The sequence below is a fragment of the Podarcis muralis genome, chromosome 7 (genome assembly GCF_964188315.1).
Source record: "Podarcis muralis chromosome 7, rPodMur119.hap1.1, whole genome shotgun sequence".
Lineage (NCBI taxonomy): Eukaryota > Metazoa > Chordata > Lepidosauria > Squamata > Lacertidae > Podarcis > Podarcis muralis.
This window is the reverse complement of record NC_135661.1, coordinates 33,315,293-33,387,381: the sequence shown is the minus strand read 5'-3', so window position 1 is coordinate 33,387,381 and position 72,089 is coordinate 33,315,293.

Sequence of the window (72,089 nt, the reverse complement as noted above, 5' to 3'; positions counted from 1 at the left end):
CAACTGGTGTAAAATGCTGTGGCTAGACTGTGATAGATGATAACCAGAACACAACTTCAGTGCTCAAAAACTGCCCATGTCCTACTAGGCAAGCTTCAAGTTTCTTGCATTAATTTACAAGGCCGTTAACAACTTGGGTCCAGGATACCTTAGGAACTGCCTGATCCTTTATACCCCAGAGGTCTTTGGTGGAGTCGGTGGTCCACCATGGCTCAGATATACATGGCTCATATCCACCACGAGCTGTATGTTCAACATTGTGGATCCTGTTCTATGGAACTCCTTTCCAGCTCAGGTCAGACTGGAGCCCACCCAGCTGAATTTCCAAATTCTAGTGAAAACATTAAAAAAAGAAAAAAAATCCTGGAATTCTTATCCTATAGCCATGATGACTGGGACTCGTGGGAGCTGGTGTCCAAGAACTTCTGGAGGAACACATTTCTGCTCCCCTGCTCTAACAATTAGCACCCATATAGACATTCCTTGAATATCCTGGAGCATTACCAAGCTTCAAAAAAGGTATTGTGTGGTCAGTGTTCAAAGCAAAAGATGCGAGGCCAATTATGCCTGGGCCCCACAAGGATTTAAGATACACGATCTTTTGTTTTCCTTGCATGGGAGAAAATAGACTATGGATATGGCAAATGTGTATCTGGATATGTCCCCACCAAGTTTGCAATTCATTCTTCTGTATTTTCCACCATCAACTGGAGATGAAGGGAAATTATGGTGGCAAATGTCCATGATAGTCATGCATTACCATTTAGAATATTTATATGCTACTTTTCAACAGGAAAAGTTCTCAAAGCAGTTTCCTACAAACATATCTCAATTAAGTTGTTTCCAACCTTAGCAGGGAATGGGTTGACTTCCCTATGTCAATCTTTCATCCACAAACAAAGGAATTGGGTCCCTCATCTCATGCTCGATTGTCTAAATAGGTTCTGCCTACCTTGAAGAGGCAACCCATTTCTGGAAGCACCTGTTCCCACACACTCCAAGACCAAATTTAGAAATGGGTCAGATAATGTCCAGGCCAGAAGCACAAGGCTGGTCCTGCTATTCCAGACAGTTGACTTCATGGCACTTGGATTCCTCCCAGGTGGGGTTGGATAGAGTTGCCCTCCTCTCTTGCCAATCTCAAACCTTCCCCACAGGTCCGGATGACAGTAACCATTAAGGAAAATAAGCATGTGTTTAGGGCATCAGGGGAAAGGGAGGCACCACAGAAATTTTCCATTGGACTAGGTTCCACAAAAAAGGCTCCCACAATATGTACATCACTGGACTAGATGGGCCATTGGCCTCATCCAGCAGGGCTCTTATGTTCTTGGCCTCTTCTTATGTTCTTACATTCCAATACATAGCCTACATTTAGTTTTATATGCCAGATACTGTTGTGATATAGAGGACAGATTTAGAGCAGTGCCCAAATGAAAGGAATGCTTGAAGAACCACATCTTGAGAAATTCCTTATTCAAGGTCACCTAAAAGCAAGGTGTCTTTGTCACAGATGAATCTAAGTGAAATATGTCAATGTAACACACATTACATTGCAGAGGATAGTAGCTTTAAGATGATCACATTTTTGAAAATGTTTCCCTTTGATTTTTTTTGTTTAATCTCCCTTGATTGGAGGAGGAAAGCCATGCTCTAATTATATGCCACCTATTGGTAAAAACAGTCTTCCTAACTATGAATAAAGTGATTTGTGCCACTTTGTAAATGCAGAAGTATCTTGTAAACCACAAACAGATGATTTTCCAAAGGAGTAATTATTATTTCCCTTTTTTATGATGAAAAAGGAGTCTTCTTTGTTTCCAGGCCTCCCTGTAATTCTTTCACCATTTAATGAGGAAATCACACCACCACCTCCAATAAATGGCAGAAAACTTGTTGAACTAATCAAACACGGACATTTAAAGGGCAAGTCAGTGTAAAACATTACGTTGTTTTATTCAGCAGAGTTGCACATTAGTGAGGTCTTGCTTTAATGGGATTATCAATAACTACAATTGTCCTTTTCTTACTCATCTGCTTGAAAGCTCTTTTTATGTTGATCATCAACAGAAGCTGTTGTAAGTGTGATTTCCTGGTGTTTGTCAAAAGGCTGGAATGGTTTCAAATGTGCTTTTAACACCTCTTTGTAAAAAATATATGTGCATGGTTGTGTGGCTTTATTCATGCACAATCCCTGGGCACCACAGTTTAAGAAGGATGTTGACAAGCTGGAACATGTGCAAAGGAAGGCAACCAAAATGATCAAGGGTCTGGAAACCAAACCATTGAGGAAGCTGGGTATGTTTAGCTTGGAGAAAAGGCTAAACTGAGAGGTGAGATGATAGTCACCTTGAAAGCTCTGAAGGCCTATCCCATGGATGATGGAGAAAGCTTATTTTCTGCTGCTCCAGAGGGTAGGGCCCAAACCAATGGATTCAAACAAGAAGAAAGGACATTCCGACTAAACATTAGGAAGAACTTCCTGATGGTAAGAGCTATTTGAGAGTGAAATGGACTACCTTGAAAAGATTCTCCATTTTTGGAAGCTTTTAAACAGAGGTTGGATGACTGTCTGCCATGGATTGTTTAGCTGTGATTCCTGCATTGTAGGGGGTTGGTCTGGATGACTGTTGATGTCCCTTCCAGCTACTAGTTATGATGACTATATTCTCCTTCCGATGCCGGAGGCAGTATGCCTGCAAATGGCAGTTGCTAGGAATCATAAATGGGAAGAGTCCCACTCATCACTCACACAGTAGATGCATCATTGCACAGTCCTTTAAGGGCCCAGCTGACTTCTGGTGGAGGAAGACAACAGATGCAACCAGTTAGAGCAGTCCTGCCCAGTGTGTCTGAGGCAGCACCTGCAATTACAGATCGATGGGCGCTGGCCTCATGTGGTCTCTTCGACGGGGTTTTAACTGCAACCATGTCAACATCTTCTGGACCTTCTAACCCTGAGAACAGACTTGGCGTCTGCCATGCTCTCTAATAACAGATCTATTGCCCCCATTATGTTGTTATAGCTTCAGGTTATTGGCTGCAGCGAACCTAAAGGCTGCTTGGGTGAAACTAAAGCTGGGAGAGTGTGGGAAATGCATCCAAGGGAACACCATTACGGGGAAGCCTTTATCTCCCCCAAACACCCAGGGTGCTCTTAGCCTGCAGTTAAATATTCATAAGGAAAAATTAATAAGCAGCAATGCATGAAATGATGTTTATTTACCTGCACATGATATGCAAATGGCAACACAGTGGCGTTTTGCTCACTGGCTCCAGAAGGGGATGGTGGGGGTGGAGTTTCACAACACTGCAACAGAAACATTGCTGTTTTGTGCTCCCCAAAGAAAGGCTACTGTCCCAGTCATTCTTAATCCAGAGGTGTTGATGTGCTGAACCATGAATGGCTGGAATGCCCTGGCCACAAATGCACCCCCCGCCCCCGCTGTGCTGTCCGTCAACATTATCTGGGGAATGAATCACCCTTTTTTGTTTTGGTTTGGTTTTTGGCCCGGTACAAAATATAGTACATCAAGTGTTTGGAAAAATACGATCTTTCTGCAGCGGAAATGCAACCTCAAGGGAAGGCTGGCTGCAATGTGTGAGCAGCAACTGTGCATTTAATGTGCGAAAAACAGAAATTCTAATCATGTGGATATGATACTCTGAGAATCAGGGATTTTAGGGGGAAACACACACAGCTCAGTTAGGCTGTTGGAGGGTGTCATTTGTACCACGTTTCTAAGTGAACTGGCCTGATTCACCAGTGCTTTGATGGCACCCTGGGCAGCTCCATGCAGAGCAGAGCTCAGATGTTGTTTCAGCAGCGCTCCCCAGAGTAATACACAGATCAGAAGGTGGCAGATCTGCTCCGTGAATAGCACCTGTTTTGCAGACAGAAGATGCCAGGTTCCATCCCTGGCATCTGTAGGTAGGGGGTGGGAAAAACTCCTGCCAGAACTGCTGCCAGTCACAGTAGACAATATTGAGCAAGATGGACCAAGGAATTATGGGAATTGTAGCTCCATGAAGGACATTGGGGTCTCCTAACACCTCTTAGCACCTCTAACAAACCACAGTTCCCATAATACCTTGGGGGAATCCATGACTGTTTGCAGTGAAGGTAGCCTCTGGCTCCCCTTACTGTTGGTTTCTGTGGGATGCTACCCTACCAGTCCCAATGGGCACCAGCCATCACTGGTCTTGTGAGCCACCACCTGTATTCTGAAGTGGTATGGTCCATCCTAAACTTTATCACTACTAAGGAAATTAGACCACATAATCTACAACTGGGGGAAGAGACATAGCTCTTCTCCCTGCTTCCTTCCTAGGTAGTCTATGTGGTTTGCCCTCTGAAATACTCAGGAATTCTCCCAAGGGGCTTCCAGTTGTCCACAGAGCCTTGGGATCTGATTTGTCATGAATCTCCATCTATCATTCCTGCTTGCTCCTTGCATCTATCCACAACCAATTGGGTCTGTACCAGTTCTCGTTCTTCCCTCAGCCCAGGCATTCACCCTTCCTCAATTGAATACAAAGTGAACAACACAATGGAGACTGAGCAGCCATCGCTGCTGATATATCTGAGTTTCATGCCTGGGGTCAGATTAAAGGTATTAATAACAAACATCGCCTGATTGCAATGGATTTGCAGCAAGCAGCTTTGAAATCAAATGGTATTGAGAGAACTGTCTATGACTAAACTGGGGATATGCTGTGAATTCTAACAGGCTGCTCAGATTGGAAGGAAATGTCCAAATTCTACACATAGAAACTTTACAACACCCAATCAGCATGGAGCAGCAATGCATGAACATAGCCTACTTTAGCTTGAAACATCAGGCGTATTACAAACAGGAGAGGTTGTCAAACTCAGTAAGTTATGAGAGTTTAGCACCAGAATAGTTTATTTAATCTTAATCATAGGACTGTCAGGGTTTATAAGAGCACAGTGCTAAAACCTTCTTCAGAAGCACTTGCTAATCTTACTTGCAAAGCTCCTATTTAGACAGCATTGACAGAAGCATTTTAAAATTTCACAGAATAACCAGCCATTCTGGGGTGTTTTTTTTTTAACCCCCCACCATTTGTAATTTGCTAAACCACAGAGCAATAAATACATAACCATTAAGACCCTGTTGCAAAAAATAAAATAAAAAATACTGTTTATCTTGAATAACGATGGCAGCCAACAACAGCAGCAGTTTAAAGCAAATGATGTTTCAAGATTTAACCAATGATAGGAATTGACTGGTGAACTGTAACTACTATACAAGACATCTCTAAATAAAGGATTGAAGGGAGAGGGGGCAAGGAATGGAAAACCACCCCACGTTTCAGTAAAGGGGATGCCCAGAAACTAAGTGCTCCACGTTTTCTTGAATTTACTCCCTACCCTGTATAACAGGAATGGACAACCTTTGGTCTTGCAGGTGTTGCTGAACCACAACTCCCATCATCCCCAGCAAGCACAGCCCATAGATGGTGTGAGTTGCAGACCAGCAACCTCCAGAGGGTCACAGGTTCCCCACTCCTGCTAAATAGCTATAGCATTCATTGTCTCAGATTCTTTCAGATTCATAGATAAGTAAAATCCATTTTAGGGTCAAACTAGATACTGCTCCAGCGGGAAGGTAAATGGCGTTTCCGTGCCCTGTTCTGGTTCGCCAGAAGTGGCTTAGTCATGCTGGCCACATGACCCGGAAGCTGTACGCTGGCTCCCTCGGCCAATAAAGCGAGATGAGTGCCACAACCCCAGAGTCGGCCACGACTGGACCTAATGGTCAGGGGTCCCTTTACCCTTTACCTTTACCTTAGATGCGACACTATTCATGTGATTAACAATTGCACAGATTTGTTAAAAAAGGTAAATTCCAAGCTCCTAAAAAGAAGATAGAATCCCGCCCCCCTGTGGTTTTAGTTGGCTTTAACCCTTTCCCCTCCATTGTTGTCCTGATCCAGATCTGGGCTCTTGCAGCTGCCATTTAAATTGGGGGTGAAGTTCCAACTAATGCTAGTTACAATTGAAATTGGAACCATGAGGGGCAAAGAGTTACACCAGAGTTCCAATCTAGAATGGGCTCCCATACGCATGACATATCGTAGAAATTGCTTGAATGTTGTTGTTTTTTTTAAAAAATATATCCAAAACATCTGGAGGACACTACCCTGACAAAGGCTGTGTTTTAGATTGGACTTTGGTGCCACATCATAAGAACATAAAAACTGTCCAGCTGGATCAGGTCAATGGCCCCATCTAGTCCAGCATCCTGTTGTCACGGTCCAGTTTACGAGTGATCGAAGTCCTGGCTGAGGACATCAGGACGGCGGGGTGGGAGCAGGAATGAGAGTCCAGAAGCCAGGAGTTTGAGGGTCAAAGAGCCGTGAGTCAAGAAACCAAGGGTCCGAGGATCAGGGAGCAAGGTGTCACAAAGCCAAACGCAGCAAGGCAAGAAGCGTGTTGCTGTGGCAAAGAGTGAAAAGGGAAATGCTGACCTTATATCCCTTCTTGGCTCTTGCCACCAGGTGCTGTGAGTTACCAATCAGCCTCACCTGTACGGCCGTGCCTTGCCTCTTCAGAACAAACTTAGGAAGGCCCCAGTCCTGCGAAGCCCTACTGGTCACAGGGCCTGGCTCCTGCACGCACTCCTGACACCTGTTCTCACAGTAGCCAAATACATGCCTGTGGGAAGCTCCTAAGCACTTATGATTCCCAGCAATGGGCATTCAGAAGCATTACTGCCTCTGACAGTGAAGGGAGAACATAACCATTGTAGTTGGTGGCCAATGATAGCCTTAGACAATATGAATTTGTCTAATTCCTCTTTTAAAGCTGTACAAGTTGGTGGCCATCATTGCCTCCAGCGGGAGCGAGTTCCACAGTAACAGTGTGCTGCATGACAAACAACTTTCTTTGATCTGCCCTGAATCTTCCAAATTCCAACTTCACTGGATGTCCCTGAGTTTTGGTGTTGCGAGAAGTAAGACAAAAACTCTTCTCTCTCTGCTTTCTCCACAAAATGCATAATTTTTCACTGCCCAGCAGGACAAAAGTAATGTAAACTTAGGGAAACTGCAAGAACAAAATCCGATAAGGTCAAAGTGAGGATAATAAATTGGAAGGTTGAGTGGAAATTAGGAGGAATGTAGATATCATTATCTCTCCTTCCTTCTATCACACCCCTCTCTTTTTATCTAGGAGTCAGATAATTCAGAATAACAATTTAGCTGAACGAAAGGTGATTAGCAAGACCATCCTATAGCCCTGTTTGTTTTATACATGAGGCTGATTGGGATATATAGAGACACTTTAAGCAGACTCCAAAGGGATGTTGTATTAATATGAGCCAGACTCAGAAGGAATGGGCCTTGAATGTGAACAAAGGCAGTTATTAAAATGATCATAAAATGTGGCAATTAACTCAGCACTTTTCTGTCCATACATTTTCCAAATGCTTTATGAAAGCCATTCTGCCAAATTCTCTCATGCAGCAATCATTATGAGAGAGAGGACAAAATGAAGGCACAGTAGCTAAGACAGGACTGTCAGGAGAGAAGGCAATGGCACAGTGTGTAGAGCAAGGATCCAGGTCTAGCAGTGCTGATTATGCAAGTTTTTGCTGCAAGGCCCTCCAAGTGTGACAGAGGGGCAGAGCGAGGATGAACCTGCAGGTTCTTATTATACACATGAATATCAGGTGACCGTTAACCTGTTCACTCCCATCCATTTGAACCTGCCCAGGCTCTGAGGTCTTTGGGGCAGGCCCTTCTTTCAGCCCTGACACCCTCATAGGCATGCTTGGCGAGGATGCAGGAGAGAGGCTTCTTGGTGGCTGCTCCCAGACTTTGGAACTCCTTTCCTAGAGAGGCTAGACTTTCCTAGAGAGGCTAGCCCCGTCCTTGTTGTCCTTCTGCTGGCAGGTGAAGATTGTTTTATTCCAGCAGACTTTTGGGAACTGATTATTTTTTTAAGGAATGGCTTTTAATAGTGCTATGTTGATTTCACAACTTGTACAGTATTTTAATAATTCAACACATTTTTTAATGTAACTTTCTCTAATACAATGCCTTTATATATGTTATTCTCATCAATGCATTCATTTTTATGCAAATTTTATCCTTGTGTATGCAACTTTGTAAACATTGGTTGGTTGGAGAACCGCATTGCAAAATTCAGCTAAGTGTGAATTTCAAAGGATCATAGAATTGTAGAGTTGGAAGGGACCACTAGGATCATCTAGTCAAACCCACTGCTATACAGTCGTACCTTGGTTTTTGAACAGCTTACTGTATTTATCGCTCCATAAGACACACTTTCCCCCTCCTAAAAAGTAAGGGGAAATGTGTGTGTGTCCTATGGAGCGAATGCAGGCGGGATGCAGATGGGAAAAGCCCCCAAGAGCCTCACACATGCTACGCGCGGCTGTTGCGGGCTTTTGTGGGAGGTGGGAGAAGGGACAGAGGGCAGCCCCTCAGTCCCTTCCCCCACCTCCCACAAAAGCCCCCAAGAGCCGCACTCCTTTTCACTAGCCTTGTGGAACATGTGTGCAGCTCTTGGGGGCTTTTCCTCCCAAGGAGGGAGAAGGGCAGCCCGTCAGTGATGGGCTGCCCTTCTCCCTCCTGGGGAAAAGCCTGCAAATGCCGCACACACACTCCACGCGGCTCGTGAAAGGGGGCACTGAGCAGAGCCTGGGATGCATACAGGCTCTGCTCAGCGCTCCCTTTAAAAATACAGTGGTACCTCGCAAGACGAATGCCTCGCAAGACAAAAAACTCGCTAGACGAAAGGGTTTTTTGTTTTTTGAGCTGCTTCGCAAGACGATTTTCCCTATGGGCTTGCTTTGCAAGACGGAAACGTCTTGCAAGTTTGTTTCCTTTTTCTTAACACCGTTAATACAGTTGCGACTTGACTTCGAGGAGCAACTCATAGAATGCGGTGTGGTAGCCTTTTTTGAGGTTTTTAAAGACTTTGGTGATTTTTGAAGCTTTCCCAAAACTTTCCCGACACTGTGCTTCACAAGACAAAAAAAATCGCAAGACGACAAAACTCGCGGAACGAATTAATTTCGTCTTGCAAGGCAGCACTGTATTTTTTCCCTTGCATTCCCCTTCTAAAAACTAGGTGAATCTAATGGTCAGGTGTGTCTTATGGAGCAGAAAAAATGGTAGTTCCTGAATGTTTGGGCTCCCGAATGTCACAAACCCAGAAGTGACTGTTCCACGGTATGACTGTACAGGAATCTTTTGCCCAACATGGGGCTTGAACACTGAGATTAAGAGTTTCATGCTCTGCCATCTGAGGTATTCCAGATGGTTGTGTTAGAGTGCTCAAACTGTTTTGGAAAATGCACATTTGATGAATTCGCCTTTAAATGTGAACTGAATTGAATTTCTCTCTCGTTTCTACTTGCCACTGTTTCTTCTCTTGATTTTAAAATTTTATTTACTGTGCTACTAATGCAATCTGCCAGTGAAGCCAGACGTCCTTCAGTGACTGGCTCATTTCTCTGATGCAGGTTTAAGCACTGCCATTTGGTTGTACATCTGAGCAACCTGAACTGATTTCCCAAGAAGGTTTTCATGTGTTAAAAAAGAAAGAAAGTAGGGATGCTTTCAGGATCCCCATCATCTGAATTTCAGAGTTCTGAAAAAATAAAATAAAATAAATTACCCATTGTGCAACATTGATGGCCGTTGACCCATGATGGGGCCTTTTCAGTGGTGGTTCCCTATTTTAGGGAATGCCCTCCCTGGTGAGGAGGTATGTCTCGCTCTCCCTTATTACCGACTTTCCAGAGGCGGTTAAAAACATTCCTGTTTACCTAACATTTGATAGCTGAAAGACACTGTTCCTGGCATCTCCAAGATCACTGGTTTTAGAATGTTTTAAACTTTTTCATAGTATATATATTTTAAACAATTGCTTTATTATTGATGTTGCAGGGTATACATTGATTGACTGATTGACTGAATAATAATAATATAAAACAATGTGAATCACTTCTATGGTTTTCAATGTGATTGCTTCTATGGTTTGGCAATGTTCTATCAATGTGCATGTGATCATTTGGTAATGAAGCGGGAACCTAGATCGTCACCTGAGGACCTTCTTTCTGTGCCTCCTCCACGGGAGGTCCGGATGGTGGCAACACAAGAATGGGACTTTTCAGGGGTGGCTTCCAGCTTATGGAATGCTGTCACTCGGGATGATTACCTGGAGCCATCATTTCATATCTTTAGGAATCAGGCAGAAGCATTCCCTTTCCAGCAGGCTTTTGGCTTTTAATTATCTGTTTCCTTGAGTGGGTGGGATATTTAATTCAGCTTTTAAAAAATGGAATTCCTGACCCCCTCGGTGGAACACGCCCACTCAGCCCCTGCCCTGCCCCACCTCCATTCCGCCCCCTTTTCTGGTCACTTCCCGGTCACCGTGATGCCTGTATGTTGGGGAAAGCAGGCACAATGGATATATTCAGGGGGGAAAACACCACACAGAATTTAGAAAAATTGCTTGTAAAATAGTGTACTTTAGACAAAATTGTACACACAAATGTGTGTGTTAGGAGACACATTTAAGAAAATGCTGGCTTTTTGTGAGAGAGAGGGGTTTTAAAATTTTTTAAAAAATAAACATTAAAATAAATTACAAACTGATGCCAAAATGTGGCGAAATGAACTTTAAACTTGAAAAACAAGCAACGGAGAGAAACCTAAACCGACAAATTTGTCCATCCCAATAATGGAGCGAAGGAGACAAAAAGTGTGACCAGAGGTGCCTCCTTTATTTCTGGAATTAATTTTAGAGCCTGTTCAAGTTAAACTAGAATTTGGAAGGTGTGGCCTGCAGTAAGCTCATGAAAGACTAAAGCGAGGCTGGGGAACATTTGGCCCTCCAGCTGTTGCTGAATGACAACAAGAATCATGTCTGATTCTTGGCCACAAAGCCTGGGGCTGATGGGAGTTGGAGTCCAGTAACACGTTGCAGGGCAACAGGCTTCCCATTCCTGGAATAAAATAACTGATCACAGACAGCCGAAAGGATCAACCCTGCCCAACCACCACCATCGCAAAAGAGTGTGGCTTTGTGAAATGTTCTGAACCTCGCTTAACTTTGATTTCCCATCATCCTCTGCACTTTACAGCCTAGGTGGCTTCTTAAGCACTAGACTTGCATGGAGCCATAAAGCAAGGCACCGTGGGTAAGATGACAAAGGAAGGCACACCGCTGTGAATCTCCTTTATTATTACTACCAGCAGCCATTGAGCAGCCAGAGTTGATATTTGTGGCTTCGAGCCGTTTGTGGGAGAACATTTTCCATTAATGCAGGCCTGGTTTTGAGTAAACTGCAATGATACATGGAGCGTTTTCTTTCTTTTAGGTCATAAACTTTTAAAGGAATCTGTCTCAGCCCAGGTTGGGAAGCTCAGAGATAACTGAGTTCACCTTTTGGGGGGCTTTAGGACTTGGAAAAGGAGTTGTGTGAGGTGCGGGGAGAAGAGAGTTTGCGGCTCTTTATTAGCTCTTGCCTGGAAGAAATATAAGAGGAGATTTCCATATGCATTTCTTTCTTCTTTTCCCTAAATGCTTCCTCTCCCCACCCCCAGTGGTACTGTATACATTTCAAATGGAGCTGTGAAACACTCCCTACCTCACAACTCCAGATTTTCAAGATGCAACACAGGCAATTATTTAATATGATATTTGCAGTAAGCATTCTACACACAAAATATCAGGGGACTCAGGGCTACTTGAGAGGCAGTGTGGTGTAGTGGTTAAGAGCGATAGACTCGTAATCTGGTGAACCAGGTTCGTGTCTCCGCTCCTCCACATGCAGCTGCTGGGTGACCTTGGGCCAGTCACACTTCTCTGAAGTCTCTCAGCCTCACTCACCTCACAGAGTGTTTGTTGTGGGGGAGGAAGGGAAAGGAGAATGTTAGCCGCTTTGAGACTCCTTAAAGGGAGTGAAAGGAGGGATATCAAATCCAAACTCTTTTTCTTCTTCTTCTACTTGTTAGCATCCATTTGTCTCAGGAGACAATGGAGTGTGCCTCTGAGGGTGAAGTCAAACAGCTGTGTTAGCAACACCGAAGTGACCTCTCTGGGTTGTAAGCCAGGGCAATGTTTATGGAAGTCCTGGGCTGCCCAGATGACAAGATCCCACTCTCAGCCTCGCTGATGTGGTCCCAATGAAAGCAGAGCAATACATCGGGCACCAGCTTGGCTGCAGAAGATGCTGGAAGGGGGCATAGAAGACTCCACCCAAACGCCTTAGAGCTCCACTCTGGATTTGTGTAGGGTTTGCTCCTTAACCTTTTATTCTCCCAAAGAAGGCAGTGGAGGTTTAGATGCAGAGTTTTCTTTCTTCTAGATAGTCTGCCTTCCTAGGCTACCCATCTGTCCCTCACTTCCCTCCACAGTATGTGCAGAAACTGCCTTCTTGGCCATTGGACCCATTATTGGTCTCATCCACTCAGTCCGCTGGAACCGGTCTTCACATGCAAGGAAAGTCCCTAACTCACTGAGGGTTTGAGACCCACCAGCTACCCTTGCCTGGTTCAGCCGGCCAGTCAAAATTATTCCCAGGTTGTGGCCGCTGTCACATTCTGACAGCTTCTAGGAGCCGCAGGTGACAGCAGAGTGCAGGCTGGGGACCGGGAGGGGGGGGCAACTTGAATAAAATATTGGTAAGCCATTTCCCACATAATTGATCACAATATGTGGAGCACACACACCATTTGAATGGCAAGCCCATCAACTTTTTTTGGGGGGTGCTGGACCCCTCAAATACTTTTTTTTGGGGGGGGCTGAAGGGACCTCAGCCCCTAGGAGTTGGCTCCTATGATGGGGACCAAGGGTGGGCAAACTACCCCAGAAGGAGCACGACATGTCCCCCCTTCCCTATCATAAAACAACACAGATAACATACAAAAAGTGTGTGTGTGTGTGTGTGTGTGTGTGTGTTTGAGAGAGAGAGAGAGAGAGAGAGCAGGTAAAAATTAAACTATATTAGAATTTAGAATATAAAAACAAATCTATTAAAATACAGATAGTAAAAGCAACACAATAGTACTAAAAGCCCTTTCCTTAAAAAAAAAAGTCAGTTCCAAAGGTCTGTCAGAATAAAGCAGTCTTCACCTGCCAGTGGAAGGACAGCAAGGAAGGAGTCAGTCTGGCTTCTCTAGGAAGGGAGAGCCAGAGTCTGGGAGCAGCCACTGAGAAGGCCCCGCTCCATGTCTCCATGAAGTGTGCCTGTGAGTGTGGTGGGATTGAAGATCCCAGAGCCTGCATGGAAGAATACTGTCCTTGAGACAACCTGTGCCTAAGCCATATTAGAGAATGATACACTAAAATGTTGTTAACAAAGCTGAACAAAATTTGAACAAAATTACCTGGATTGCTTGTGATTTTAAAAAAAGCTCATTATGCAAGAAAGGTGGCCATATGGACCCTGTGTTTCTCTTCTTACATTTTCCCATCTTTCACTGTCATTATTGTTATTATTATTAAAAAAGCCCACACCATTCTCTTCTACTCCTAAGTGAGGCAACATCTTAGAAAAACAAAAGCAGAGCCAGGAACACAATTGGTAATTCCGCAGAAAGTGTATTCGCTGTAATTAGCTGATAATAGATGCTTGACATGCAATATTAATTCCCATTATAGATCAAGGTTGTTTTGTCATTGTCAAGCCAAGTGCAATATCAGATCATATGTGAGTGCATTTCAATGGGTGAGACTTCTCACTGGACCAGGAGTAAGCTAAAGTCTTTACAGTATTTCTGTTCTTTGAAATGTTTCATTGGTGATTGCTGGCACTTTTACAGAACATTTGTATATTTTATTTTTGGTGTGTGTGGTTTAAAACAATTCTCTATATTCCCCCTATGTGTGGTACATACTCTTGGTGCTCTCCCCCCTAGAAAAATAGATGTTGTGTACCCTGCAGTACAGGGATGCGGGTGGCGCTGTGGGTTAAACCACAGAGCCTAGGACTTGCCAATCAGAAGGTCAGCGGTTCAAATCCCCGCGACCGGGTGAGCTCCCATTGCTCGGTCCCCTCTCCTGCCAACCTAGCAGTTCGAAAGCACATCAAAGTGCAAGTAGATAAATAGGTACCGCTCCAGCGGGGAGGTAAACGGCGTTTCCGTGCGCTGCTCTGGTTCGCCAGAAGCGGCTTAGTCATGCTGGCCACATGACATGGAAGCTGTACGCCAGCTCCCTCGGCCAATAAAGCGAGATGAGCGCCGCAACCCCAGAGTCGGACACGACTGGACCTAATGGTCAGGGGTCCCTTTACCTTTACCCTGCAGTACACCCCTGGCCACGTGATCCAGAAGTGTCTGCGGACAGCGCTGGCTCCCGGCCTCTAGAGTGAGATGAGCGCACAACCCTAGAGTCTGTCAAGACTGGCCCGTACAGGCAGGGGTACCTTTACCTTTACACCCCTGGAAAAAAGCACTACATACTCTGCTGTTGCTTATTTTATTATTTGGTGGGTTGTTTTTACATTAGTCTTTATTTCCACTGATCATGGATGTGCAAATTTGTGACTTCCAGAAGTTGCTAGACTTTGTCATTTTCATTATATTTGTTTTGCCATGTTGCTTATCAGCCACATTTCCCGCAAGTAAATGTGTTCAAATATGTTTGCTGAAAAAGCAAAATACAATAATACAATAACAGTATACCACACATACAAACACAAGAAGAGCCTGCTGGATCAGGCCAATGGTCCATCTAGTTCAGCATCATGTTCTCACAGTGGCCAACCAGTTGCCCATGGCAAACCCACAAGAAGGACCTGAGCAGAAGAGCACTCTCTCTTCCTGTGGTTTCCATCTACTGGTATTCAGAAGCATTATTGCCTCTGACCATGAGGCAGAGCATAGTCATCATTGCTGGTAGCCATTGATCGCCCTCCCTTGCATGAATTTGTCTAATCCTCTTTTAAAGCCATCTAGATTGGTGGCCATCATTGCCTCATGCGGGAGCAAGTTCCATAGTATAATTATGCACAATATCATTGCAACATAACACTAAATAATAAGAACAGCAAACAACAAACATTTCATTTGGCATATATTTTGTTTACCTACTGTAAAACATACAGCTTAGTTGAAGCCTAATATCAAGTCAAAATATCCATTGAGCAATAGTTGTTCTTCTGGACTCTGTTCTCTTATGGAGGTTCCCAGGACTGGAGGGTGGGACAAGGCTGGTGGAAAAAGCCACCCTCTGATGTCATGTCCAACATGTAGTCTTTCACCCTTCATAGTTATTACTCTGGAAAAGCTCCTTTATGAAGACTCCTAGGACAGGCACCTCAAGTGAGATCAACCATCTCCTGATGACAGCCACAGAGTCTTTCTCCCCTTCCAGCTCCCACATCCCGCTCCCACTTGTTCTTCTGACTTCAACTCCCACCAACGCTGACCATTGTCCAACCTGGCTGGAGCTCATTGGAGCTGCAGGCTGTGAACCTTCTGTAGCACCACATGTTCCTCACGTAGAAATGAAATGTGGGTTATAATGATTCAATAAATACATGAATAAGCACCTTTACCTTCTGGAAATCCTATGCAGATTTGGTTCTACCATTAGGCATGGTGAGGATGACGACCTCTGTTACATGATGGATGTGAGGGAGTGCCATTAGAGCAGGGGTACCATTGTGTAGCCCTAAAGATGCCACTGGAGTCCAACTCCCATCAGCTGTTGTCAGCACAGCCAACAGGAAGGGATGCTTGGAATTGTGGTTCCACGACATCTGGAGAGCATCACATTGGCTTCCTTTGTATTAGAAGATAGCAAATTGTCCGCCATTTAAATTTATTGTGTTTCTTCTAAGGGCCACCATTTTGATTTTCTGCCATAGGGAACAAAAGGCCCGTACCAAGTGACATGTACTTTTGGTGACACGTACCTTTACTTGGAAGAAAACTTCACTGAAATTAATAACATTTGCTTGGGACTGGGGCAGTTAGGATATTCCCCCAGATGCTTCTTTTTGCAACAGCTCCATGTGTTAATGTATAAATTGTGCCTTCTGCTAATATAGAAGAAACAGCTGCCAACAAAAAGTTTGTTTTGAAATCATGTCCATAGCATATTTTTGACTTGTTCCAACCCTAGAGGGATGTGGAATGGATTTGTAAACAGCCTTTCATATCTGATGGCAAGGGGTCAAATTCTAGCGTGATCAAGAAAACTCCCCATGGTGTAAGGCAGGTCAGGTACTGGCTGGAGCTCAATTGGAAGGAAGTCGATTGACAATGATTGAAGAAAGTATCCCAGTTATGGGTCACTGAGCTGGCTGTAATTAATTTATGAGATTGACACATTCAGGCTCAAACAGCTGCCTCCTTCTCTTCACTAAGTGGCATGAAGGGTAAAATTCAATCTATTGCTGCTGATTCAGGATTTAAGGGAGCAAGGCAAGTTGTTCCAAATGCTTTTAAACGGCAGTCTACCATTTCTGCTTTTGATCCCAGGTTGCTCTCCAGACATTTTTCAAATGTTTGTCTCATTGATCATTTTAGGGTATTGCCCTTTGCAAACCAGGTGATGTGGTGATGGTTTGCTTGGCTTGGCACTAAAAGGAAGAATCAGGAAGAAAGGGGAATTGATGAGGGGTGTGCGATGTGACACACACACTCTCTCTCTCTCTCTCTCTCTCTCTCTCTCACACACACACACACACACACACACTCTCACATGTTCATAGAACCATAGCATTATAGAGTCGGAAGGGACCTCGAGGCTCATGTAGTCCAACCCTCTGCAATGCAGGAATCTCAATGTTAGACCCACATTAGACAAGCTAGTCTGTTGACTTCAGCAGATCTACTCTAAGTATGACTTATCCAGATACCAACCATGGTGTGTCACTGCTGGGTCATTACTTAGCAGCAGCCTTTGGATTTTCCGTAATCTGAGGAACAATTGATTTTTCCCAAAAAATGGAATTGTGTCCACACAGGAGCTGATAACTAACACAGATTCAAACAGCACTGGGAGCAATGCCAATGAGAGCCAGTGTGGTGTAGTGGTCTGAGTGTCAGACAAGGATCTTGGACAGACAGACCAGCATTCAAATCCCCACTCAGCACTGATGTGTATTGGTTGATATTTGGCCAGTCACTGCCTCTCAGCCTAACCTACCTCACTGGGTTGCTGTGAGGATTAAATGGGGGAGCAGTGGTGGTGGGGAGAACCATGTATGCCACCTCGAACTCCTTGGAGAAAAAGGCAGGATTTAAATGCAATCAATCAATCAATCAATCAATCAATCAATATTATGCACATATACACACATCAACATCTGTACATTTAAAGCACACATCTTTTCCCCAAATAACCTGCAGTTTGATAAGGATGCTGAAGTTGTTAGGAGACCCCTATTCCCCTCCTCTATTATGTTCTCCTTACTCAGGTCCCTCCCCACAAATAAACTTCCAAATACTTTATCCTTTTATTGTATAGAAGAGCACTCTGACCCTTCAATCATTTCCCCTTCCTTTCGCTACATCTTTTTCTAGCATCCTCCTCTCTTAAAAGGAGGGGGGCGAAGGGGGCAAGATGGTTGTTTGTAGATAGAGATCTGCTTATTTTGGAACTGAATCAATGAACTCCAAAGCTGCATTTTTGGCAACCCAAGAGCTGTTATTTAAGAGAAAGGAAACCGTGGCATTCTCAAGGGCTGTTGCTCAAAGACAGTGGCTGGATCTTTCCAGATGTCAAAGATGGCAGCTATAATGAAAATAAAATAAAATGCAGGAACCTTACAGCTGCCTTAAACCTCTTAAATGACAAACCTATAATTTGTGGGAGGGAAAAAAAATGATTCCCTGAATGCACGTTATATCTATGAGTTCCAAATTGCCGAGTTCTTGTCGAAATTGGTTTCTGCCCAGGAGGAGATAATGTCAGTCAAGTCACTTGCTTTCTGGTGTGCCTCTGGGGAGTGTGGGGAGGGGTGTGAGAGGACTGGGGCTAGGAAACAGAGGAGCCTTCCCATTCACGTTAACAGTCCTTGTTGGAGAGCTAAACGTTAAATTCAATTTCAGCTCCTTCACTGAGGCTTCACCAGCACTTCAGAGCAGAGAGCACACAGGGCTGCAAAGGAGAAGTCAGGTGGAAGGAAGCCTTCTGATGTGTCAGTCGGCATCAACCTTTGCAAAATCAAATCAAATCAAAGTTTATTGGTCAACCCAATACAGATCAGAGCCGAAAATACAAATTAGCAAACATTATTTTTTAGTAAGCAAGCAGAGATGATAAAAACAGCATAAGAAATCACACATGGTAAAACATATATAATACATAAAACATGCATAGATAGATGGCACACACATCTCAGGTTGTGATCTAGAATCTGAGGCTTTCCTGAATCTGGAAGCTTTTACTGCACACTCAACTGTATTGTACGTAACAGTCTTAGCCATGCTAGACAGCAGATGCACCAAACTTTGCAGTGAGTTGTGTTAGCTTGGTCTTTTTTTTTTTTAATTTTTTTTATTGTGGTATAAAAATTTTCAGGATTTCAGCAGGATGCTACCAGTAGAGAATTGTAACAGAAATTTCCAGTGCTCGTTTATTCATCCTGTGTCCAGAAGGGAAATCAAACCAGAGAATATGAACAGTATTCATTGTTGTTCCTTTCATTCTGCAAATGATACGTCATTTATTACCTCTTTACGCCCCTTCTGCATTTGCATTGCTTTTCCTTTGCATTGAAATGAATGGGATAGAAGAAGGACCATCTAATTTGCATACAATACCACTCCTCCATTTGGCTCCAAAAGGGAGAGGAGTGGGCAGACAGTATTTAAGGGCTTGCCATCAATCTTCTCCTTTTCCACCACCTTGTGCTTTTTATTTTCTAAACTGCCCTGTGATCCTTGGATGATGGGTGGTGTAGAAATTTAATATAAAGAAATAACAACAACAACAACAATTTTATTATTTATACTCTGCTCATCTGGCTGGGTTTCCCCAGCCACTCTGGGCAGCTTACAGAATATATAAAACATAATAAAGCATCAGACATTAAAAACTTCCCAAAATAATAATGATTTAATAAATAAATAAAAGTTGGATTTAAGGTCAGCTAGGTAGACTCCCTGCAGGGTAGAATCGTTCAGCTGTCAGGCTTAGGAGCCTGGTATAATTTTGAATGATTTCCACACTAGGTCTGTTTCTCCTATGCACTTCATAATTTATTTAATTCTTTTCTTAAATAAAGTGGCCCTAGTTCAAGCAGTATATAATTTTTTATGAAAGAAAGAAAGAAAGAAAGAAAGAAAGAAAGAAAGAAAGAAAGAAAGAAAGAAAGAAAGAAAGAAAGAAAGAACAATACCTATGGGACATGCACTGGTTGGAAATGAAGCGATAGATCTACCCTAAATCTTTTGTGGCTGTAAATGGTATCGTAAGTGGTGTCACACACACACACACACACACACACACACACACACAACCCTTTTTCTTTGTTTTTATCATTACAATTTTGCTATCAAACAGTTTATATAATCATTTTGTGAGATTCTCTGAATCTCGTGACTTCCCCCCACCTCCCCTACATGGGTCCTCATTACAATATTTAAAACTACATATCAGTACCTTCTCAACAATTTACATTTCCCCAAATTATCTATAACCTTTGTGACTTTACAACTGATTCTAAGGTTTTGATTTGCTTACAATGGTCTCCTAGGTAGTAAGCAGTGTCACACTGTATAAAGGTCCCGACTCCATTGTGAAAACAAAGAATGACATGTAATAGCAGAAAGGAAGAGCCCCTAATTTGCAAAGCCCAAATCTGGGAAGAAATGTGAGATTTTAAAAGCATCCTAATTTGAGAGGTTAAAGTCTACATTGGTATGTGTAGATGCCCCTCTCCGGGGGCACAGCACAGAGAACTGATTCTGGGATGACAATGTGCATTCTTTCCTTATGCTCACCCAGAACAGACCAGCAAAGCAGTTACGTTGCCCTCTACTCTCCTGGACAAAGTTCCTTGAGGTGTTCTGCATGCTTGAGAAGTTTCCAAATAAATCATTTGGGTGGCATCTGACCAGAGTCAGGCTAGCTCTTGAGCAGCAGGAATGATTACTGTTTCATCAGCTTGATACTTCAGAAGTGTCAACACAGGAAAGTAAATTGGCGTTAGGTGCTGGTGGGGATAAACACCCTTGCAGAATCCAGGCAGACCCTTTTTCATTGCTAAGTGATGAAAGCCTGATAGGAAGAGGCACCACCTTCTTTATTCCGTGGCTGGCAGGAATGAGTAATGCCCAAGAGTCTGTTTAGCAATACGAGCGGCAACCAAGGCCTGTGAGCATTGCATGCAAACAAGAGAACACGTTTTGATTTCTTTCCAATGGATCGCAATAATAGGGGGCAACATTTATGTGTTTATTTTAGGCTGGGGGCAGGAAACCTAAGGTGGTTCATTCCTAGAGGTCTCTCTCTCTCTCTCTCTGGGCAAAAATTATAGCAGGGGAACTCTCTTCTGCTGTTCCATCCCTTTCCAGGTTTTTAAAAATGTCAGCTATTTTCATCACATTGGAAAAAATGGTAAGGAAATTAACCCCTGTTGCCTTAGTCTACAGCCTCCGAAGGTTGCAGCAATGCAGTAGGATTCCTTCAGAGCCCAATGTCTACTCAAATTTACAGTGGTGACTTGGTGGGATTCTTTGCTCAGGATATCTGGATGTCTCTTTGCATCACAAGGCTCCTGTGTTCAGTTTTAATACCTTCCCCACTCCCCAGAGTCTCTGTGGTGTCCAGGACTGTGCAGTCACTACATCCATAGCCCTATATTTTAGCTGCCCCCATCTTAAATCTGCCTCTCCACAGCTTTCTTTGCTACCTTTCAGGCCATGGTGATGTTATTCTTATAGCTTCATCACTTGCTGCAGCCTTGGCTTGCCTTTCCATTGCCTTATATGCAGATGGGGCTGAGAAGCAAGGATTACTTTCGCAAGTTTCTGTTTACATTCAGCTTTGTCAGATCTAGTGAATTGCAGCAGCCAAGGCTGTTCATGGCTACCTCCTTTTACTCGGCTTGTAGTTGTGTTGGGAGACTGGAAAAGTGTTGGATCCAAGCATTCCTCTGGTCCACCTTGGAACCCTCTCCTTTTTAACGCTACTGAGGTCAGAGCGTCAACATTGGTAGGGTAAAGGCTACAGATGTATCTGTTGCATTGTAGTGGTTAGAGTGTTGGACTATGACCTGGGAGACCAGGGTTTGAATCCCCAGCCTTGAAGCTCACTGGGTGACCTTGGGCCAGCCACTAACTCTCAGCCTAACCTACCTTGCAGGGTTGTTGCAAGGATAAAATGGGGCAGAAGAGAACTATGTATGCCACCTTGAGCTGGAAAGATGAGATGTAAATGTGATTCACTGATTAAAAAAAGGAAAGAACTCCAATAGTGCTGCTGCTACTAATTTGTTGGAATTCTCAGTTGGTTTGAAATTTGCTTTTAGGTCTGTGTTTTTTGTAGTTTTTTGGTTGCAAGCTGTTCTGGATGGGCTCTGACCATAAAAGTGGCATGTAAGTATTTTAAGGTAAAAATAAAAGTATACAGTTAATCAACAACACCAAGCTTTTTGTTCTTGTCTTGAGTCATCTGCAATGTGTGCATTCTCTTTTCCAGAACCTGAAAGGATGGAATTTCAGATCATGCCATTCCCCCAAAAGCACAATGAGAAATCCCACCTGTGCTGGGGTGGGGGGTTTGTATGAAACAACCCAATTGCTTTTGGTTAAGGCAAAGAGACAGCATTCCGATTTCATGAAGGAGAAATAGGGGGGTGGGAAATTGAAATGATTGCTGTGCCAAAGGTGGAAAACAGTCTTAATTCCCATTTCAATGGGTTTAATTGTTGCTGTTGCCTCAGCACTGCCTCAGCAATGAATTAGATGCACTCCGCAATGCCACAGTATTCAGCTTGACTGGGTAATAGGGCTATATATATATTTTGGAAATACGAATTAGTGATGGCTGTATGCTTCATTTTCGACTAATAAGCAAACAACTTTTTAAGATATATATAATTGGTGTGCTGGCTGCCCTTGAAATTCTTTGAGCTTTAGGGACTGAGCGCTTGAGGCAGCAAGAGGGATGAGCATCCAGGGAATTTGAGGGTAACACAACAATCAGATATAAAAATTTTAATGAGCTCTCTTTTGACACTGCAATTTGTCTTAGCGAGTTACTTCAGCACACAAGGCCAGGAGCCATATGTAGATGAGCTTTGCTTGTGACTGGTGGTTACCAGCCTGCTGAAGCTTCCAGGGCATATTTGGGTGATGAAATGATCTCGCAAGTAATGGGGTTGAAGAAGGCTACAAGTCATTTCCTTCAGGGAAACACACTGCGTTCATTTTTTAAGAGCGAGCTCACGCTGAGAGCTGGAAGTGCAGATTATTCCTCTACACCTCCCCCCCCTCCGCTTTTAATGTTGCAACTGAGTTTCAGGAAACAAAAACAAACAAGAATCCTGGGCTTTGAGTCGGCTGCTTCCAGACACTGCTCAGTGCTTGGAATAAACTAGTATGGTTTGATGAAGGTCGCTGAATTTGGCATGAGGGGTCTGTGGACGGGTCCTGGAGGGATCAGTCAGCTGGGGGGCAGGGATGGGAAGGGCCTGGGGCATCAGAATCGGGTGACTCAGGAGAGGGTCTCAGTTTGCTCAGGAAGGCAAAGGCACTGAGAAACACCAGAAACAGAGGAGGAAGTTAGTGGGCAGGGGATCAAGGAACTGGATCTTGCAGAAGGGCCAAATGAGTTAGAAGTCCTTACCCCTATGTTGCCAGAACCCCCTAGCTAGACTTCACCTGCTGTGGAACAGCCTCCTTCTGCCAGTGAGTTTTCTCCCTTGGAAGAGGCACCTGGTGACAAGTTGGATGCCAAGCAGGTACTGTCAGGAGTTCAACCTACACTCGAGTAGGACCCTGGCAGAGACACATGCCTGACTCGCATGTTCTCTCCCTCCTGGTTTTTCGCTCGGTAGCTTCAGAAGCTTTCTTCAGCCCAAACATCACAGCGACCAATGCCAACCGACACCGGCACACCTAGGGATCCGCAGAGTTTGTGCATCTCGCGTGACAGACCTTTTGGCTAATCTTCTTTATTTACATATAAACACACACGGAGCACTGCAACATGGCTCCCTCTCTCTCTAGTATCAGACAGCAAAGAGAAAAAGGACAAAGGGCAATAGTCCCACTTCACAGAACACAGTAACACAAACATCCCGTCTCCATCACTTCCCACTCTGTGGAGTCAAAACATAACATGTCATGTGAAAGACAACAATCCTATGACTGCAATCATAGATCAGGAATTCTAACACTAACTCCCCCTCTGTCTCCGAGGTCCTGGAGACACCAGCTCCAGAGACTACAGGCAATACTGAGCTAGAGTACTTCTTCATGCAATGCGTAGTCAAACTATGCAATTTGTGATTCTGTGATGGCCACCAACCTAGATGGCTTTAAAAGAGGATTAGACAAATTCATGTAGGTGGAAGATATCGATGGCTACTAGCCATGATGGCTGTGCTCTCCCTCCATGTCTGGAGGCAGCCATGCTTCTGAATACCAGTTGCTGGAAAGCACAGTATTGAGAGAGTGCTCTTGGGCTCAGGTCCTGCTTGTAGGCTTCCCATTTGGGTATCAGGTTGGCCACTGTGAGAACAAGATGCAGGACTAGATGGGCCACTGGCCTGATTCAACAGGCTCTTCTAACATTCTTAGATAGACTCAGTACAATGCAGCTTCCTATATTCTTGGGACCATCAGTCTGCAGTACTCCCAATTTGTCTTAGCATATCCTGGTCTCTGGGTGCTCATCTGAAGAATACAATGATGTTCGAATAGAGCAACTGTGTCGCTCCCAAATGGACTGATAGCTGTTCTAAGCTACATGACCAACCCATTCACGAATTTTTCTTTTCAGGAACATATTGCCACTTTCCAATATTTTTCAGGTTGCTTTTGTCTCACTCCATTATGGATTCATAGAACACCTGTTCTCTCCCCCATTTGTTTTGACAATTTCTGAGTGAGGCATCGATATGTGCATTTCATTCTTTCCTTATTTATGCTTTGTTCTCTTCTTGTGATATTTTCCAGAATTGTGGTTTATACATTCGTTTCCTACCTTTTGGTTTACCGGTGCTGATTTCTTTCTCCTTCCTCTTTTTTTGCTTAGTGCATTTGAGTTATATTGTATAAATAAATCTCACTTGATAGGCCTCCTGTAAGTTGTGCAGATGGTTATGGGTAGATTGTTGTTCCGAGTAGGAGTGTTCTGAGTCAGAAAATAAAGCCAAAAGATATTTTACAGTGTGCATCATTCATCTTCAGTGCAAGAACCCTGAAAGGCATATGCTAAACTGTGTGCTCTAAAGGTAGCGTTGGGCTTTCAGCGGTGGTGAAGAAATTTGGTTTGATATGCATTCAAATGTGAATCTAAGTCACACTTTCTGGAACAATGCATGAAGCAAAATGCAGCTATCTGTTGAAATTCTTGCTTTGAATTCTGCAATGTTAGTCTCCAGCCAAAAATTGTGTACAAAATACATATATTAATAGCAGGAGATGGCTGTCAGTGGCTGTTAAACATGATGGCTATGCTCTGCCTCCATGGTTGGAGGCAGCAAATTCTTCTTAATGCAAGTTTTGGAAATGGGCGCCTGGTTGGCCGCTATGGGGACAGGATGCTAAACTGAATGAGCCATTGGCCTGATCCAGCACACCCATAAGTTTTTATTGGTACAAAGCTACAAAGCCCAATCAGGATAAAATGGTTCTTCTCATGTAGGAAAACTTTATCATTATCATTACCTTACATTTATACTCCACTCTTCTTCCATCACACTAATCAAAGTAATGTATGTGTGGTTCTTAGGTGCCCCCACTTCAAACACTGACCAGACCTAGATCTGGTTAGCTTTAGCAGGCAGTGACCTCATGAGCCTTAAAACCATGTTATTTCATCTCTTTGGAGTGGGTAAAAGTGTCATCTCTTAACTATCAGACTAGCCTTGCTTCACAATAAAGAGGAAAAAGTTCCAAAGTAGGGATAACTTTCACCTAGTTTCAAGTGATGGATTTCCCCCCAGTTGCATCAACAATGATGATAATGAAACTTAATGTGACTATTATCTGTTTGTATGTTTCCATAAAGAAGATCCATTTTGTATTAAAGTCTCTGGGGTTTAGGTCTATAAAATCTCTTTGCTATATCAAATTGAAAGCTATCACTGTCTCCCAGCTTGACAGAAGCTGATAATCCTGTCATTGCTAAATGTACCTGTAATATTTTCTGTTTGAACAGATCTTTATTCCAAAGTGATGAATTTAAGGGAGAAAAAGCATATATTTTAAAAAGTGTTTTTAATACTTCAAACTGTCAGTAACTTTGCCATTATTTTTGTATTGTGTCTTTTTGTGGATATTGTTAATCATTTAGGAGGGATCATTTGAGATTAAGAGATGTGATGAATTACATTTTTTGACTTGGATGTGGGTGGATGGAATGTATTTAAAATCCGATAGGATGATAATGTAACCAAATATAAAATAATAAATTAACGAGATCCTTAACTGATCAGAATCAGTTTGGGGGGAAAAACTCATTTTACTTGCACAGCCACCAGTGATGCAGAGCCTCTGATCTTTAGCACCTGCCTTGAAGTATAATGCACATGAAGTCTATGGGAATTCTGCACTACTTTGATGGACAGGTCCTTCCATAATTTTTGTTCTTCATTTTGAATTGTAGGGCTGAACTTAAGCCAAAAGGAAGGTAATCCTCAAATATTCAAGCAGAGTTTTTGACTGCAGAATCTGGCTAAGCCTGTGTTTGTATATCTTTCATGTTAAACTGAAGTCTTTCACCTTTTCGTTTGCTTTCTATGGTTTAGATCAGGCTCAAAATATAGGGGTTTTAGGCTGCATTCCTATATCCATTTATCTAAAAGTCAGTCCCATTGAACCTACTGGGGCTTAAGTCTGAATAGATATGTATAGGATCGTACTGTCAGATTTCTGCCTGAGCTTCTGGGTGGACATGGGAAGTTGCCTTATACTGAGTCGGACCATTGGTCCATCTAGCTCAGTATTGTCTACACTGACTAGCAATAGCTTGCCAGGGTTTCAGACAGGATTCCCTCCCATATTTTCTTATATTGAAGGAACAGGTTACCCAAACCTGACTATGCAGTCACCCGAACCGGGCCCCAAAATTTCTAAATTCTTTCTTCAAGGATCCATTGGCTAAAATGCATTAGCTTGAGCTGTATAACACAAACCCAGCTGCATAAACAAAGCCTTCTCCTTTATCAGTCCATTAAGGCTTAATGGATGGCCTTGTCAGTTCCGAGTGGAGACGGGATGGCGGATCTGGGTCTTATCTAATCGGTTGTAAATATCCTGACCACGCTAACGCACAGACCTTGCAAGACAGGCCTCTCAGCCCCTGTGCCCGGGGATGGTGCCAGAAGAACTCCTATAGTTGGGTGATCTTTTTACCCCAAGATAAGACTGCAGAAACAGGAACTTCTGTTCATGCTCAAGGATGCAAACTTACGTGTACAAACTCATGGGGCTGGATTCCTGGGGAGGGGGAAAGGGGACCTGAAGGGGATATAAGCTGTATGTAACTGCTCTTTAAGTGTGTTTGCTGTGACTGATGACGCAGTGCCTGTCTGCTATCCGGAAAGCAGAAATAAACTCTTTCTCTGAACCAACCCTTGGTGTCCATTGACTCCTCCTTCCCTCCCGGGAGCAACGCGCACCCAACCAATGGGAAGGGTCTGAAAAGGCTACAATATGTCTAAATGCAAGCCCTGATATTAAAGGAGACACAGTTGAACCCCATATCTCTTGTCTAGGATGTACATTAAAATTTCCCAGTAATGTTGCGGGGAAAGCTTGATAAATATTGTTTCACACAGTTTGGGATTAAGATGACATGATTGCTACAATGAATGCCTTGCATTTCATTTCTAATTTATGCTCCCCTTCATTCCATTTTTGATGAAATAGCTCCCTTCTCATTAAAATTGTCAGTTCTTAAAATTACAATCTTTTGATGAGCACATCTAAGAAATGACCTTTCTTCATTGTAAATACCATAAAAACTGCATTTTTGCAGAACGTAGGCAGGCTCGAGGGATGGGCCTGCCTTAATATACAGAATATTGCTTTCAAAGTACACTAATTGACTAAATTAATAATGCCTTTCCTTCTCTTTCAGCTCCTATAAGGGACGTGTGGATTTGAATCACTCTCCAAGGGATTGAATCACTGGCTATCTCGTTTTGATTCCTTTTTGCATTCATTATAAAATTATAAATGAAAGCCAAGGTCACCTTTTTGGCATGGGGCATTTTGTTTGTTTGTGAATGCAACGGAGTCCAACTCCTGCATTTCTTCATCACCTCCAAAGAAGGTGTGGGGGCAAAACTCATGGAGGGGTGTGGGGTGGGGTTGCCCCACTTCCTATAGCCTTGTCCTTGCCACGCCCACCCCCGGTAATTGTGTCTTGAGGCTGATGGCCTAAATTGTCATTTTCCATGCACAGATCTGTTCAGAATCCTCTCTGCAACTGAGAACCCAGTGCAATCAGGGGTTTCCAGTTACAGGAAGGATTCCATGCCCATTCAGCTGAACATACTAAGATTTCCCCTTCAGCACTCCTGACTCAATGCTGGAAACTCAGAGGTGGAGTGAGTGAGGATGTTGAGTGCCAGACTGACATGCATGGCTCCACACTTCATGATTTATGTCCACACTTCTTTTTTTTAAGGTCTGAAGATTGTCCTGATCCATGAGAATGCTCACCACTGTCATGTCCCAAGCAAGGGGAAGACTACTGTCCCAAGCTTCCGAGAACAAAGGAAGGCGAGGCAAAGTAGGATCATCACCTTGGAGAGGAACATGTGTGCACATTTCAGGATTACGGTTAACAATCTTGCAGTTGAGGCAGAATATACCTGTTGTCTCAGCAGTGTGCTGGCAAATCATTATAGCTTGGGTTAGGCATCATTGGCCAGAGGCCCCCCAATACTGAATCTGGCCAATTGATGCCTTTTCCTGCAGCTGCTGGCTTCTTCTATGCCCCAGAGTTTTAAGCTGTAGGGATATCTCCTTAGGGTACAGGGGGAGATATGCAGGCTCTGGCGACTGTGGCTCCACCTGGGACTGGCCAGTGAGTGGATCAGACTACTCATATTTAATGCAGTATTGTTTTTAACACTTGATTGGAAGCTGCCCAGAGTGGCTGGGGAGGCTCAGCCAGATGGGTGGGGTATAAATAAATTATTATTATTATTATTATTATTATTATTATTATTATTATTATTATTATTATTATGACTGCTATCAGAGGGGGACACTGCCTCTGAGAGTTCCTGGTCAGGAATCATGAAAAAGAGGGCCCCAGCCACCATGGTTAAGTAGTCAGGGATGATGGGAGTTGTTGAGCATATATATATATATGTGTGTGTGTGTGTGTGTGTGTGTGCATGTACACACATCAGTACAGTTGGTATAGATATACCAACATGAGGGAGTAGGAAGAGAGAGAAAACAACTACTTCAATTTGGGTGAAATACTCAGGGGGAAAAGAATCTAAAATAAATGTTGGGACTTCCATCACCCTAGACCCATGCTGGCTGGGGCTGATGGGAGCTGAGGTTCAAAAGCATCTAGATGGCATCATAATGACTACCTGTGCCATGTACCAGTGTTGGAAGATTCAGCACAGAGAATAGAAAGTCTTTCTCCACACAGCACATAGTTAAACTATGGAACTCAGTCCCACAGGAGGCAGTGATGGCCTCCAACCTAAATGGCTTTAAAAGAACGTTAGACAAATTCTTGGAAGAGTGATCTCTTGATGGCTACCAGCTATGATGGCTGTGCTTTACTTCCACAGTCACAGGCAGTAATGCTTCTGGATACCAGTTGGTGGAGGGGAGAGTGCTCTTTTGCTCCAGTCCTACTTGTGGGGCTTCCTATAGGGGTGTATGTTTGGCCACTGTCAGAACAGGATAGTGGACTAGCTGTGCCGTTGGCCTGATTCTGCAAACCCTTCTTATGTTCTTGTGCACAATAGATTTTTTTTTTTTGAAACCTACTATATTGGAATATATACAATAACCAGAATGTTCCTAAATGTTATAGATAGTTCAGTTTTTGAGTTTCAACATTTCTATTTTTAAAATATTTTTCTTTGCTTTACTGCAAACCATAAAATGTCCCACATCTACAGTCTGCAGGAGAGAAAACAATTAGATGAGACATTATTAACACAGCATAGAGTACCTGCGTTGGTTTACATGAAGGCTGCATCAGCATTTGCAGTAAGTCAGAAAAGGCAAGCAGATTCTTCCAGAATTTATCTTACCTCTTTCTCTCTTTCTCTCTATTATTATTGTCTCAATTATTTTTGTTATATTGTCAACATGATGAAATTTACCCACTCAAATCTTGAATTTAGAGGATTCTATGGGGTGCTGTTTGGAAGTGGCTAGAACATTTGCTTCTATTAATACGTTCAAGATGAAGACTTAATTATCTAGATTGTCAACAAAAGGTTTATGGGACTAAAGGGGATGTTATAATTTGTCTTTGAATTGATTATCTCCCCACAAATGGTTTTATTTTAAGACATCAGCTGTATGCTTAAGGAAATAAGAGGATTTTTTTTTTTTAATGCTAAGAGAACCATGTGATAGATACGATTAAACTTTTCTATTTGATTTTGTGTTTGGCTTGTAATGAGCAATAAAATGTGCTAATTTGTAATTGTAAACCATAAACCAACAGGATGAAATTCAGCAGAGATAAATGAGAAGTCCTGTGTTCAGGTCCAGAACAAACAAACAAAAAACAAACACTGCAAATCCAAAGGCACAAGAGTAGATGAGTTTGGTGGCAGTCCATGTGAAAAGGAACTGTAGTTTCACCCTTCACAGAACTACAGTTATCAGCAGCCTTAACAAACTACAGTTCCCAGGATACTTTGGAGAAAGTTGTGTGCTTGAAATTTATGGTGTGTATGCAAACTTAGCTGATCACAATTCTGAGCATGAGCAGCATGTGACATGGCAGCTAAAAAACACCAAATGTGGTCTTAAACTGTACTAACATATGCAGAGTGCCCAGGTTATGAGAAGTATCAAAAGGACTGTGTGTTCTGGGCACTATGTTTGAAGAAGGACCACTGGCAAACTGGAACAAGTCTCAGGAACAACCATCAGGGCTGGTCCTACCATTAGGCAGTGTGGGGCAGCTATCTCAATCAGCCAAGGAGCAACCACACATCCTCTTCTACTCCCCTGAGTCCCCTAAGCTTGCCTACTCCGTGCCTCTTAAGATAGGCGGCTGCTTTCAGATAATGGTGAAGGATGTTGTCCCATCGCTGGTGTTAAAAAACTGCTGGCCAACTCTGAAACTTCTGTTGGTCCAAAATACTGCAGCTAGATTACTGACTGGGGCTCTGTTTAGATCACACATACAGTGGTGCCTCGCAAGACGAAATTAATTCGTTCCGCAAGTTTATTCTTCTTGCGAGTTTTTCGTCTTGCGAAGCACGGTTTCCCATAGGAATGCATTGAAAATCAATTAATGCGTTCCTAGGGAAACCGCTTGCCAGGCTGGCGGTGCGGAGAAGGGCTTTTCTCCCCACCGCAAGCCTTCAGGACAGGTACGGGAACAGAGGGGAAGGCGCGCAGCGCTTTCCCTCTGTTCCCGGGGCTTGCGTGGGAGGAGGGTTTTTCCTCCCCACCGCCAACATTCAGAACAGCATTCTGAATGTTGGCGGTGGGAAGGAAAACCCTCCTCCCACCCCAAGTCTTCAGGAAAGCCATCCGAAGCCGGGCGGCGGGAGAAGGTGTCCCCGCCCCCCCGCCCGGCATCGGAGCTTCGTTCCGATGGCGGGCGGCGGGAGTACGCGTCCCCGCCCCCCCGCCCGGCATCGGAGCTTCGTTCCGATGGCGGGCGGCGGGAGAACGCGTCCCCGCCCCCCCGCCCGGCATCGGAGCTTCGTTCCGATGGCGGGCGGCGGGAGTACGCGTCCCCGCCCCCCCGCCCGGCATCGGAGCTTCGTTCCGATGGCGGGCGGCGGGAGAACGCGTTCCCGCCCCCCCGCCCGGCATCGGAGCTTCGTTCCGATGGCGGGCGGCGGGAGGAGGTCCGAGGACAGTGGGGAAGACACGCTGCGCTTCCCCGCTGTCCCGGAGATTTCCCTATGGGCTTTCGTCTTGCGAAGCAAGCCCATAGGGAAAATCGTCTTGCGAAGCAACTCGCAAACGGAAAACCCTTTCGTCTAGCGGGTTTTCCGTCTTGCGAGGCGTTCGTCTTGCGGGGTACCACTGTAACTCTCATTTTAAAACAGTTGCACTGGCTGCCAGTTTGTTTCCAGACCCAGTTCAAGATGCCCTTCTCAAAGACTCAGAACCCAAGTACTCAAAAGACTGCCCTCTTCCTTACAAACCATTTCAGGTGTCAGCAGAGGGGGCGGTGATTCTCCAGGGTTTCAGACAAGAATCTTTCCCAAGCTCTATATGCAGTTGCTGGGTATAGAACCTCCTGCAAACGAAGCAGATACTCTACCACTGAGCTACCACCTTTCCCTTATCTTTCACTGGGAGTATTTAAGCAGAGGCCATCTGCTGTTTCATTCTGTAGTTCTTGCATGCAGCAGGGGGTTGGACTAGATTACCACTCAGACTCTAAAACACACACACACACACACACACACACACACACACACACACACAATGTTATTATCTGAAGCATTATAAATAGGTTGTGGCTAATTAGTTAATCCTGCATGTACTCCTCAGGGGTCAAGTGGAAGGTGGGTCAGATGCAGATTGTTCCCCAGTATTTCTTCACCTGTAAGCTCTGGGTATTAATGTGCAAATCCGCATGATGCACTGCAGATGAATTTGCTGCACTCCATCTGGCAGCTGAGGAGACAGAGAAAATTAGTCAGGAACTTTATTAATCACTTGGGGATCAGCTGAGCACTGCAATTAGCCTGGAATGGCATTTTAAAAATGTTGCAGATAGTGTACTGTAAATCAGCTCCGACTTAGTAAATCAAAGTGCATTGGGGAAGTTGACTTCCTAAAGCCAGTAGTCTGTGTATCATATTGACTTGTCAGACCTCAAGCTTCATTTGGTCTGGACTGGGAGGGCATCACTGGTATGAAGTAGGAATGGCAGGTGAGTTCTCCCAAGGTTGGGTTGGGATTGAAGCTTATGGTTGAAGGGATACAAAACTGAGACTCCTAACTTCCAAAATTCATCTCCTGGATGCTGTAAACCAGAGTGCTTGGGAGAGGGTGCCCAAAGCCTACTGCAACCCCCCCCAAATCATCCTGACTGCCCCCTGAGCCCCAAACACTTCTTTCATTGCTTCCTTCCTTCTTAGAAGTGTCAGATTTGCTCAGATTTGATGACACATAGAATCACAGAATTGTAGAGTTGGAAGAGACACTAAGGGTCATATCTTCCAACCCCCTGCAATGCAGGTATCTCAGCTAAAGCTGAGCCATGACAGATGGCCATCCAACTGCTGCTTAAAGACCTCCAAGGAAGGAGAGTCTACAACCTCCTGAGGGAGACCGTTTCACTGCTGAACAGCTCTTACCATCAGAAAGTTCTTCCTGATGTTTAGTTGTAACTTGAAGTCATTGGTTTGAGTCCTACCCGCCCCCTCACCCCGAGCAGGAGATGACCCATTTCCTTGTTGAGGCAGATGCCTCAGGCAGTATGCTGGGGACAACTGGGAACAGTGGCAGATCTGGAAAGAGAGTGGGATCCCTGTGTGCCTTTGCCGCCTTTGTTTCCACTCCTTCAACTGCAAACAGGAGCCACCACCATCCAAGTCACCCCTTTAGGGATGTTGCCTGCTTCTCTCCAACATTCTCTTTTCTCCTCCATCATCTTCAGTGTATGGGGGCTTCCTCAGGCCACCTATATCTGCCTCAGGTGAAGGAGGCAGTGGTGGCAGGATGAGTGTTCCCCACTGCCATTTTCTGATTTGCCCCAGGTGGTTAAATGTCTTGGGCTGGCTGTGGATGAACCCTAACAATATGAAGTTAAATCGCTGGTCCATTTAACTCTACTGCCTTCACTGACTGGTGGTGGCTCTTAAGGGTCTTTCTCAGCCTGAAGGTGCCAGAATTGCACCCTAGACCCTGCAAAGCAGCTGCTCTAGCACTGACCTGTGGCCCTTCCTGGTTCATTGAGCTGCTGCCTGGATGGCCAGTGCATCCAACACCCCCCAAATATTGCTGAATGGAAGGAAATAAATTTCTCAGCACCGTAACTCAGGCAGGGCTTACAAAGATTAATCTCATTTACACTGGGAAGGATATCTGTTAACTCAGAACGAACAGGCAGGGGAAAACATCTTGCCCGCCGCTGGGAATCATCATAACGCCACAGTTGGCTTAATTGCTTTGCCACTGCTTTTATAATTAAGGCCCATTAACTTGTCACGTATTGATAACAGGGATGACCCCCGAAACAGGCAGCAAGAGAAAGTCTCGTGGACGCCTCGCGTTTCCATGCGGCTCTGTTAATCCTTATTGTCATTGGGCGAAGTGACATGTGAGAAAAGTGGGAAGGAAGATTAGGAGAGAAGAGTGGGTTGTTCTGCTAATGGAAAGACAGGTGTCCCATGCGATTGCCTTGCTGTTCCCATGATGGAAGAAAACCTGGCAAGTAAAAAAAACTTGTAACACAAAAGCAGCTTGCTGGGTGAGGTTGAGCTAGTTTCTTAGATAGTAGGTTGCTGGTGCTCACCAGGAGGCAGAGGAGAAAGGTGGTGTAGTACAAGTGGTTTTGCTTGGTTTGCCAGTGCATTTGTACCCTGCGGTTCTTCCTGTTGTCTCATCCCTCCCTCTCTCCATCCTGGCAGGCAATATCCCTCCAAACAATCAGGGGGATAGAATGACACCTCCATGAGGAAAGGCTGCAGCATTTGGGAGTTTTTCATAAATCATAGAGCTGGAAGGAAGCCAAGGATCATGTAGTTCAAGCCCCCACAATGCAGGAATCTCAGCTAAAGCATCCATGACAGATGGCCATCCAACCACTGTTTAAAAACATTCCAGGGAAGGAGAGCCCACAACTTCCCAAGGTTGTGTTTAGAAGAAAGTTGTGTAAGGGCTCATTCACACTTCTGCTTTCCCCACCTCTTTCCTCTGGGGAAACTCTTTGTTTACCACTGAATCGGTGCACTCTCTGGATTGATGTTTGTTCCGATATAGCGCTAGAGAGCTGGTTTTCTAGGGGAAAGGCAAAACTGCTCAGACCTGTGCCTAGAAAGCGTGGGACAAGCAGAAAACCACTTGGTCCTGTGCTTTGTAGGCATGGGAAAAATTGAAGTGCGGAGGAGCCGTAAGAGACATGATAGACTTTTATAAAATCATGCACGGCATGGAGAAAGTGGATAGTTTTACTCCCTCCCTCCTATAAACCTAGACGTTGTGGACAGCCAATGAAGCTGAATGTTGGAAGATTCAGGACAGATGAAAAAAAGGACTTCTTTACGCAGCACACCATTAAACTATGGAACTCCCCCCACAGGAAGCAGCGATGGCTAAAATGGCTTGACAAGAGGATTGGACTGATCCATGGAGGAGAAGGATATGAGTGGCTACTAGCTGTAGATACTGTTATTCACATGCAGTTTAATGTAATGATGGGAGTTGTAGTCCAGCTACATCTGGAGGGCTGCATGCTTCCAATCCCTGAAATGAACACTCAGGTTCATCAGATGGATTAATTTGCAAGCCTTTATGTCACCCATAAAACTGTATGGATAGAACTGTATCTGCAGGTGCCAAGCTACCAAAGCTGGACCATTTAGAAATTATTGCCTGTATACACAGGACTTGACTTTCCTTTTGTATCCCAACACACCTTTACCTGTACAGCACACATGGCCAACCAGAATGCAAGGCTTTGGTTTCTCACTATGTGTATATGCATATGAGCCAGTATGGGGCAGTGGTTAGAGTGCTGGATTAGGACCTAGGAGTTCAGCTCCCCACTTGGCCATGAAGTTCACTGAGTGACATTTAGCCAGTCACTCAGTTGCTCAGCCTAACCTACCTCATAGGGTTGTTTTGGGGATTAAATGAGGAGGGGGAGAGGCATGTATGCCACCTTGAGCTCCTTGGAGAAAAAGGTGGCATATAACTGCAATAAATATTGGGATGTATTTGGATATATCCTACCCTATCCATCCATTGGGATGAATAGGGTAGGATATATTATTTATTAGACTTTACACACTTGAGTAAGATTTGCATCTAGTCCAGCAGTTACAGTATAAATATACCATCGTTTGCAGTGTTTAACACCGAAACTTGTGACAAAGCTGTGCAGCTTTCTATAATTATCCAGGATGCGTTTGGCAGACTGCATTTTCCTGTTTATTTATCCCTCTAAATAAAATAACAACACAGAAGTTTGTCACGTAGTAATATAAAAAATATTGTTTACTTAAAGTTCTAAGCTTGATTCAAGCAGAAAATAGCAGTGAAATAAGTCAGGCAAAATATATTTCTAGATTACAAAATACATGGTTTAGATCAAAGATGGTGCCCAGGGACTGGGCAGAGGAGGAATGGTGGAGACCGCCTCCCCATCCTGACCCTTCCAGGGAGGAGGAAGAGGAAGGCAGTATAGATTTACAACAGTGGTTTGAGGGAGGCCACAGCTCAGAAGCAGATGAGGGGAAAAGCTGGGAAATAATGGGAAAGGAAGAGGAGGAGGAGGAGGCAGAAGCAGAGCGACAGTTGACTGACACACTGTCATTAGAAAGCATTCCAGACCCTCCATCTCCCAGAACCTGGCGAGCCTTGAAAGTAGGAGAGCAAAGAGCTCAAAGACTGAGGGCACATGGCAGCACCCGTAGCAGTGATGAATGAGGAAGTGGGAGAGACCGGGGTGGTGGAGATTCACTAGGGACAACACCATTATCCAAGCGGCTGGGTTCTATAGCCTCTCTCCGTAAATATTGAAATAAAAAAGGATGGTAAGAAACCTTGTCTTTATACTTTCCTGGGCAACCAGCCGGGAGCTGCTGACAGCATCCTGACATCCCTACAGCTGCATGAGGAGAAAGAGACTATTCCTCAGGTACAGGGAAGTGATAAGCATCATCTTCCTATTGTTACCCTTCCGTCCTGGGCAAGCAGAGGATATGACCTCACAGAGTGGCCTCTAGGAATTAACAGGGAACTCCGTATGTCTTAACCCTTTGCTCTCTTAGCAAACGTGGAATTTTATATTTTGTCTGGAGCATCATTTCCCCACAATAAACAAACAGTCTAAATAATTATATTAACATGTCTGTATGTGTTTGCTAGCAATGGGCAAATATGACAAGTTCCATTTCTCTCAGTTTCTTACTTTTCTAGTCTTAAATTCACTCCTCTACATTTTTGTATCACTTTACAATTTTTTTCTTTAAAAAGGTTTCCATGAACATTTATCAGCATTTTAGTGCAAAAAGCCCCCCCCCCCAATATTTACATTTTTGGATGCAATTTTGCCTAACATAATGGATTTGTGTATGCTTCTTTCACTAATACGTGGCTTTATATGCATAGTACAGTATACACATTTTCCCATACATTACATTTAGCTTTGCAAAATTCAGAGAAGTGCAAATTTTGAAGGAGGGCCATGTTTCAGTTCTCATATTGTTTCCGAAAGTACAACTTAGGCAAGTTTACCTTTGTGTGTGTGTGTGTGTGTGTGTGTGTGTGTGTGTGTGTGTGATTTTGACAGAAAAGAAATTCTGGGATGAATCATCAAAAGGAAGCCTCTCTCCAATATGTAATTACAATAAGATTGCAGGTATGATGCACTGATTATAGTTGTTTTTCCTAGCTGAAGAGAGAATTTAAATCTGAGTTTGAAAATGCATTACACCGGAGGGTTCTTGCTGTGAAGGATGTGGGAGGGGGGAGACGAATTTTCCTCCCCCATGAGAATGAGCCAGAAATGCTACTCTTGCTGAAATCATTTGGGAAATCTATTAGGGTTCAAGATTTCAGGGTGTGCTTAGCACATAATGGCATTGACACTCCAGAACACTGACTGTAACCCACATTTAACCCAAGTTATAAGCACCTGCTTGAAAGGAAGGCTCAGGGTCTGAGCCTGGACCACTGGAAGGTTCGTACTATTAAGTATAATTGTTTGATGTATATTGAAATGGAAAGTAGTAGCTCTGTGAGGGGTAAACTAAGGTTCCCAGAATTCATTTCAGGTCATCTGTTTATGAAATTTGTATGGTGAGGATGCAACCCCATTGAGGGATATAGCTTGGGAAACCTGGTATGGGATTCAGTCTGGGAAGAGGGCTGAGGGCAAGATAGAGAGTACTGGTGGGCAACATTCAGGCCCTGGGTCTGAGCTTCCCTGGCTCTGCCTTGGGACCTAGAGTGATGTAATGGTTGGAGTGTTTGGACAAGGACCTAGGAGACCAAGATTCAAATCCCCACTCAGCTATAAAGCTCCCTGGGCAACGTTGGGTCAGAGACTGCCTCTCAGCTTAATCTACCTCACAGGGTTGTTGTTAGGATTAAATGGAGGGGGGAGAACCATCTACCACCTCCTCCAGGTCCACTGAGGAAAAGGTGGGATATAAACACAATGAATAACTAAATAAAAATAATTATGTGGAGGGATACAGTAACTGCTTAGATTTTAATCTGAACTGGGAACTGGTTGTTTTTTTTCCAGCATCCCCAAAAGAAGGGACAGTGAATTGCCAGTCATACATGTGAAAAGATTCTAGGGGTCTTAGTAGACCAGAAGCTTAACATGAGTCAACAATGTGATGCAGCAGCAAAAAAAGTGAATGCTGCTCTAGGCAACAGAATTGTGGTGGATCAGTCAAGGGAAGTAATAAAGGTAAAGGGACCCCTGACTGTTAAGTCAAGTCATGGACGACTCTGGGGTTGCGGTGCTTATCTTGCTTTACTGGCCGAGGGAGCCGGCATTTGTCCGCAGATAGCTTCCGGGTCACGTGGCCAGCATGACTAAGCCACTTCTGGCGAACCAGAGCAGTGCACGGAAACGCCGTTTACCTTGCTGCTGGAGTGGTACCTATTTATCTACTTGCACTTTGATGTGCTTTCAAACTGCTAGGTTGGCAGGAGCAGGAACCGAGCAATGGGAGCTCACCCCGTAGCGGGGATTCGAACTGCCGACCTTCTGATTGGCAAGTCCTAGGCTCTGTGGTTTAGACCACAGCGCCACCCATTTCCCTTCAAAGGGAAGTAATAGTACTGCTCTATTCTGACTTGGTCAGACCACACTTGGAAGACACTGTCCAGTTCTGGGCACCACAACTTAAGAAGGATGTTGACAAGCTGGAACGTGTACAGAGGAGTGTGACCAAGATGATCAAGGGTCTGGGAACCAAACCATTGAGGAATAGTTGAGGGAACTGGGTATGTTTAGCCTGCTAAAGAGGAAATTGAGAGGAGATATGATAGCCATCTTCAAATATCTAAAGGGCCGTCACATGGAGGATGGAGCAAGTTTGTTTTCTCCTGCGCTGGAGGCTAGGACCCAAACCAATGGATTCAAGTTACAAGAAAGGAGATGTTGACTAAACACCAGGAAGAGCTTTCTGACAGTAAGAGCTGTTCAACAGCAGAACAGATTCCCACGAGAGGTTGTGGACTCTCTTTCCTTGGAGGTTTTTAAACAGAGGTTGGATGATCTAGTCGAGATTGCTGCATTGCAGGCGGTTGGACTAGATGACCCTCAGTGTCCCATCCAACTCTACCATTCTGTGATTCTATGGTTCCTGAGTGAGACAGCAGCAGAGAAAAAGCAAAACCAGTACATACTGCTTCAATGCAAGAATATATATAGAGTACAGTACGGTGCTGATGCTAATTAAATATGAGTGGAAGGCACACGGTTTGATGGTAACAGATGTGTTTTCATACAACAGCAGTTTGGCTGACTTACGATCTGACACTTGCTTCAGCCACAGGGTGTTATATCTGCAGGCAGTTGGAATTTGTGCTATTTGGGGGACCAATTAGTTTGACTTAGTCCCCCCCCCCACCTCCAACACCACCCATGAATGTCGAGTATGCACAGACAGGTCACGTTTACATCACGCCTGCCATAGGACCCTCTACTACTTAGACAGACAGCACTGACATACGGTCTCTAATTCCAAAGACTTCTCTGTTTAGATGAAAACTTGTGCTTTGGCAAGAAGCATCTGTTTCAGGGTGTGGGATTTTTCTGGTGGAGGGGTAGATAATCTAAGCGGCAATCCTGGGAGCAAATCCCGTTGTACTTGGTGGGGTTTACCACAGAGAAGACATGTCAGGGTTGTATTCTCAATGCATATAATGAGCATTATTTTCAGGCTGCAATCCTATCTCACCTGTATTTTGGAGCAAATCAGTCCTAGTAGGATTTACGAAGCCACTTCCGCCCTTCAGAGGAGGTGGAGTTGCGGGCTTCACGGCCCCAGCACCTGCGCAATTGGGGCGATTCCTGGTTGTGTCATCTCCTGGCCAGCCAATTGGCTGGCTCTGGGGGTGTGGCCTGCCTTATTTAAAGCAGGACATGCCCGGGGATCTCCCTCTTTGATGCCTACCAGCTGTTCCTGCTTTTCCCACCCTCCCGCCCTATAAGGTTTTCATTCCTTGACCTTGCTATGGACCTTGGTTGGTCGCCGTTGAGGGGCCTGGTAGGAATTTTTCCACTTGGCAAATTGGCACTAGCCACTTGGTTTTTGCCTACCTCGTAGCAAATCACCACAACTTCCTTGGTATTGGCGGTTAGGCATTGGTACTGTTCTGTAGATGGAAGAGGGGAGGTAGCGCCATCACTTGCCCCGCATATTGAAGGGTAGTCCGATAAAGGATTCCGGGGGGCGTGGCCCTGTCAGAAGCCTGGGGAGGTGAGGACCTAAGGCACGCCCCCTATCAGTGACCCCAGGGGAGTTCCTAGTTGATGTGCATCAGCAGGACTCCCCCTACTGGTGGTTAACCCTTCCCGGACTTCTAGCGGATGGGCTGAAGTCAGATATAGTTGGTTAGGACCAATGCCTAAGCCAATACCCCTCATCACCTGTAACCAATAAAAGTTGTGGCCTTATTTAGCCCATTAACGTTAATAATTGTGTCATGTGTCATTATTTCCACTGGGGGGGGGGACTCGCCATGCAATTAGGTACATATGTGCAGGATTAGGTTATTCATTTGTTTGCATTTGCACTCTGCCAGGACCTCAAGGTGGCGTCCGTGGTTTCCCCCTTGCTCATTTAATCCCCATGAAACCCCAGTGAGGTAGGTTAGGCTGAGAGGCAGTGACTGGCCCCAAGGTCACCCCCTGGTGTCTCCCAGGCCCTACTGTGATGCTCTAACCACTACACCACGCTGGCTCGTTGCAGATGTATTTTGTGCTGCAGCTGATCTGTAAGTTTCCAGTTGAAATACTGTCATGCCTTTTATTCCAGGAGCTCAGGGTTTTGTACAAAGTTCCCTTTATCCTCTTAACAACCTTGTAGGGTAGGCTGGGCAAAGAGAGAGTGCTAGTGGGCAAACGTTGAGCTTCATGGATGTGAAGAGGTAGTTGGGGATTTTCACCCATGTTGGCCTGCACGGTAGTCTGTTTCTCTAAGCACTATGGCCAGTGGCAGACCATGGGGTCTCAGATTTCAGCCCTGTGCAATGCCAAAATTCAGCTCTGCACCCAGTGTGACCAAACCGGTTTCACTTCCCTAAATCCACCTCCACTGTGACTCACGGTCCCTGTTAGCGTCACACTGGCAGTTCTGAATTCTGTATCAAATATAGTGATTCTTTGGAGAAAACAAATTGGGCTGGGATCAACAAATCTTTTTTTCCCTTTCAACTGTGTTACTTTTTCATATATATATTTTACCTGTGATAAAGTTCTGTTCTGCTTCCTCATTGCTCTGCATTATTTTTTAAAAAGAGATTCCTCTCAAAGTGTGTATTTAAATATATATATTTGGCTCTAAATACATATTTAAACATCTGCTTTCTCTCAAATAAAATATTTAAATCATAGATTTTATCTCAAAATACATATTTAAGCGTGTATTTCCCCCTCAAATGGTGTATATAGATGCACCTCAGAATACATATTTAAATGTGTGTTTTCTCTGAAAATATGCAAATAATGTGCAGATCAGAACTTACCGTAGCTATCCTCTGGACTTCGTACTTCTCTGTATGTCGATCTCCCAGATACAACAGATTTCCTGGGTGTTAAAAGCCTTTTTGGATTTTCAAAACCAACACATATAATGCGTGTTTCTACTCTCCACACTCCAATGTTTTGCCCAAAGCGGAGATGCACATTCGCTCCATTCTTAGATTTATACAATGTCTCAGATGGGAAATGTCACTCTCTGTTCTATGTAATTAGCATGGGGCACAGAACACTGGCCTAGCTTCACTGAAGTGAATGGGACACACCTGTTGCACAAAGGTAAAATTTATGCCTATGGCTTTGCCCAGTTTTGCCTGTGGCCCTGCCTAGCACTAATATGTGGCCCCCAGAATGTTTCCCAGATGGGAGTGCGGCCCTCAGTCTGAGAAGGATTCCTTATGCCTGCTATAGTAGGAGGCAGCTGCTCAGATGCAAGCTCTATGGAAATGAACAGGGTTTACTCCTAGGTAAATGGTATAAACCTAGACAGCATCTTAAAAAGCAGAGACATCGCCTTGCCAACAAAGGTCCGTATAGTTAAAGCTATGGTTTTCCCAGTAGTGATGTATGGAAGTGAGAGCTGGACCATAAAGAAGGCTGATCACTGAAGAATTGATGCTTTTGAATTATGGTGCTGGAGGAGACTCTTGAGAGTCCCATGGACTGCAAGAAGATCAAAAGTATCCATTCTGAAGGAAATCAGCCCTGAGTGCTTACTGGAAGGACAGATCCTGAAGCTGAGGCTCCAATACTTTGGCCACCTCATGAGAAGAGAAGACTCCCTGGAAAAGAAATTGATGCTGGGAAAGATGGAGGGCACAAGGAGAAGGGGACGACAGAGGACAAGATGGTTGGACAGTGTTCTCAAAGCTACCAGCATGAGTTTGACCAAACTGCGGGAGGCAGTGGAAGACAGAAGTGCCTGGCATGCTCTGGTCCATGGGGTCACAAAGAGTCAGACATGACTAAACGACTAAACAACAACAACAAACGGTATAAGCCTTGCAGCGTTGCATGGGATTTTGCTGTGAGTCACCACATGCCATTCATCCCTCAGGAAATCCCCCTCCGCTGGCAATAGCACACAAGCAATATTGAACTTGCCCACCTCTCTTTTAAAAATGGGGTGCATGTCATGCTTGAACTGAATCTTCTCTCTAGTCACTGGCTCCTGAACCTTGTTGAGGATTTAAAATTACAGGATATAAATAGTGCCTTAGATATCTCCATGGAGCCAACTTCGAGTGAAAAGGATGCTGCGTTAGGATCTTCTTCCTGCCTGTTCCTTTCTGCAGTCGGAAGTGTTCAACTCCACCTTCACTCAGTTCAAACCCCAGTCGAAGAATGAGAGAACAGGTGCATGCAAGGGTTATCCTTCTGGCAGTGCATCTGTGCTGCTGTTTGTCCTCAGTTCACTGTGCGAAGCCGAAAAACTTCCCAAGCAGCTGACATGCCTTGAGGTCCCTCCTGTGTGCGAATCACAGAATCCTAGAATTGGAAGGGACCCTGAGGGTCTTGTAGTGTGTGTGCATGTCTGTGTGAAACGGGAAATGAGTTAGGTGGTGAAATAATTGCCTCATGCATGCATTTGACATATCACAGTTCTCTCTAATCATGACCTTGTTTTCCCAAGAAAAACATTCCAGGCTTGACACTGGCCTGTAATGAAGAGATAAGGAGGATATGGTATGAAAACAGGGACACCATGCTATTTCTTAATAACTAGGTCTGCAGCAGGATATATATTGCTCTGCTTCAGTTATGTCTCCATCTCTCTATTGTTAAACTATGGAATTTGCTCCTACAGGAGGCTGTGATGGCCAACAATCTGGATGGCTTTAAAAAAAGATTAGACAAATTCAGGCAAATGACGGCTGTCCACGGCTACTAGCCATGATGGCTCTGCTCTGTCTCCACAAAGCCAGTCTGGTGTAGTGGTTAAGAGCGGTGGACTCATAATCTGGTGAACCGGGTTTGATTCCCTGCTCCTCCACATGCAGCTGCTGGGTGACCTTGGGCTAGTCACACTTCTTGAAGTCTCTCAGCCTCACTCACCTCACAGAGTGTTTGTTGTGGGGGAGGAAGGGAAAGGAGAATGTTAGCCGCTTTGAGACTCCTTTGGGTAGTGATAAAGCGGGATATCAAATCCAAACTCCTCCTCCTCCTCCTCTTCTTCTTCACAGTCAGGGCAGCAATGCTTCTGAATATCAGTTGGTAGAAACCACAGGAGGGGAGAGGGCTCCTGTGCTCAAATCCTGCTAGCTGGTTTCTCACAGGCATCTGGTTGGCCACTTTGAGAATAGGATGCTGGGACAGATGGGCCATTGGCCCAATTTAGATACCTACCTACCTACAACATTAATGTTTCTAAAGTATAAAAAGCAGTTACACAAAGATTAAAATATAAACACTCATAATTAAAATACAGGCCACTCTCAATTTACATGGGGGTTGTTTTCCAAAATCACATATAGTCAAAACACATCAGGTTCAGTGGTGAGTGGGGCTGGATCTACACTGATATGTCAAAACGCAATTAAAGGCTTAAAAAAAAAGTTATACAGTGGTACCTCGGGTTAAGTACTTAATTCGTTCTGGAGGTCCGTACTTAACCTGAAACTGTTCTTAACCTGAAGCACCACTTTAGCTAATGGGGCCTCCTGCTGCTGCCATGCTGCTGGAGCACTATTTCTGTTCTCATCCTGAAGCAAAGTTCTTAACCTGAAGCATTATTTCTGGGTTAGCGGAGTCTGTAACCTGAAGCGTATGTAACCCGAAGTACCACTGTATAGCTCTCAGTGCAATTTCCCATTGCCAATGGATCAGTGCTCTGGAGCACCCTCTGGTGTCACATTTTTAATACTGCATTTTAAATGTTCTAACGGACCAGATTCGCTCCGGGATTGCCAAAGTCTTTCCCCCCAGATGCCTGCCTCCTTTCCACTCCACTTTTTTATAAAGCCCCCCCCCCCAAGAGTGCAAAGCTGAATGTGCACAAGTTAAATGTGCGCAAGTTGTGAGTTACCTGTACCTAATAAAACAGCCCCATTAAAACATCAAAATATAAGCATCCATATTGGAAACAACACATCAATGAGAACAGAAGACCTGGGTGATGAAGGGAGTGGCTGTGTAAACAGGTGTAGCTTTGAAATCTGGCAGAATGCTAATACAGATGGGGCCTCTTGTCTTTCAGTAGGGAGTACGTTCTATAACACCAGTAGCACCAGTGAAAAAGCCTGCATCTGAATCATCACCACAAGCTGATAATCATCAGAGCACACTCACAGTGTGGGTCCCATTTTGGGAAAGAGAAAGGAATGAAAGTTACTTTTTGCTGCTATCCTTGTTTCAGGATAACACCCACATGTACAAATTTGTCTTAATGATGGACAGAACATCAAGTGAAAAATCTGCCCTGTGAGACTGATCGTTGACACACTTCTACTACGTATTGACTAAGTGTCTGGCCATTTCCAGTTTGCATAGAAGATTCCTAAACCGTGACTCTTTATTTTGCTTGGCAGTGTATGGGAAGTTGGATCCCCAATTGAATTTCTCTGGTCACTGAAAGCGGCCTTGTGTGACCTTGGAGTAGTAATGTAGTTATGAAGTCTGTGTTTGCCTCTTCCCCCATGGGTTCCAACACTGGGCCAGAATATGACAACCAGTAAGATTTTGGTATGTGATGAGAGCACAAAGGGTATGTCAAGTCAGCTGAAAGTAAGGCCAATATAAATGACAAAGGATTCCCCCCCCCACGAAGAGCCAAAAGATTTCTGAAGAAGGGAGGTGGTTTCCCACACTGCTAAAATAACAACAACAATAATATCAATAAAAACCAGGAGTCATTTTGACTTATCTCTAAACAAAATTATTCTTATTTTTTTTAAAGCAAATTGCTTGTTGACCTTTCCTAGTCTGTGTGTAACCAGACCCAAGACTTTATTAGCAAAACAAAGGTAGTTACTGACTAAAACCTTTTGACATTGCATGTAGCGCTCCCTCTAAAGAATCTTGAAAACACAGCATTAATCACCAGTGACAAAGCATTAACCTTTTTGTAGCCTCCTTTAATTAAGGAAAATAAAGAGCTATGGAATGTTAAATTGCTTAAATTAATACTATTGAGTGCTGTTCTGACACCTCCATTTTGTTTGTGATTTTGTTCAGCTGAAAGTTTCAACATGCTATTAGTGTGTTTGAATGTTGAGGCCAAAGTTTTCCTCCCAGTTGATTTGGTTAGATATGGAACTACGTAGTTCCCCCACCATAACATGACTTTCTGTAATCCCACGTGAGGTCCATGTGGAACTAAGGTTACAGTTATTTGGGAGGAGGAACGGGGGAGAGTTTCAATTCAGTTTGCAAGTGTAAAGGTGAATCTATCAAATCTGCAATTTTCAAAACAACATGAGACCCAAAACACAGCCATCCTTTGAAATGGTCACTTCTCCAAATTTTGTGATGTCATTCTCCATCCAACCGCATATTGCTTATGAAACTGCATACATTAGGGGGAAGTGTGCATTAAAAAATAATTAATTGGTGAAAATAACATACAAGTATGCACTGTATTAAGGGAAAATACTTACAAATATGTTTATAATAGTTAAAGCTGTATTAAAAATGTGTTTATTAGGAGAATTTCTCACTGAAATGTTGATGAATTTTCAGAAAGGTTTTTTTTTAATTGCTGCAGAAATCCAGAGAACTCAATTTAAGAGTGGAAAATTGAGAAACGGAGGAAATCAACATGGGCAGATCCTTCTGTCCCTGCCTGGGAGTCATCCCCACTGAAAGTGACTTCTGAGCAAATATGCATTGCGTTGTACTGAAAGAAATTCAAAAGGTCTGACACAATCAGGTGTGACACTGGCTTTACTTTCAATTGCCTTTACCTGCCCTCAGTGCTCTCATCACATTGCAAAATCTTACTGGCTTTGTAGGATTGTGACATTTTTTACTGTGTGCAAGTGGTGCTTGGAGCTGCAGAGAAGTTAATCTCACCTTAGCTGGAAGGGGCTATCTCACACCATTGTGTTTCAAACTATATATGATTAGAAGCATATGTTTCCAGCCACCTGAGAGCTGGGGGAATGGTGGTCCTCCAGCTGTTGTTGGATTCCAACTCGCAGTCCCAGCCAGAATGGCCCATGGTCAGGGATGATGGGAGTTGAGCTCATCATCATTGGAAGACTCACATGTTTCCCTGTCCTTATTTTAAATTAATTATTAATATTTTTATTTTAAATTGTTGCAACTCACACTGGGCCCTTATGTTGAAGGGCAGGTAATAAGTTTAATGAATGGGCGAATGAATAATTCGGTCTTTTCTGCATTAACTGGCAGCAGCTCTCTAATCTCTAACCACTATGCTACACCGGCTTCTTTCCCTACAAAGCACCTGCTCTGGGACTGGCCCATAACATTTCTTCAATTAAATTGCCTGGGCGCTAGCTATGCATTCTTAGTTGCAATTCCTAGGGTGCAGTTTCCGGCTGTTTTAGCAATGTCCTTGAGGAACCTCAGTTAGCACGTCACCCCTATTGCCCATCTATCACTCATTTCAATTCTGAAGTGGCCCTTTTCCATCTTGGTAGACTTTCCTTTTGGAGGTTTCTTGGAATCATGATAGTACTGCTTTTGAAAATCACAGAGAAGTTATGTTTGCAGTTCTAGTAATCTCCTCTACAGGGATCATAGCTGCTTCATCTTCTGGCCATCCTTGAACGACCTGCTTTCTTTAGAATTCTCAAGGCGTCATTTTCCCATTCTTCTGTCTGCTACAGGCAGTGATTTGACGCCAGTCATTCTGCATCAGGAGCATCTCCAGCTCAGATGATGTTTTCACTTTCAAAACAAGGTTTATAGGTCTGGAAAGGATGTCCACCGCAAATATAAATTTACTCAGTGCACAGGTGTCTATCAAATCACATACTTTTGCAGTTTGATAATCTTCCTTGTACTCCTTAAGGAAGAGTACATCTTCAGTAAGATCTTCAACCTTATGGAAATTCTTCCCTGGCTGATTTTCCTACCTAACAGGTTAAACCTGCATGAGCTTTGCTGAGAATTGGAAGGAGATTGATCTGTGGGTTTTGTACCCGTTCTGTGGATTTCTGGGAGAGATGTGGGCAAGCCTCTACTTCATATCTGAGGAATGTATGAGTCAGCACCCTTATGTAAATGACTGTAAAGATAAAGGGACCCCAGACCATTAGGTCCAGTCGTGACCGACTCTGGGGTTGCAGCGCTCATCTCGCTTTATTGGCCGAGGGAGCCGGCGTACAGCTTCCAGGTCATGTGGCCAGCATGGCTAAGCCGCTTCTGGCGAAACCAGAGCAGCGCACGGAAATGCCGTTTATGTTCCCACTGGAGCGGTACCTATTTATCTACTTGCACTTTGACATGCTTTCAAACTGCTAGGTTGGCAGAAGCAGGACCGAGCAACGGGAACTCACCCCGTTGCGGAGATTTGAACCGCCGACCTTCTGATCGGCAAGTCCTAGGCTCTGTGGTTTAACCCACAGCTCCACACGCGTCCCTGTAAATGACTGTAGTTCTCAATAAATTAACAAAAAAAGTGTTTGTGCGTGTGTAGGGGGGACTTATGAATGAACATATGTTAAGCTGACATGGACTAGATATAGTGAGAGATAGTGCCACAGATACACATTCCAGGACAACTTCAGAGTTGTCTGAATCTGCCCAGTGTCTCTTTTGCCTTGCATAGAGTTGAAAGTGCTAAATGACTCAGGTCCAAAAATACCAAAGACTGTTTCCTTCCCTACAGACCCTTGGGGGGGGGGGTGCCTTTTCTTAGTTCCATTATCTCCAGAAGCTCTGGGTGTTGTTGTTGCAGGAGATGTCCTTCTTTGTGCCAGCTCCTAAGTTGTGGAAAGCCTTCCCCACAGAGGTGCTTCTGGCAACTTCATTATACAGTGTTTGGAGAAAGCTGGAAACATTTCTCTTTTCTCTGGCCTTTGACATGTGTGTTGTATATTTTTAGGACCCACCTAATTTTTTTGTGGTTCGATTTTTTGTCATTGTAAGTTTTTGTTTTTTAAAAAATGTTTTTGATGTATTTTGGTTGAGATTGGCACCATCTTAACCATTGCACTGATCATACAAAGAATGTGTATGCTCTAGTTCTGTTCACTTTTCTTTGCCGCCATGCATCAAATTTCATATCTCTTCTCTTTTCTTGCAGGAATCTCATTATCCTTTGGCTTTACCTACTTTGGGGTTGCCCAATAGGAACTGATTATCTCTGTAATGAAGTTCAGCAGGGGAGCCTGGTATAATCTATTCTTTGAAACACTATCTTACCCTAATGATTTCTATGTCCTTATTTACTGCAATCTCTCTTGCCTCAGTGGCTGCGTCTTTGCATAATAATCCTGGCATTCTGTGCGAGACCGAAGAACAGATTGATTTTCTCTGCCCTTTTCCATTATATGTGTAATTATAGATATACATCACCAGGGCCACACCCTAAGATTGAATAAATACGAATATGATGAGGCCAAAGAGGGTTAAAAATGGGGAGAAGTGGATCACTGTGTGTTGCTTCTTATGGGGCTTGGAAAGATCGTGAAATGTGGTACTCACATCCCAACCCTAATGTTGTGGAGGCAGCTCTATTGAATTTCTCCCTGCCAGCATTGGGAAGGGTGACCTGAAGAAGGAGAGACCTAGATCCATTGGAAGCCAAAGGGATGGTTGTGGCTCCACTGCTAAGGTGGTCCCTCAGACACACAAAAAATGGCCTTATATAAAGTCAGACCATTGGCCCATCTAGCGCTGTACTGTTGACACTGGCTGGTTTCCGCATGGGGGACATTTTCAGTCCTACCTAGAGATGCTGAGAACTGAACCTAGGGGCTTCTGCATGCAAAGCCAATGCTCTAACTTTTGAGCCATGTGCCTTCACAGGTGGCTGTTAGCAGCATGCAGTTGGGTTCTTGGAAGCGATTGCCTGCACAGCCCACCCTGGATATCTTGGGAGATGTTGCCTGCATGACTTTTCAAAGTTGGGAAGAACACTGCTGAGGAAGAAATCCTCTCTCATGTTTCAAGGGCCAGGGCAGAATGATACTTAGCAGTTCTCCCCAAATGATCCCCTCCTTATATCCCCTCTTTCTTCCATCACAGAATCCAAGCTGCCGTACATGTGATTTCCAGGTTGCCACCCACTCAGATATTAACCAGTTTCAGCAAGCTGATGGCATTCTGTGGTTTCTGGCCATGCCCCAGGGCCATATATAATTGAAAATTTACGGCATGTAATGCCTTGAAAGAAAACATTATGAAAATGGTATACAGGTGGTACATGACCCCAGTCAAGCTTGCTAAGATATACCATTTGTCTGATAATAAATGTTGGAAGTGCAAAGAGGCTGAAGGAACATTCTTTCACCTTTGGTGGACTTGCCCAAGAGTGAAGGCCTTCTGGGAAATGATCTACAACGAGTTAAAAAAGGTGTTTAAGTACACCTTCCCTAAAAAACCGGAGGCCTTCCTCTTGGGTATTGTCGGCCAAAAGGTTTTAAAGAAGGATAGAACGTTTTTTATGTATGCTACCACTGCAGCAAGAATTTTGATCGCCAAACACTGGAAGACTCAAGATTTACCCACGCTGGAAGAGTGGCAAATGCAACTGATTGACTATATGGAATTGGCCGAAATGACTGCCAGAATCCGAGACCTGGGAGAAGAAGCAATGGAGGAGGACTGGAAAAAATTTAAGAATTACTTGCAAAAATTTTATAAGTTATATGAACTATAAAATGATGCATAATTTGAAATGCTAGCCCCAGCAATGAGAATGCAACATTTACGGAATTGGATAACATTATTGAAAGAATCAATGTTTAAATGTTAAAAATGATAATATATTCTGTTTTTAGAGTAAATGGACAACAAGGGATTTAAACTTAAACTGCAATTGAAAGTATAAAAGAAACACACGAAACAAGGTTATAATTTGCTGATAAATTTATTGTTAAGAATGCATTGTGCGGGAGATGCGGGGAAGCTCGATAGAAATAAGTTGTTGAAAGGTTATGATTCTTTGTATTTGCTTTTTGTTTTTCTTTTTCTTTTTCTTTTGTTTTTTTCTGCCTATGTCTGAAAAAATGCAATAAAAATTATTTAAAAAAAAAAAAAAGAAAATATACATTGCTGCACAGAGACCCTGCTCATTATTACACACTGGCCTTTCCCTAGCATTATATATCAATACTAGGGGCTGCTCACCCCTCCTCCTCCCTTCCTTTATACCTTACCCAAATCCCATCCCTTCACAGCTCCTTCAAGCCCCCCATTATCCTCAGAGCTTAATTCAAGCCCTCTGTATCCTCACAGCTCCTCTGTGTTCCTCCATCCTTGTTTTCTTCAAACCTCTGCTATTGTTTAAAACCACCATTTAAAAACCTGCCTTCTCTGACTTCACACAGATCTGGGATTGTGATGACAGCACTACATTTTTATGTATATAGGAAGATATGTTGACCTTCGATCCATATGAACTTGCCTCATGCAGAGTCAGACCGTTGGCGTCTCTAGTTTGGTGCTGTCTATGGTAACTGCCAGCAGCTTTTTTGGAGTCTCAGGCAGCGCTCTTACCTGAACACTATGATCCAATACTGTAACTGGAGAAGCTGGGTATTGAACGAGGGGGCCTTCTGCATGCGAAGCATGTACTCTGCCATTGAGCTTCAGCCCCTTCCCTTCAAGGACCCTTCATAAAAATCAGGCAGAGTCATCTACTTGACTAGGGAAGCTTCTGTTTAAGCATCTGCACTGACAAGACCACTAACAAAGTTATTGCTCAGGGTATCCTATTAAAGGATCTAAACTATCATAAGCACAGAGTGTTCCCAGCACTCCACTTAGCACGAAATAACGCAGCAAAGCGACCGGCTTTCCTCTTGATATTATGACACTTTTAAAGTCAAGCGCTGATTACAAACTCGCCTTGCTGATAAATGACACAACAGGGAACCCTTTTTTTAGTGCATTTACCTAATTAGTGATTATAAAGTGTTATGTGATTTTGGTGCCAAGTTCTTCAGAAAATGACAACATTATCCAAGTGCAAGAGGGGGGCGCAGGGGGCTGGGCCCAGCTCCCAATGTTGCTTCAGAGTCATGCTACAGCCTGACCTTGGACTTTGACCCCAGTGGTGGCACCAGAGAAAAGGGGGACAATACACATTTTTCTTGTTGGGGGAAGGGAATGTTTGTTCCCCATGTGTTAATTTTTGAAATGGTATAGTTCACATTCCCATGCAAATTTTATCTGAAGCAAATCCTATTGATTTTGATCAAGGCTAGGGAACCTCAGGCCCAGGGGCCCCATGTGGCCCTCTAAGCCTCTGCAGGCTACCCCCCCCCCTGCCCAGCTTGGCACCTTGAATGCTTTTGCCTGGCCAGAATGTGTCCTTGAACCCTATTCATGGCCATTGCTTGCCTGGATGAAGGATAGAGAGAAGTGTGTGAGCATGTGTAGAAACTAGTCTACTGTACCAAGGTAAATTGTCCCTCAGTTGCTCCTCCTACTTTTGCCTCTGGCCCTACCCACCAGCAGCATGTGGCCCCAAGATGGTAGCCCAGAAGGGAATGTGGCCCTTGGTCTGAAAAAGTTTTCTTACACCTAGTTTTGATGGAGATAGGTTGTAAATGAATGGAATTAGCACTGCAGACTTATTTTAATTTCCACCTTATTAAATCTGAAAAGTGCCTTTCCTTCTCATAACCAAAGGAGTCCAGCAATGGGGGTGAGCTGCTGGTCAGTGGTTGCTTTTTCACTCACCACCAACCCTGGTCTTAACACACCACCAGAATATTTATATAGATTTTGCTCATTTTGGAAGAGTCTGATCCTTACCATTGAGTTCAATGAGGTTTCATAGTCAAGGAAGCAGGAGTAAGAAATGACAACAGCAATGAAAGGATGATGGACCTTGGGAAGAAAGGTGAGGAGAAACCACTGAAAAGCAGAGAGGAGAAAAAGTAGTACCATAAACAATATTTCTAACCGGCACATAAAGGAAGTGGCAGACTTCTCCTTTCAGTCAATCTGAGGTGCAAGGCATATACTAGCTTTACATCACCCTACTTAAAAAAATCGCTTGAAGATTTCTGGGGGCTGTTGCTTGTTAAGGGTGCTGAGAGTTATTAAAGGTAAAGGGACTCCTGACCATTAGATCCAGTCATGACAGACTCTGGGGTTGCGGCGCTCATCTTGCTTTACTGGCTGAGGGAGCCGGCATTTGTCCGCAGATGGCTTCCGGGTCATGTGGCCAGCATGACTAAGCCACTTCTGGTGAACCAGAGCAGCGCACGGAAATGCCGTTTACCTTCCTGTCAGAGTGATACCTATTTATCTACTTGCACTTTGATGTGCTTTCGAACTCCTCGGTTGGCAGGAGCAGGGACCGAGCAACGGGAGCTCACCCCGTCACAGGGATTCGAACCGCCAACCTTCTGATCGGCAAGTCCTAGGCTTTGTGGTTTAACCCACAGTGCCACCCGCGTCCCTTGCTGAGAGTTATTAGGAGACCCCTAATTCCCCTCACAGAGCTGCAATTCTTAGAGTTCCCTGAGAAGAAGGATTGATACCAGTTGCTGGAGGAGAGCTGTTGTGCCCAGGTCCTGCTGGAGGGTTTCCTACAGGCACCTGGTTGTGCCCTGTGAGAACACAGAGGCATCTTTCCCATAGGGCTTATTAGTTCATTGGGCCAGGGCGCCGGCCTCTCAGGGTGCCCCAGCGAGTGGGGGAGCTGCACGGCTTTGCTGGCGGCCTCCCCTTTCCCTGCACGCCAGCCAGCTGTGCCTTGCCAACCATATGGCTGGTGGGCGTTCAGCTTCCTTCCCAAGCCTCTGCGGGAGGAGAGCGATCCCTGCAAAGGCTTAGGATGGAAGTGTGCATTGTCTTGCTACCTGTGGTTTTTGGTCTCTCGTCAGCCTCCCCCCCAATCTATTCATGTTCCTTTCTCCCTAATCTCCAGTATTACATTTTCCTCTGACTGAGACTTAAAACAGAAAGCCCCAATTCCCAACTGTGTTTCTTCTTGTAGTCCTACTGTCTACTCAGAAGTAAGGTCCTATTAGATTCAGCAGGGCTTACTCTCAGGTAAGTGCAGTTAGGGCTGCAGCTAAACTAAACTAAACTAAACTAAACTAAACTAAAAACTAAACAAAACACTGTTGCTGTATGTAGGTTTTATTTCATTTGTTTTTTATCTTATATTTTGGAAATGTACATCCAGTTTTTTTTTCTTTATATTTTTTTGGGGGGGCCCAAGAGAGTGGGGCCCTTTGCTATAGCTTGTTTAGCTTATACACAAATCTGGCACTGAACCAGGGTCAGTTCATCTGAAGAGCCATAATGATGGGAGGCTATAAAACCCTGACAGAATGGCTTTGTGAAAATACATACATTTATTCTAAGAAAAAGTTGACAGATCTTTTTCAGAAAGTACCAGATCGAGCTTCTGACACTGTGTCTGTTTTTCCTCCCTTAAAAGGAGAGAATTAAATTGCTGCTGACCCCATGTTGAGAATGTCACCCTTCTATTTTAAAATAGCTCTTCCTAAATATCATACATTATCTGTATTTTTGCTTGTTATTTTTATTACTAAGTACATTTGAATTACAAGATCTTCCTTTCTCAAGAGTTCATCAGCTCCTGCTGTTTTCCCCCCTGCCTGGAGTTATTATCCTCTCTCCACAAGTGACATGCAGTAATTGGTTGCTGTAGAAGTCATAATGAGGTTAAAAAAGAAGAAGAGCCATTAGGATGACGGCAGGTAAGGAATGTAGAGCAAGAATGGAGAGTGACCCATTCGCCAGCGCAAAGCCCTTTCTCTTTCAAAGGCTACCACACAAGGGCAGTTTATGCAATCAGCAGAATCAAGTGGTAAAGCATGCTGTGGACTGTATCACTCAAATAAGAACCTAGGAACACAAGAAGAGCCTGCTGAATTAAGCCAATGGCCCACCTAGTCCAGCATCCTTTCTCACAATGGCCAACCAGATCCTTATGGGAAGCCTACATACAGTACCTGAGCACAAGAGCAACTCTCTTCCAGCAACTTGTGTTAAGAAGCAATTCTGCCTCTGATTGTTGCACTGTAACATAGCCATAAGGCCAGGTTCATGGCTAAAAGCCCCTCGTTGTTATATATGCCGGGGGAAGGGGCACATCAAAAGAGGGGTGTTCCACAAGCCCAAAGCTGGCTAAGGAGTCAAAGAAGGCATTTACTCAAGTCTGGTCCACTGCAAGGATGGCTTTACTTCAGGTCTGCTGCTTCACAGGACAGGCCAGCTTCCAACATGTCCCAGGTTACTCTTAACAATTAAGTAGGCCACCTCTCTTGGTGTGCCTGTTTCCTATGCTGTTGACCTTGGCAAGCTTAAATCCAGGACTCTTATGCTTTCCTGGAGATTGAGTAAACCTGGATTGCAGCTCCTCATCAGCAATGTTTCAAAATTTGTCATTCAATTGCTATGCTACAATTTTCTATGTCCTTAGTGCTCTTGTGCTATTTTACTGTAATAGAGTCATAGAGTTGGAAGGGACCCCAAGCATCATAGAGTCATAGAGTTGGAAGGGACCCCAAGCATCATCTAGTCCAGCCCCCTTCAGTGCAGGAATCCTGCCCATGGCTGTCTCTGGTTGGCCTCCACGTTCAGTGGAATGGTCTCCCTCAGGAGGTTGTGGACTCTCCTTCCTCGGAGGTTTTTAAGCAGAGGTTGAATGGCCATCTGCTATGGATGCTTTAGCTGAGATTCCTGCATTGCAGGGGGTTGGACTAGATGACCCTCGGGGTCCCTTCCAACTCTACAGTTCTATGATTCTGTGCTATCTGAAGCCTTTGGATCATCTTCAAGGGCAGACCCATGTAAGAATGCATTGCAACTGTCCAAGTAGAGCATGAAACACAAATACAATCTATAGCCAATAAGGACAACAGCCACTCACAGTCCACACCTGGAATGCAAGTACATAGAAGCAGCTATTTATATTTGTATATCTTTCACCAGAGGGGAAATGAAACAGGTCTTTTGTACATGTTCCTCTGGTTGAATGCAGCAATTGGGGCTATGCACAGATAATCTGATAACTCTCAGGCACTTGGCAATAGAAGAGATCAGTATTGGAAAGGTGAAAAGGGGGCTGGATGTAATCTCTCACTTCTCTGCATTCCCATCTCCCCACCTAGCAGCTGATTGTCATGGCATGATGGCCACTTAGTTGACAGGTCCATGTGATGCTGTGTGGGCAGACAGATGGATAAAGGCTCATAACTTTTTATAGATGGAGAAACATCCACTATCCTCGCTCAGACTCTGAGAAGCACTGTCACAGAGTTTTAGTTCTACAGCCGTGTTTCCACATCTGCCTCTGAAATGTGTCTGTTTTTCTGGCTTTGAGGTCGGAGTGGCATCTGCGTTTGACTGCTGGAGCATGTTCGACATGCAAGGGCATCTGTAGCATTCCAGAACATGCCTGCGATGCTCCAGGAGCAAAGAGATGCAGTAATTCATCCTGGAGATGGGGGTTTGCACCACCTTCCAAGGATGGAGGGAATTTAATCTCCCCGAATTGAGTAGCGCTGGCAAACGTCATGTCAATTTCATGTCCAGGATGACTCCCCTTCTCTGAAGATTGTCTTCTTGCTACAGCACATCTCTCAGTTACAAAGAGCTGTCAGGGAAGGGAAAAATCAGGGAGAGTTTGATGGCCGCAAGTACAGAGCAAGAAAAGAGATAAAAAATTCATGAACCAAATCATTGGTTTAAAGTTCCCCTATGGTCCCACTTCTAGGGTAAATGGAGAGAATGCAGGAAGATGAATGCTAATAGAATGTTTCGGTTGCTATAAAGTAGTGGGCAGACTCTAGTGATAATGAGCAAAGCGGGACTAGGAGCTAGTATGTATGAAAATCACTGTTTGCTGGTTACTGGGATGGGTATCATTAACGAGCCTTTATGAGAGTCAAAGGGGAGTTTACATCTACTCTTGACAGTGGAAGGGGAGAGATTTGCGCAAGGAATAGTTCAAGAGAGTCTTGCACTTCCGAATTCTTCCCAGATGTTGTGATACAAACTCTGCAATTGGTAAATAATGCAAAAACCTCCAATACCAGTCATTATCTGTATGGCATTTGTAAAAGAAGGTGCTTTTATTGCTGATGATTTTTTTTGGGGGGGGGGTGTTGTTATTCTTAACCATTTTAGGATGTTTTATGAGAAGTCATCAATAAATGAAATAATTAATCAATATTTTGGATATTCTTAGGTAGCCTTCCCCAAGCACCAGCTCCCATCATCACTGTCCATTTACGACACTGGCTGGGGCTGATGGGAGTTGTAGTCCATTATCATCCAAATGATAAGTTCGGGAAGCCTGAACTTGGATATTTTACTTTTTTGTTTTGTTTTGAATTTCAGGCCAGGCAAGGAAGTTACAGACAGAAGCAACTAACTGGGATTTTCAAGACCATTAAGATACAATGGAGTAACAAGCTAAAGTACTGTTTTGTTGGCGAAACGGAAGATGGAACACTAAGCTGGGCAGGAACAGTGATTGCTTTCAGACTGGTTCTTCTTCAGCATGCTTGGTCATATTATCTTTAACAATATTTCCCACCTGTTTAGTAATATAGGATGAAGAAAAGGAGAATTCCAAAGTGGGGAACAACATGGTCCAATATTGTAGGAGAAAGCAGATACCCTACCAAAAATAGCAAAATGATCTCCTTTCCTCCAAAAACTGCACTGGATGAAGATTGTATGTGTGTACATTGTTCATATTTCTGGGGAATACATCTAAACCACACATTTATATCATTATGGAGAAATCCTGGAAACTCAGAAGAACTTGTTGTGCAGAGGGGCTAGCTGTTAAACCACTCTGGGAATTGCAACTCCGTATGGGGAAGAGGGATTGCCTAACAATTATTAGCAACCTTAACAAATTGCAGCTCCCACTATTCTTTGGGGGAAGGCATGAGTGTTTAAAGTGGCATTATAGTGATTTAAATGTAGGGTGTGAAGGTGGCCTGGGTTCCAAATCAAAACAGAGCTCCGCTTGGTGCAGCCACAGATTCAGACCAACTCTGTTAAGCCAATGGCGAAGAAGCCCTCGCTCACCACCTTTGATGAGGATTGCAGAGCCATTTTTCCATCTGCAGCAAGGTCACCTGTTCCATATGTCTGCTTTCATTGTCAATGACATGCTCACATTTCAGAGGAACATTAGGGTAAATTAACCTAATTATGTATGACAGCTAATTTTGAGTGTGAAGGAAGTGTTGAGGGACTCAAGGCTTTTTAACACATCTTGTAGCACTCTCAGCTTGAAGCGGTAGAGCTGGAAGACTCAAGCATGCAAAATGAACTTGTGTCGGTGAACGGCATGCAACCAGTTAGGGACGGCTAATGCTGAGGACCACTGAGTTGAAAGTGCAGGACTCAGTTGTGCTATGGAAAGGTGTGATGGATCTCTGGAGGGATTTGTAAGGATTGCCTCCAAGCATCAGTGTGTAGAATCTTGTGTACTGCGGTGCTTGCCTAGTCTCCAAAAAAGGATGTAAGGAAGCTTGGAAAGGTGTAGAAAAGAACAGCATAAGTTTAGAGCATATGCTTTGCATGTAAAGAAGGAACCCAGGTTCAATCCTCAGCATTTGCAAGTTAGAAGGGAACCCAAGGACCATCCAGTCCAAACCCCTGCAATGCAGGAATCACAGCTAAAGAATCTCTGACAGATGGCCATCCAAGCCCAGTTTAAAATCCTCCACTGAAGGAGACTCTACCACCTTCCAACATAGTCCATTCCACAGTTGAACAGCTCTTACCATTGGAAGGTTTTTCCTAGTGTTTAGTGAGAATCTCCTTTATTGTAATTCAGTTCCATTTGTTTGGGTTCTATGCTCTGGAGGAGCAGGAACACTTCCATGTGTCCATCTTCCATGTGACAGCCATTCAGATATTTGAGATGACTATCCTATCATTTCTTAGTCCCATTGATTAGCTTGGTCGTCCTCCTCTGCATACGTTCTAGCTTGTCAATATCCTTCTTAAACTGTGGTGTGCAGAACTGGACACTATACCCCAGGTGGGGTCTGACGAAGGCATAATAGATTTTGACACTAGACTTCCCTTGACACCATTTTCTCAGGAAGTTCATTCCATACAGTATGAGGATTAGGCCTTTTGTGCGGTGGAAACTAACCTGTTGGAATTCCCTTCCATTAAATATTAGTTTGTGCCATCTCTTGGTGCCTTCTGAAGAACTCCCCCCTCCAACAAGTTGAGATCTTTCCCAGTATTGAAATTGTTTTTAGACATTTTAAGTGTTTTATCATTTGTTTTTTAGTTGCTCTGGACTCCTTCGGGAGGAAGGGCAGGATATAAACTTAATAAATACGATAAAATAAAAATAATAAAAAATAAAAAATATAATAAAATATGATAAAATAAAATAAACTGCCCCTGGTACCTGAGGTAATAGGTAGCCATGATACCCTCTCCCTGGCAGTAAAAACATAGCAATAATAGTAACCAACAATTGCCCCTTCATGACACCAAAAACAGCTAAACGAGGGGGCCATCACACTTTGCTTATTGATAGGGCTATTTCTACCTGTCCTTTTTACTACACTTCTTCCAACTTTGGAAAATGTTTTTCTTTTTTAAATAATGCTTTTCTCTTTTGAATGGAACACACACCATACTCCCAACTTTGGTGGGAGGAGAAGTCCTTCTGTTTTGATATATCTTATATTGCTTCCATAAATTATTAGCCTATTGCATGGCTTTCTTTTCTTTAGATATTTCATTTGCCATTCTCTTAAAGTGGTGTATCAGTCCTGTCTGTCACTCTATAATTTCCAATCTGGGTGGGGATATCTCAGATAGGGTAATCTGCCTGCATCCGTCATGCTACGCTGTACTAATCACATCACGCAGGCATCTGTAATCTAACCCTTATCTTAAACAGTCCCAGAGATGGTGCCATAATTACTTCAACGAGGCAGTGTAATCCTAAGCCTTATCTCCCTTATGGGAAAAATAAAATATTTTATGATAGACCAAAATGTGGCAGCAAGCAGAATATATAATACATAAAAGCTATCAAACATTGTCTTCCCGTGTTTCTCCAGAAGCTGTTACTTCATGAAAATCAAAGGTCGGACATCAATTATCCTACATTTGTAAATCACATGGTATAAATAATTTCCCACTTCTTCAAACGCTGGTAAGTACCCCCACCCCAATAAGAATGCTAGAAGAGCCTGCTGGATCAGGCCAATGGCCTGCGTAGCCCAACACCCTATTTTAAGAGTAGCTACAGGATGGGACGTGGGTGGTGCTGTGGGTTAAACCACAGAGCCTAGGACTTGCTGATCAGAAGGTAGGCGGTTTAAATCCCCGCGACAGGGTGAGCTCCTGTTGCTCAGTCCCTGCTCCTGCCAACCTAGCAGTTCAAAAGCACGTCAAAGTGCAAGTAGATAAATAGGTACCGCTCTGGCAGGAAGGTAAATGGCGTTTCTGTGCGCTGCTCTGGTTCGCCAGAAGCGGCTTAGTCATGCTGGCCACATGAGCCGGAAGCTGTATGCCGGCTCCCTCGGCCAATAAAGCTAGATGAGCGCTGCAACCCCAGAGTCGGCCAAGACTGGACCTAATGGTCAGGGGTCCCTTTACCTTGGAGGCAGGATATGAGCCCGACCACATTCCCCCCCCCATGTTTTCCAGAAATTTGTATTCAGAGCCACAATGCCTGCCAAATGCCATGGGGAAAAAATGGAACATCCCATTTCCCCCCAGTGCGAGGCCATAGTGGTCATTTTGGGTGCTGTGATCTCGTGTGCTCTCACACCCACCAAAATAAGTTTTTGGGGATGCACAAGATCTTGCTTCCAAAAAGGGCTGGGGTATGTGTGGCAAGAGTGAGGTGCAGGTCATGTGGCTCGTCCAGGAGTGCATCCCAGAAGACACATATCCTGGTTGGGGGTCTGAAAATGTTGAAAAGTATGAATGCCTCTGATAATGGAGGCAGAACATAGCCATCATGGCTCGTAGCCATTGATGCTCCGTGAAATTGTCCAGTCCTCATTTAATGCCATCCAGGATGGTGGTCATCACGGCTTCTTGAGGGAGCCAGTTCTGTGGCTGAACTATGCAGTGCATGAATAAGTACTTATTTTGATCTCTCCTGAGTCTTCCAACCTTCAAAGTCATTGGATGCCCATGAGTTTCAGTGTTATGAGAGAGGGAGAAAAACATTTCTCTATCCGCTTTCTCCATGTCATGCATAATTGTATACACTTCTATTATGACACTTCTTCCTTGCCCTTTCTCTAAACTAAAAAGTCCCAAACACTGCCACCCCTCTTCACCCATGTGTTCCTTCTACCCATGGGGTGACTTTATCAGTAAACTCTTATAGGCTTCATTGGCTAACAGGGAACTCCTAGGCATAAATGATGGCTTGAACAAAATTGCAACGATCTCTTTGAAACCGTTGATCTGTTTTGATTTGGCACAATGGCAAAAACTCAATGAATAAGAAAATTCTACTCTGTTAAAATATCTTGCAACCTTTCTCCACAAAAGAAAAAGTAGAAAGTATTAAAAAGCAGGCCCAAAGAAATCGGAGGTTAAAATCTGAAGGATTTGTCCTTGAACACTTGTAGGTGAAGCCTTTTAAGGTATTTTAAGGCCTCAGCTGGGACGCGGGTAGCGCTGTGGGTTAAACCACAGAGTCTAGGACTTGCCGATCAGAAGGTTGGCGGTTCGAATCCCCGCGACGGGGTGAGCTCCCGTTGCTCGGTCCCTGCTCCTGCCAACCTAGCAGTTCGAAAGCACATCAAAGTGCAAGTAGATAAATAGGTACCACTCTGGTTGGAAGGTAAACAGTGTTTCCATGTGCTGCTCTGGTTTGCCAGAAGTGGCTTAGTCATGCTGGCCACATGACTCGGAAGCTGTCTGCGGACAAACGCCGTCTCCCTCAGTCAATAAAGCGAGATGAGCGCCGCAACCCCAGAGTCGGTCACAACTGGACCTAATGGTCAGGGGTCCCTTTACCTTTACTTTAAGGCCTCAGCCAATCCTCCATCTCACAAGATCATACGGGATGATCCTAGCCCTTGAAATCCTGTGAGAGCATGGCATGACAAGGAGACATGACTCCACCTCCCAGGCCACATGCTCCCAGGCAATGTTGCCCTATGTGCAGTCATGCCCGGAATGAAGCTAAATAAACAATGTTTAACATTAACATTTGCAAAATGTATTTAAATCACTCTAAATACCAATGCAAACATACATATTTTTTCTAAATTATTCCACTTGGTTGGAATGCATCACTTCAAATTGCTGTTTAAGATGTATCACCCGTTGTAGTGTAAATATTTTGATTTTTCTTATTAAGCTGGAAATCTAAAATTCCTAACAACTGTCAGCAATTCGGGGAATCAAACATGCTCAGGTGTTCAGAAAACAGAACTGAGTGGGGCAAAGCTGTCAAATTCTTCCCAAGCAATTGGGAGGGAAAAGGTAGGAGACTTTTACTTAATTGGTTTTTTGAAGGAGGCATAAATGAAGACTGCCCTCTTGGTGAGACAAGGCATGTGATCTCACTAGATGCAATAATCTTGCACATCCTCTTTCTCAGCATTCAAACATCACAGAATCACAGCGCCCATGGATCCAGTTACAGAATCACAGCGCCCATGGAGACCATCTCGTTTGATCTCCCACTCAGTGCAGGAATCTTGCAACTAGCAATGTAAGAGGGCATCATTTTTTGTTCCTTCCTGCGTTTGTCACATGCACCAATGTTTCTATTCTACAGCAATTCATTCATTGGCCTGATCCAGGAGGCTCTTCTTATGCTCTTATGAAAGCAACAAGAATAGCAAATATCAGTCTTACTCACTGGATTGATTTTGGTTCCAGACATGGGATGAATAAGTGAATGCCTGCAATTTCTGCTCTCATTTCTGTTTTTGTTGGAAATGTTTGACATGGCCATTTGCAACCAGAACTTACTTACTGTCAAGTTTAGCACTTCTCTCACACAAGACACGGAACTCTGGCGGTTTTACTAGTTGAGGTTTATTTAGCAATAACAGGCTTCCAGCAGTCCAAGCTTCCACAACTCGTTCCTCACGATTCTGGCCCCACCCAAGGGCAGATGTATGCCACGTCCTCCACTGCCTCCTGCTGGTCTTCCTTTGTTCTAATTGCTTGCTCTGCCTCCTACTTCTTGGAGACTCAGGTGTAGCCAATTCCTCCTCCTCTGGAGCTGAATCCAACCCCCTCCTATCACCTCCCTCCTGCTCCTTTATCTCTGTGCTGCTGCAAAAACTTGCAGGCAGCATTCCAGAGCTTATCTCACTTTCCTAGTGTGGAAGAATCAAGTTCCTGTTTTCCTCTGTCTCTTTCTCCCCCTCTGCAGATTCCTCTCTGCTGGCCATCTCTCTCTCTCTCTCTCTCTCTCTCTCTCTCTCTCTCTCTCTCTCTCTCACACACACACACACACACACACACACACTTACTTTATGTGTTGTATTTATATAAAGGTAAAGGTACCCCTGCCCGTACGGGCCAGTCTTGCCAGACTCTAGGGTTGTGCGCCCATCTCACTCTAGAGGCCAGGAGCCAGCGCTGCCCGGAGACACTTCTGGGTCACGTGGCCAGTGTGACAAGCTGCATCTGGCGAGCCAGTGCAGCACACGGAACGCCGTTTACCTTCCCGCTAGTAAGCGGTCCCTATTTATCTACTTGCACCCGAGGGTGCTTTCGAACTGCTAGGTTGGCAGGCGCTGGGACCGAGCAACGGGAGCGCACCCCGCCGCGGGGATTCGAACCACCGACCTTTCGATCGGCAAGCCCTAGGTGCTGAGGCTTTAACCCACAGCGCCACCCGCGTCCTTTGTATTATATACATTTGTATTTATATACATTTGCATTTATATACATTTGCATTAATTACATTTATATACTACCTTTATCTTCCAAGGACCATGGCAGGTGGGCATCCAGCCTCTGCTTAAATGCCCCTAGCAGAGGAGGGGCCAGTTGCTCCCAAGTCTGCCTTCACCTCTATTGATCAACTTAGCTGCTGGTGGGGACCATGCAGCTGTTTCCAGCTGTGGAGGGGGTGAAATGCACCTTCAATCAGAGGTTCTCTTGAAATGGAAACAAATGGTGATTTTTGGGTAGTGAAATTTGCCAGGACCATAGCAGGGAGAGGAATAGTTCCACAACCCCTTAGAAATCTGCAGTGTTCCAAGGCTGCTCACCTTGGCTTCCATTTGCATAACAAAACCTGTGCATCTTAATTGTATTCATGAAATTAAGTCACATCTAACCTGCATTGCAGGAGGTTAGACCAGATGGCCCCTGGGGTCTTTCCCAACTCTACAGTTGTATGATACTCTGATCCTCAGTCGCTACTCTCTTAGCATGAAATAATACTCCAGCCAAATCATATAGGAGAATCCAAGTGGTTGAAATATTTAGTCAGATATTCAAGCAGAGTCCTGAGAACATAATCTTGGAGACTTTTTATGTTTCCAAACATTTTATGGGCTATTCCATTTTTATAATATTGCCAGGGAATTACCATTGGGTGAGTTGCTTTTTGCAAGCAAGATGGTGATAAATGCCTTGAGGACAAAGTTTCAGCAGCTGCCTTTAATTCTCACCCGTAATTGTATTAGCTTCTATGATGGGAATTTAGACATAATTTGGGCGCAAACCAGGAAGGCAGATGTCTACATTTCATCATTTCCATCCCAGAACTGAATGTGTTTTGCAAGTGAGACATCTTGAAAATTTGGCCCGCATTATCTGTCAGACGAGTTAAAATGACAGCAAATCTGAAATCTCGTATTCCTCTCTTTCCACAGTTGGGAAGACACATTGATGGCCCATTAATCTTGACAGGTAATTTATCTGTTATGTAAGCACTGTCAATCATCATCATTCCTGGACTTTTTAATTATGCGCGGACAATGTAACAGAAGCGAAGAAGAAGAGATAACCATTACTTCAGTTTAATGAAGTGCCATGGCAATACGGAATGGATATTGATAGAGTCCAAAATAGGGACACAGAGAAGCAGAGATAGCTGGCATCCCCCTCCTGCCAGTGGATGACATCATAAGAAAAGCCCTGCTGGATCAGGCCAATGGCCCATCTAATCCAGCATCCTGTTCTCACAGTGGATACCAGGATACCTGTGAGAAGACTCAAACAGGACCTAAGCACAAGAGCCTTCTCCCCTCCTGTGTTTCCTAGCAAGAGGTATTCAGAAGCACGACTGCCTCCAACTGTGGAGGCGGAGCATAGCCATCACGGCTAGCGGCCAGTGATAGCCCTTGAATCCTGTGGAGCTGAAAACCAGTGAAAGTGTAAGCTATTTTGCTGCTTGAATTGAAGGATAAGATGGTGTTCCCTCCCAAATCCACTTACAGAAGCAGTGCCTTCCACTACTTGGAGAGCCAGTGCGGTATAGTGGTTAAGAGCGGTAGTCTTGTTATCTGGGGAACTGGGTTCGCGTCTCCGCTCCTCCACATGCAGCTGCTGGGTGACCTTGGGCCAGTCACACTTCTTTGAAGTCTCTCAGCCCCACTCACCTCACAGAGTGTTTGTTGTGGGGGAGGAAGGGAAAGGAGAAAGTTAGCCGCTTTGAGACTCCTGAAGGGGAGTGAAAGGCGGGATATCAAATCCAAACTCTTCTTCTTCTACTTCCACCAATGGCTCTATTTAGGGGAACGTGGGTGGCGCTGTGGTCTAAACCACTGAGCCTAGGGCTTGCCGATTGGAAGGTCGGTGGTTTGAATCCCTATGACGGGGTGAGCTCCCGTTGCTCAGTCCCAGCTCCTGCCAACCTGGCAGTTCGAAAGCACGTCAAAGTGCGGCGGGAAGGTAAATAGCATTTCTGTGTGCTGCTCTGGTTTCGCCAGAAGCGGCTTAGTCATGCTGGCCACATGACCCGGAAAAACTGCCTGCGGACAAACGTCAGCTCCTTCAGCCAGTAAAGCAAGATGAGCGCCGCAACCCCAGAGTCGTCTGCAACTGGACTTAACTGTCAGGGGTCCCTTTATCTTTACCTTTTTAAGGGCAGTGTCAGGGTGGTACGCCTTCACTGCAATCACCACTGCCATGAGGTGAGGTTTTATGGTCTTTATTTACAAGTATTTACAAAAGTCATTACAAACTCATCACCCTCAGTCAGAGTCCAAGAGATCAGATACCCCTGATGATTTATGACTCCATTTCCTGCATCTAAAGTGCGGGAACTTTACGACTCTTCTTTGGCTCTGCCTCTTTTCCTTGCGCCTGGCACAAGCTGACGTAAAACTCCCCCCTCCCTCTGACTCAGAGCTTAACCCTTGCGGTGCCTGTGAGACTGCTTGCTCACCTGCCACTTCTCCCTGCTTCTCTGCCTGCACTGACTCAAACCCTTCTCTGCGGGGTCCTGCTTCCCTCTCCTCTCTAGCCACACTTTCCTCTGCTTATTCTGGCTTTTGCCAAATGCTCTCTTCCATGTCTGGGGGCTCTGGGCGCTCTGACTCAGCCCTGACAGACACACAGACAGCTCTGTTCATTGACAGTTTCCCACCACTCCCCATTCTGAGTATCTGCTGTCTGAGTCAGCTACCGCACTCTGTAGTGGTGGTGGAAATGCTCTGTGGTGCAGGGGACGAAAATGGGTGGTCGAGGAGGGTCAGTTGTGGAGGAGTGAGAATTGTCCCTATTTTCATCTGAGGAATGTTGGAGGGTATGACACTAGCTCTTCCTGACCTGGTTGGACTCTAAAGGCTGGGACTTTGAGCTACAGCTCTGGCTCCTGATTCACAACTCCTGGGTCTTACTCAGTTCAATCATCCAGTTCTCATTGCACGCAAGCTGAATTGCTGTCTGACATCCCTGAGGTCACCCATTCTAGACCTGAGATTTCCTACTTACCAAGGTCAAACAGGACATATGTCAATGACACTACTTCCCTACTCTTTACACTGGTGGAAGTTGTTGAATATGCTCCTTAAGAGAACACACCTCTTTTAATGGCTTCTGTTGCATTTGCTAGTATCTCATTCATACTTGCTTCATGCTCTTCTGGGCTTCAAGGTACATGGAGATGAGCAAACACCTCCCAACCTGATTTGTAATTAATACAGGAAAATTTTAAATTTACTGGACATCTGCTTGATGCATCCTTTGGGTTCAGTCTATTAATCTTTGGGGTTCTCCCCTATCTATAAATATAATAAGTAAATAAGTTTATTTTCATTCCTGTCCATGCAACTTCGCCACTGAGCCAACCACTCAGGCTGTTACAGACAAGGAAATGACAAGATGAAGCAGCCCTGTCTTGTTCCCTATCATCCAGGCAATCTTCTGTAAATTAGTTACTGTGCCCACAGAGAAAATCACTGCTGTTCTCAGACAGCAGGTGATGTACACAGCACTCTCTGCCTTTCTGCAATTACTCCTCTGAGGTGTGATCCCTTGTATATTCCCCCCCCCCCCAGGCTGTGCTTGGTTATTTGTGATGACACCAAATGGGGGTCATGCAATGTCTGGCCATGGAATGGAGTGTCATGGGAGAGGGTGTGGTTAACTGTCTGAAATGATTCAAATTCCCCCATTTTCTATCTCTCCCCCCCCCCCTCCAGAAGTCAGCATTCTGTGACTCTGCTTGAAACATTGAACCTTATGTTTTCCCCATGCCTGTTGATACCAGAGTGGAGTACTGGATCTGGATAAATCCCGGATCCTGAACCAATCTGGGTTGAGGCAGCCTTGGATCAGATAGATACCACCTGGAATGATCCAGGGCTATCAGTATCATCACAGAATCATAGAGTTGGAAGGGAGCCAAAGAGTTATTTAGTCCAACCCCCTGCAGGAACCATAGACAAAGAATCCTTGGCAGGTGGCCATCCAACCCCTGCTTAAACCGCTCCAGGGAAGGAGAGTCCAACACCCTAGGGAGTCTGCTCCACTATTAAATTGCTCTTACCATCAGAAAGTTGGTAAGCACAGCCCTGGTTGATAACTCCCTCCCATGTACAGGCGCTTCTGTGCTGGCTATGTCAGTAACAGCACCCACAGTCTGAACATCAGCAACAGAGGGAATGATTAGTTGCACAGTCTTGTGCTAGATGGCCCGTGGCTTAATCTGACTCAACAAGGCTGTTCTTATATTTTATAAATGCTTATCCTTGAGTTAGTGATTTATCTGCATACAATAATTCCCATTTCCCCAGTTACTTTCTGGTATAGCCTGTTGTTTCTGCTGTAAAACACAAAAACCCAAGGCTGTAACTCCTGACCATCAAAGACAGTGATAAAACGACATTATTGATCGATAAAATAGAAACGGTTCACTGGTTCCTTCAGCCAGCATTGACAGCATCGAAGAAAAAACCAGCCCAACCCAGTTTTGAAAATAGTTCATATGTAAAAATCTCTCAAGATGAATTCTGTGGTTGCAAGCAGAGCATGCATTCTCCCCTCTTTTCCCTTCTAGTTTTTGACAAGCAGGGATTTGTTGGCATTAAAGAGAAATTTAGCATATAATTCACCCCCCACCAGTCTGAAGTGGTATAGTCCAGAAAGGGCTATACCATGTGATATATTTCTGCTCATGTTGTTTGGCCTGTAGTGGTTTTTCGCTTTACAGTGCTTAAGCCTACCTACATTTTCTAAGTCGCTGGTACAACAACCCTGTAAAGTATGCCTGAATGATAATCCCCATATTTTGGGAGGAAGTTTGCATAAGACACTCTGGCGCCTCGTGAATTCTTGACTGTGTTGAGATCTTGACTCATTGCTAGCCCTAACCTCTTGACTCAAGTCCCTTGTTTAAATTTCCATGCTGTTTAAATGAGATGGTCTTACTGCCAGACATATGATTCTGCTTCACACCGGTACACAAGTCCTTTTCAGGCATTGGCCTTCTGGCGATTAGTGTGTGCGTACCACGAAGTTCAAAAACTCCTCAATGTGCTACACGGGGATGTTTCAGGAGGAAAGAAAGGAAATGGGATGCATTTTCCCACTTTCCAGAACTACAACAGTCCCATCTTATAACTTAATATTTGAAAACTGTCTCAAAACATTTGAACATTTTTTTTAAAAGGTGGCATATAAATGTTCTGTACAAGCAAACACAAATAAACAAATACAGGGCCAAACTACATGCCATGTATCTGTGTCCTTAAGTACAGGGGTTTATTACACAAATTGCATAGGGCTTGCTATAAGCCCTTAACCCCCCTCCCCTCCCCACACTGTGGTCCTAATCTAGATCAGTCTGTGACATCTACAAATTGCAGGGTTGGTAAGGGCTGCGTCAGTGGAGAGAAATCCAGAGTCCATTTCATGACACATAAAATCCTAGGTGCAGAAGGCAAAGCACTATGGAGAGAGAGAGAGAGAAGAGGGAGAAAAAACCCAACAAATGACAAGCAGTAAGTCTCTTTGATGATAAAATATGCAGCAGACTTTAAATCTGAGATGCCTGGTTCATTGCAGCTTTCAAAGTAATATATATCTCAGGTACCTTTACGCCTGCTTTTATTGCAAACCAAGAGCCTCCTTCCTTTGTGAAGCAAAGTTGTTGCTGCGGTTAATTAAAAATAGCTCTTTGCCTAAACTTGAAATGATATTGGTAAATTTTATAGCCATCCTATCACGACAGCACATGTTTTATTTTTGCGATCTGGCTATTTTTTTTGGAGGGGGAGGAAGGGGGAAGGTTGTTTTATGTATAAGAAAGTAGCCAGCATCGCTGTGAGGTGATTAGTATCATTCAGCACCCACATTTTGAGCGTCATGGAGTCAAACATCAGTCCTACTGAGACAATGGTTGTTTTGGCATGCTCTGGATGTTGCTGGGTTACAGCTCTGACCAGCTCTGACCGCTAGCCATGATGGAAGGGGCTAATGGGAGTTGGAGTCCAACAAACAACCAGAAGGAAACACATTGGCTATCCTTGTCAAAGGAAGTGACACAGGAAGTTGGTACGTCTTTCTCTCCCCTCACCCTGCAGGCCAACTTGGACAAGTGGACAGGAGAGCCGGTCACCAGCTTATTATCTTACACAATGATAACACCAGGTGACTGATGGGTGAGTGGTCCCATCCACCTGTCCAAGTTGATCCAAGGGGTGGAGGAGTCTGCTTCTTCAGCCCCTTTCCTGCAGGGAATTCACTGGCAAAGCACTACTGAGCAGGACTGAACTCTCTGCCCACCTGCAGAGGGGCCAATTCTGCTCTCCCTGCAGAGGTTTGCTTTGCCAGTGCACTCCCTAGAAGGCATGTGCTGGTCAAACAGGACTGAACTCCATCTCCTTGGCTCTAAGCTGACATTATCCAGTGGTATCAGCTGATTGACCGGTGGGTCTGTTTTTCAGGCAGGGAAATGGCCTTGGGGGCCCAATTGGGACCCATGGTGGGCCAGTATTGTCCCATGGGCCAGAGTTTCCACACCCTTGTCTTAGACTGAGTTAGACCATTGGTCCATCTATCTTAGTATTTCCTACATCAGGGTTGGGAAATGCTCCAGAAGTTGCTGGACTACAACGCCGACCATCCCTGATGGCTGGAGCTGATGGGAGCTGGAATCTAATAACACCTGGAGGGCCACAGGCTTACCCTTCCTAGAAATTCCAGAGATTGAACCCAGGACCTCAACCCTACTAGCCATCGATTTCTCAGAATGCTGGACTAGATGGCCAATTGGCCTGATCTTCTTGTGTAGTCCAACAACATCTGGGGGACCACAGGCTTCCCACATTTTGCCTTAACAGAGTGATAGATGATCCCTAACTGAAGATAGGTGAGTATATGTAGCTGAGTGGAAGATCAGCTGGTTTTCAGGGATAAGGACCTAAGCAGGGCTGTAGCAGACTCTTGCCTGACATCCTAGGGATCATCTGTTCAGGCAAAATGTGGGAAGCCTGTGGTCCCCCAGATGTTGTTGGACTACATAAGAAGACCAGGCCAATTGCCCATCTAGTCCAGCATCCTATCTTCACAGTGGCCAACCAGATGCTTGTAGGGAACGAGAAAGCAGGATCTGAGCACATGAGCCTTCTCCCCTCCTATGGTTTTAGAAGCAACTGGTATTAGAAGCATTGTTGCCTCCCACTGTGGAGGCGGAGCCTAGCCATCACGGCTAGTAGCCATCGATAGCCCTCTTCTCCTCCATGAATTTGACTAATGCTCTTTTAAAGCCATCTGAGTCAGTGACCATCACTGCCTCCTGTGGGTCCAGCCCCATAGTTTTCAATTCTTGATTTGTAAAATTTTAAAAATGTGTATATATTGAAATACTGCACTTTAGAGGTTTGTTGTATACTGCGCTGAGTTCCCTTTGGGGTGGAGGGTGGTATAGAAATGTAATAAATCTTTCACAGTGGCAGGCATTCTATAATATTCTGCTGGTGTTATTTTTAATATATTGTCTTTAATAGACAAATGGACAATCTGGTCAAGAGGGAAGCTTTAAAATTTGGTCTGTGGCCTCATAAAAAGAGGGGGTGGGGTGGAAATCACATGAAATCTTGTAAATGTGCATGAGTTGGAAATATGATAATTAAAATGGATTATTAACTGGGTGACTTTCTGACCCTGTCGGATGAGATACTAATTTCTTTAGGAGCCTAAGCTCCCGGAAAATAGAGAGATAAATCCAAGAATTATTTAATTATGCTTTTAAAAATAAAGGGCATTTTAATCAGCAGCCTTTCGGAAGCCCTCGCCTTGTATTCATTTATCCAAACAATGAAAAAGTCAAGAGATATTTATACTATGAAAAATCTCTAGGAAGTGCAGAACATTTATTTACAAGCCCCAATATATGACACAACTGTTATCACGGGCACTTGACCTTTAACATGGCTATAAAGAAAGATGTTGGAGGCACTGCTAACAGGCTGAGTGGAGAATGATTTCGGGTGCCAGTCCAGTGATAAGTTCAATATTTAATTTTGTAAGTTCAATATTTATAAGTTCAATATTTATTTTATTGTTACATTTATACCGCACCTTTCCTCCTAGGGGCAGTTGGTGGCATACATGGTTCTCCCCGCCCCACCTTGTTCTCACAGCAACCCTGTGACTTACCCTCAGAGTAAGTGATAGTGTTTGACAGAAGGTCACTCAGTGAATGTCCTGGGCCAAGGGAGACTTGAAATGGAGCCTGCAGCTTCTAGTCCAGCATTCCATCCACCTGCACTGGCTCTCATATGGTCAATTAACCTATGTAACTTCCATTAGTAGAAGATGAACATTGGGGATGTAATGAGGAAACCCCTGCCCTAAGAACATAAGGAAAGCCCTATTGGATCAAGCCAAAGGCCAGTCTAGTCCAGCATCCTGTTCTCACAGCAGCCAATCAGATTCCTATGGGAAGCCCACCAGTAGGACCCCAGCACAACCACACTCTCCCTTCCTGTGGTTTCCAGCTGCTGGCATTCAGAGTTACACTGCCTCTGGCAGTAGAGCCAGAGCATATCCACATGCGAGCAAGAATCAGCTGAGCATCCCTTACCTGTACAACTGATCAAATGAAACCCTAGAGTGGCCATTCTGAGAATTGTTAGGTGAGATCAGTGCATGAAGAATACAGTCCTCTCCCGCAACCACCCACTGAATGATGTGTCAGGTGTCAGCAAGAGAAAGCTACTCACCGTCCTAGGATAATCATCATGCTTTAGGGGATAATTAATTCTTCTGCCGCAGACTTGCAGGGGTGATATGTTGGGTC